Source organism: Moschus berezovskii, chromosome 7 (assembly GCF_049115385.1).
Source record: "Moschus berezovskii isolate FMDL1 chromosome 7, NW_MosBer_1.0, whole genome shotgun sequence".
Classification (NCBI taxonomy): domain Eukaryota; kingdom Metazoa; phylum Chordata; class Mammalia; order Artiodactyla; family Moschidae; genus Moschus; species Moschus berezovskii.
The window spans coordinates 28,607,974-28,680,062 of NC_142466.1; the positions used below are offsets into that span (position 1 = coordinate 28,607,974).

Genomic DNA, 72,089 nt, shown 5'->3' on the forward strand with positions numbered 1-72,089 from the left:
AGACAGCCTTCAGAATGGGAGAAAATAATAGCAAATGAAGCAACTGATAAAGGATTAATCTCCAAAATATACAAGTAGCTCCTGCAGCTCAATTCCAGAAAAATAAATGACCCAATGAAAAAATGGGCCAGAGAACTAAACAGACATTTCTCCAAAGAAGACATACAGATGGCTAACAAACACATGAAAAAATGTTCAACACTCCTCATAATCAGAGAAATGCAAATCAAAACCACAATGAGATACCATTTCACACCAGTCAGAATGGCTGCTATCCATAAGGCTACATGCAATAAATGCTGGAGAGAGTGTGGAGAGAAGGGAACCTTCTTACACTGTTGGTGGGAATGCAAACTAGTACAGCCACTATGGAGAACAGTGTGGAGATTCCTCAAAAAACTGGAAATAGAACTGCCATATGATCCACCAATCGCACTCCTGGGCATATACACTGAGGAAACCAGAATTGAAAGAAACACGTGTACTCCAATGTTCATTGCAGCACTGTTTATAATAGCCAGGACATGGAAACAACCTAGATGTCCATCTGCAGACGAATGGATAAGAAAGCTGTGGTACATATACACAATGGAGTATTACTCAGCCATTAAAAAGAATGCATTTGAATCAGTTCTAATGAGGTGGATGAAACGGGAGCCTATTATACAGAGTGAAGTAAGCCAGAAAGAAAAACACCAATACAGTATACTAACGCATATATATGGAATTTAGAAAGATGGAAATGATAACCCTGTATATGAGACAGCAAAAGAGACACAGATGTATAGAACAGTCTTTGGGACTCTGTGGGAAAGGGTGAGGGTGGGACGATTTGGGAGAATGGCATTGAAACATGTATGTTGTCATATGTGAAATGAATCACCAGTTCAGGGTCGATGCATGTTACAGGATGCTCGGGGCTGGTGTGCGGGGATGACCCAGAGGGAGGATAAAGGGAGGAGGGAGGTGGGAGGGGGGTTCAGGAGGGGGAACTCATGTACACCGGGGTGGATTCATGTCAATGTATGGCAAAACCAACCAATATAATATTGTAAAATAATTAGCCTCCAATAAAAAAAGAGGTTAAAGCGTCTGCCTCCAATGCGGGAGACCCGGGTTCGATCCCTGGGTCGGGAAGATCCCCTGGAGAAGGAAACGGTAACCCACTCCAGTATTCTTGCCTGGAGAATCCCATGGACGGAGAAGCCTGGTAGGCTACAGTCCACGGGGTCGCAAAGAGTCGGACACGACTGAGCGACCGAACGCAACGCAACGCAACGCAAAAAAAGTTAAAAGTTAAGTTTGAGACTCCATAAAAGTCTCAGCAAAAAAAAGTATTGGCTGAAAGTGTTCGAAGTGCCAGACAGACACTGTTCTGGTCATTTGGAATATGTCTCAATGAATGACAGGATTCCTGCAGAGTTTACATTTTAGAGAAGGCAGGAGGGGGAGGGTGTCAACAAACAACAAAAACAAATAAGCAAACACAAATACTAGCATATGTTGGGAACATTGAGAGCTATGGAGAAAAAAGAAAAGTTGAGCCAGGAATGCTGGGGGTGTGTAGTGGAGTGAGGATCTTTGCCTTCTGTTAAGGTAGGATGGTTGAGGTAGACCTATTGAGGTTTATTTTGAGCAGAGAATTGAAGGAGCTGCAAGCCTGAGCCACATGTTTATCTGGAGTAACTTTTCAGGAAGAGGGACACAAAGCAAATACTTAAGGAGGAGAAGGCCTGGTGTGTTATAGGAAAAGTAAGGTTGGTAGTATGGAGCAGGGTGAGTTTTCAGGATAGTTAGGAATGAATTCAGAGAGATAAGGGAAAGGTGCAGGTCTCATGGAGAAGAGTAGAAGCTGGAAGACCAGTTAGAAGATTATTTCAGTAGTCAGATAAATGAGAGCAGCTCAGATCAGGGTAGAAACAGTAGATGCTGTGAGGAATAGTTAGTTTCCAGATGTGTTTTGATGGCAGAGTGAATCAAGTTTTCCTGGTGTGAATATGGCTTTTGAAGTGGCAAGGATGACTCCATGTTTTTGGTCTGAGTAACTGGAAGAAAGGAACTGCCAGCTCTGCTGGGAGGGCAGATTTGGGATGCAGATGAGAAATGGTCCCCAAAGAATGAGTGAAGATAGAAAAATCCAAAGATTGAGCCTTGAGGCAGGTAATGTTGAAAGATTAGGGAGGACGAACAAGCGAAGGAGACTGAGTAGCAGCTGGTGAGGTAGAAGAAAAATCAAGTGTGATGTTCCGGAAAGCCACGTGAAGAAAGTTTATCAAATAGCAGGAATGGATAAATGTATCAAATGCTGCTGATAGGAAAAGGTTGAAGTCTGAGAGTTGACCAGTAGATTTACTAGAGATGACTTTGAGAATAATTTTGTTGGTGTTGGAAGTGGGTTGCTGGCAAAATTTGATTTGAAGTGAGCTGAACAAAGAATGAAGACCAGTTGGAGACAGTGAAAATATATAACTCTTCAAGAGGTCATATTTCAACGAAAGTCAAAGCATTAAGACAATCAGTAAACAGAATTGTGGTCAAGAAGTATTTTTTTTAATGGAAGAAAGAATAGCATATTTGTGCACTGAGATACAATGATCCAGTAATGAGAGATGGTTTGATTTTTAGAGAGGGTCAAGTGTCAGAGTGACATCTTTGACTCGGTGAGAGTTACAAGATCCAGTAAGTGGATGAGCAGGGAAAAACATCTATGATTGCAGTTTTCAAAGTGTGGCTTCAATGTCACCTGGAACTTATATTAGAAATGTAAATTATCAGGCCCTATCTCAGACATCTTGAATCAGAAACTATGAATCCTATCTTATACCTATACTACTCACAAAAATTAAATTGAAATGAATTGAAGACCTAAATGTAAGACCTGAAACCATAAAACTCCTAGAAGAAAACTTGGGAAAAATACTTATTGACATGGGTCTTGGCAGTGATTTTTTTAATATTACACTGAAATCGCAAGCAACAAAATACAACAGTAAACAGATGGAACTACATCCAGTTTACAAGCTTTTGAATGCCAAAAAGAAACAGTCAACAAAATGAAACAGCATTTTACAGAATGGCAGAAGATATTTGCAAATCATGTATCTGACAAGAGGTTAACATTCAAAATATATAAAAACCCCATACAACTGAATAGCAAATAATAATTATCTAATTGAAAAATTGGCAATGGACCTGAATAGACAGTTTTATAAGATATTCAGATGAGCAAAAGGTACATGAAAATGTGCTCAACATTAGGGTAGTGCAATCAAGACCACAATGAGATGACATGTCAGCCATTTCATCAGAATGGCTATCCTCAAAAGAAAAAAAACAGATAACAGATGCTTGTCAGGATGTAGAGAAAAGAGAACCTTTGTGCAAGGTTGGTGGGAATGTAGATTGGTACAGCCACTATGGGAAACACTGGAGGTTCGCAAGAATAAACGAAATCACTGTTGAAGAGATGTCCTTTTATTGCAGCATTATTCACAACAGCTAAGACATGGAAATAAACTGCACTCACTGAAGGATGAACAAAGAAAATGTGGTATATATAGAAACAACGGAATATGCTACAGCCATGAGGCAAAAGAAATTCTGCCATTTGTAACAACACTGATGGACATTATGAGGGCATTATGCTAAGTGAAATAAGTTAGAGAAAGACATGTACTGTTTGGTCTCATTTATATGTGGAATCTAAAATAGAACACTAGACTCATAGAAACAGATCAGATTTGAGGTTGCCAGAAGTAGGGCATAGAGGATAGGGGAATTACGTGGAGGTGGTTAAATGTATAAACTCCCAGTTATAAAATAAGTAAGTACTGGGGATGTAATGTACACCATGATGTCTACAGTTTACAGTGCTTTATGGCCTATTTGAAAGATGCTAAGGGAGCAGGTCCTACAAGTTCTCCTCACAAGGAAAAAAATTTTTTTTCTGGAACTATGGTGATTGATGTAACTATGGTGAATGAGGTGATTGACGCTGAAGCTGAAGTTCCAATACTTTGGCCACCTGATGCGAAGAACTGATGGGAAAGACCCTGATGCTGGGAAAGACTGAGGGCAGGAGGAGAAGGGGATGACAGAGGATGAGATCGCTGGATGGCATCACCGACTCAATGGACATGAGTTTGAGCAAGCTCTGGGAGATGGTGAAGGACAGGGAATGTTGGCGTGCTACAGTCCATGGGGTCACAAAGAGTCAGACACAGCTGACCGACTGAATAGAACTGAATTGATGAGGTGATGGGTGCTAACTAAACTTACTGCAGTAATGCTTGCAGTATATACATATGCCATTGTGCTGTACACTTAAACTTACAGTATCAAATGTAATTTTATTTCAAGAACACTGGAAAAGAAAATGAACTAGATGTTCGGCAAAAGGTCTCTTGGGAGGACAGATAGACCGCCATCAAATATTAGAACTGTGCTGTGTGGAAGAGATTAGATGACGCCCTAACAGTTCCAGAGAAGGATAAATGAAAAGTTACAGGTAGATTGATTTCAAAATTTAAGAGAAAGAATTTTTTCTAAGTATCCTCTGTCCACCAGGGGAATGGGTTATGTTGGGAGCACGCCAGCAAGCTCAGCAGAGGCTGGAAGACACAGAGATAGAAGGGGACTGAGACACCAGTACTGAAATGTGTGTTAATTTCAAGATGGCTACAAACCCGATTACGACGTCCCAGGCTGATGACTTTTAAAAGAGAAACTCTAGGGTGGGGCGATGCAGTATGTTTTAAAAAGCCCTCCAGGTGCTGCTGATATGTGTATTGTCAGAAATAACAAGAGAGGAGCAAAGAGTTTGGGGAAGGGTAAAGGGGGGTATGCCTGGAAGTTCTCTTTTGAGGCTTCAGCTTTGTCAGTGAAGGAACTGAAGTTACCTGCTGAAGGTTGACATGGAGGGGAAGGTGCGTGAACAGCTGATGGTTTTATGTAGGAAAAATAAGATCAGATTTTCACTTACACAAATATAGATTGACCTTGTGATAATAAGTTCATGAAAAAAGGATCTCGTAAATAAAAAGATGTTTCATGATTTTATGGATGCTTACTCAATAGAGATAGATTAGTCTATAACTTTTAAATATTTGAAATGCTCACATAAGATTTTCTCTTAAATGGTTAGACATACTCAGTTCCTTCCACCAGTACATATGTGGGCACTGTTTGCCCAGTTCCTATACTCTTCTGTTGGTGCTCTTTGGTCAGAGTTCCCCAAAAGTATTGTGCCCAGAACTGGACACACTGACCCAGACATGACCTAACAGAAATCAATGTCAGGCTAAAGACATTATATAAACTGCTACAAAGCAAGGTGTCTATTCTCCACTCCTCAAAACATATAAGCACCTACTAGTAGATGCTTATGGTAAGAAGTTCAAATGGCACAGAAAGGTATGAGGTAGACAGTAGGTCTCTTGATTCATACCTCAGAGGTGGTCACTCAGCTTCTTTCTGGAAACTCTGTGGCCATAAAACATAAATATGCTATTCACAAACACAAACTGCTTTACTTTAGGTAATTTTCTGATTTCCACTTTTGTCATGGACATTGTTCTATGGTGGTGTATAAAGACACTCATTTGAATTAATGCACCTTATTTAGACTTCCCCACACCACTGAGAATTTTAGCCGTTCTTAAGTTTTGACCTGTTATGAACAAATCCAGGATGCACTGAGGCTAATCTGCAAAGTATTTTCAGTTCTCAAATGTAACTCTACTATTCCAGCCTTCTCCACTCTTTGGTTAACACTCTGCCTATGAACTATTCTAGTTATCTTCTCATCAAAATCATGAAAAACAATGCAAAATAAGCAGCTCACAATGCCAATAAAATATTTTTATGTAGATGCAGATGTACTAATTAGTAATTCAGCACTCTTAAGGGGCTGAGTTGCTAAGCTAGAACTTTTCTAATATGCCCATCATTCTTTGGGGAAAATCTGACATACTCAAAGCTCATCCCAGTGTTCACTTATTGTTGTAGCTAAGAAAAGGAGTGAAGAATCATGGAATTGAGAAGCATTCCAGGAAGAAATGGTCAGCAAAGTCCTCAAGGATGAGCTATGAGGAAAATTATATTGTTGGCTTTGCTTAAGGAGTGAATGATGGGCAACAAAACAAGTGAACTGTATACTCCACTTGAGAAGTTAAAAATGAGGTTACAAGAAAACCCTACTGAATCAAGAGAACTTCTATAATTTGGAAAGCAAAAGTAGGAAGTCAAGAAATACCTGGAGTAACAGGCAAATTTGGCCTTGGAGTACAGAATGAAGTAGGGCAAAGGCTAAGAGTTTTGCCAAGGGAACACACTGGTCATACCAAACACCCTCTTCCAACAACACAAGAGAAGACTCTACACATGGACATCACCAGGTGGTCAACACTGAAATCAGAAGGATTATATTCTTTGTAGCCAAAGATGGAGAAGCTCTATACAGTCAGCAAAAACAAGACCGAGAGCTGACTGTGGCTCAGATCATGAACTCCTTATTGCAAAATTCAGACTGAAATTGAAGAAAGTGGAGAAAATCACTAGACCATTCAGGTATGACCTAAATCAAATCCCTTACGATTATACAGTACAATTGACAAATAGATTCAAGGGACTAGATCTGATAAGAGTACCTGAAGTACTATGGATGGAGGTTTGTGACATTGTACAGGAGGCAGTGATCAAGACCATTCCCAAGAAAAAGAAATGCATAAAGGCAAAATGGTTGTCTGACGAGGCCTTACAAATAGTTGAGAAAAGAAGTGAGGCGAAAGGCAAAGGAGAAAAGGAAAGAAAGATATACCCATTTGAATACAGAGTTCCAAAGAATATCAAGGAGAGATAAGAAAGCCTTCCTCAGGGAGCAATGCAAAGAAATAGAGGAAAACAATAGAATGGGAAAGACTAGAGATCTCTTCAAGAATATTAGAAATACCAAGGGAACATTTCATGCAAAGATGGGAACAATAAAGGACAGAAATGGTATGGACCTAACAGAAGCAGAAGATATTAAGAGGTGGCAAGAATACACAGAACTGTACAAAAAATATCTTCATGACCCAGATAATCACGATGGTGTGATCACTCACCTAGAGCCAGACATCCTGAAATAAGAAGACAAGTGGGCCTTAGGAAACATCACTACAAACAAAGCTAGTGGAGGTGATGGAATTCCAGCTAAGCTATTTCAAACCCTAAAAGATGATGCTGTGAAAGTGCTGCACTCATGTCAGCAAATTTGAAAAACTCAGCAGTGGCCACAGGACTGGAAAAGGTCAGTCTTCATTCCAATCCCAAAGAAAGGCAATGCCAGAGAATGCTCAAACTACCACACAATTGCACTCATTTCACACACTAGCAAAGTAATGCTGAAAATTCTCCAAGCTAGGCTTCAACAGTATGTGAACCATGAACTTCCAGATGTTCAAGCTGGATTTAGAGAAGTCAGAGGAACCAGAGATCAAATCACCAACATCTACTGGATCATCAAAAAAGCTAGAGAGTTCCAGAAATACATCTACTTCTGCTGTATTGACTATGCCAAAGCCTTTGACTGTGTGGATCACAATAAACTGTGGAAAATTCTGAAAGAGATGGGAATACCAGACCACCTGACCTGCCTCCTGAGAAATCTGTATGCAGGTCAAGAAGCAAGGTAGAACTGGACATAGAACATCAGATTGGTTCCAAATTGGGAAAGGAGTACGTCAAGGCTGTATATTGTTACCCTGCTTATTTAACTTATATGCAGAGTATATCATGAGAAATACTGGACTGGATGAAGCACAAGCTGGAATCAAGGTTGCTGGGAGAAATATCAACAGCCTGACATATGCAGATGACACCACCCTAATGGCAGAAAGCAAAGAAATACGAGCCTCTTGATGAAAGTGAGAGTGAAACAGTTGGCTTAAAACTCAACGTTCAGAAAACTAAGATCGTGGCATTTGGTCCCATCACTTCATGTCAGATAGATGGGGAAACAATGGAAAGAGAGAGGCTTTACTTTTTTGGGCTCCAAAATCACTGTGGACAGTGACTGCAGTCATGAAATTAAAAGACGCTTGCTCCTTGGAAGAAGTTATGACCAACCTACACAGCATATTAAAAGGCAGAGACATTACTTTGCCAACAAAGGTCCATCTATCAAAGCTTTGGTTTTCCCAGTAGTCATATATAGATGTGACAGTTGGACTATAAAGCTGACCGCTGAAGAATTGATGTTTTTGAACTGTAGTGTTGGAGGACTCTTGAGAGTCCCTTGGACAGCAAGAAGATCCAACCTGTCCATCCTAAAGGAAATGTTCATTTGAAGGACTGATGATGAAGCTGAAACTCCAATACTTTGGCCACGTGATGCAAAGAACCGACTCATTGGAAAAGACCCTGATGCTGGGAAAGATTTAAGGTGGGAGAAGGGGATGACAGAGGATAAGATGGTTGGATGGCATCACTGACTCAATGGACATGAGTTTGAGTAAGCTCTGGGAGTTGGTGAAGGATAGGGAGGCCTGGTGTGCTGCAAATGGGGTTGCAAAGAGTCAGACACAACTGAATGACTGAACTGAAATGAACTGAATTTGGAAACCACCGTACTTTTGAAGGAACAGGAAAAATGCCTACACTTTGGCCTTGGCATCCTCAGATGTGTACCAAGAAAGGATAGTAAGGCATAGCATATATTACTGGGTAGTGAAAACAAGCATGGTGTACAGAGCCAGAGACCCCTGGGTTCAGATCCATCACGTCCTCTGTGGTTGTCTCATGCAGAGCTGAAATGCTGCATCAGAGTTTAAGAGCCATACTTCCATGTAACCCAAACAGCTCTGTATTAATGCTGAAGGGTAACTAGTTTATTATTTACAGTTAGCAGCTCATTATCTTGAAGACAATTTCTTAGACACAAACACATTCATTCTACATTCTCTTTAAACAGGCAAGAGATATACATTGCTAAAGACTGAGTAACAGCCTACAGTGGGGAGTAATTCTGAGGGAAAAATGATCTCTCTGTGATAAGGAAACAAACCACATTCCTATAAAATTAAGAATAAAAAACAGTAAGAAGCTTCCATTTTTTTATTTAAAAAAATCAACTCATGTAAAATAATTCATCAAATCATTAAAAGGTGTAGAAACAAAAAGTCAAATATCAGTTTTAAAAATATCGGACACACTATAATGTGTGTATATGGTCTCTTAAATAATTTAAGATTAGCTCCATAATAAACACTCAGCTTTTCTCACATTGTTGCAAACCCAAATATTGTTCTAACCACACAATCATTAATGGTATTTTTAACAATATAAAGATGGGACTCAAACAGAACTCCTCTTAGCACTGCCATCTTAGCTTCTGCTGCATTACCAAAAACAGTGGGTTTTCAAGAACTGGATCTTTCTAAGCCCATTTTTATTTCTACAACTTCACTATTCGATTATATTCATTGTAGAAAAATGGAAGAAATGGAAAAAATAAAATTAAAAATTATCTCTTCCCAACTACAATGACAGAAGAATGCATATATTTCTTTCTATTCTTTGTACATAACTATGTAGAATTTTAAAACAAAATGAGTACTGTAAAATGCTTACATAGCCTCATTCCATATTATACAGCAACAATGTCTTTTGTACCTCATGTGAAGCCATGATGTTCAGTTGGCTGCTTCACAATCTAATTAAGAGCTTGACCATGATTTACCTCCATTTGTTAGATATGCAGATTGTTTTGAATATTTGCTATGATGACTATGTTATACATCCTTCTTTATTCACAATTATTTATATGTATCTCTGATAATTCCTTTAAGATAAATTCCTAGGAGTTTAACCAGCACAAAGAATATTTTTTAAGCCTTTGATACATTTTTACCAAACTGCCCTCCAAAAAGATTATACCAACTTACAGTCACATCAGTAAAGAGTCTAAGAGCTTTTCTTCTTCAAATTCCTTGGCAGCATATCAATATTACTGACTACATTTATTGTTACAAATTTAATAGGGGAATGGTGAAAGGTGTCTTTTTTTCTTTTCTGGAAGTGTAATTTGGTTTCCTTCTATTATTTGAAGCAGTCCAAGTCTTTGAGAAGGCATCTCTGATGAGCACAATGTCTTAGCACTTCTTCCTTGGGCAGCAAGGGCATGAAAGCTGCATTATCTTTTCTATGTTTTCTCAAGCAGGAATTCCCAAAAGGACTGGAATTTCAAAGTCTCCTGGTCTTCTGGGCAACCATGCTATTTCAATGTCTTGGTAACATAACAGAAAACTGGGCTGTTTTCTGAAAGGAAGTAGGCACAGGTTATGATTAATCAAACAATTACAACAGGCAGGAATTCTCATGCTTGGGGGCATGATAATCACCTGGAGTGCTTATTACCACTTTGATTTTTATACAGTGAGGACTCATGGGATATATGCTTGATAAACTCTCCAGAAAATTCTCATGTTCACTGAAAGTTTAATAATCACTAACCACGTATGGAGTTTTGAGCATAATTCTTTTTTAACTAATAGTTCCTCATTTTCCTTTCATGTAAAGTGAAGTTTAGAATGTTTATCTCAGAGGATTGTCCTGATTCTCACTTATCTCCACCCCTGCCCCTTTACATCCACTAGAACATATTTTATACACCAACCCCTAGCCTTTGTCTTATTCCGCTGAAAAATGTCATTGAAATTTTAATATGCGAGTATCTCCAAATAGATGAGGAGCTTCTCCATAACAGCATCTTACATATCTGTGTAAACCATAGCCTGACATATAGTTGGTGCTTGCTAAGTGATTCTGAAATGAATTAGTGAATTAATGATACACACTTCAGCGTTCAGAGAACTGGAAATACTGCCTTGGAATAAGGGATTATTAGTGTGGTGTTCCTTATATGTTACAGAATGGAGGCCATGATTCTCAATTTTGTCGAGAGGAGCAATTCTTCATTTTCTCTCTTCTACACATATTAACCCTTTTAAAAATGCCGTTTTACACACACGTTCAGAAGCTTCACAGAAGGAATAGAGAACACCAATCTACTATTCCAAACATTTTTACTTAAAAATGAAGCTGAAATAATAAATTTATTCCTTGACAAATTATCTTTGAAAGTTCAAGGGACTATGGTCAGAATGGGGTCAGAAACCTTAAAAAAACATAAAACCAGAAAAAGCCAAACCCCAAACCTCACCATCCCATCCTGCAGGTAACAGCCTCAGCAGCACCAAAAGTATGAATCACATTTCCTGCCAGTTAACAGTGTTTGTTTAGATAAGCCAAAGTCATGCTGGTCTACGCATTACACTCATTACGTTTCACCAAATTTAACTGTTTCTACTTTAAAGTGACATTCTCCAATTCTCAGAACTTACTTTCTATTCCCCTTTTCTTCATCCATATAAAAAGAGTTGCCTATATTTCAATTATGATGAAATAATTCATGAGGGAAAGGACCTATCATTAAAGAACATTTATGTCCTGAGTAGACAGGCTGAAACAAACAGATGTGTTTCCTGCTCCTTATGGATTTAAAATCTAGTAGGGAAGACAGATTACAAAATGCCAGTATTCCTGACTTTGCCAGGCCTCAAGGCTGAGAGACATTTTATTACACTGGTTTTCTGGAGCCTGCTTGTAGCAGCTTGTAAAAACCCATTATGTATATGACTTCCCAGCTGACCGGTGGCTTCGTGTTGGTAGCTTGAAATGGGCTGTGCAAGAGCATTTATACCATGGCAGTCAGCAAACTACAAATCACGGCTCCTCTATGCCCAGCAGTTGGCAGTCATGCGCTACCACAGTACCATCACCACACTCAAACAGTGGCTGTCACTCCAGGGCTCCTCGGCGGTTATTCAGGTTGAGAGGGCTCTTATCAACTTTTCAAATCCTCTCTCAACTCTAAGACCTAAGAGTAGAGATGTATTCTAGGAGACCTTTGGATATGCTGGCTACCCTCTTTGGATACTAGGTGAATATAACATCTCATCAATTTCAGCCAATGCCTTATCTAAGGTGGTTAATCAAGACAGTCACAAGAGGTCCAGATAAAAACCACACACCTGAGCTCAGCAATCAGTTCAAATCATATTCTGGAAATTAATACTAGAGTTGAAAAGCTACCAATCTGTAACCATCCACATGTTTATTACTATCTTAGTTTGTTTGATGCAACATTAACTATAAGTAGACAGTCCCTGGCACCATTTGGGTATTGTTTGCCAAATTTTTGGTATTTTTGGCTTTAAAGGCTGCCAGTACTTTGCATGGATCTGCCAAAGAGAAAACAGCCTTGTCTGCAGTGTAATACATGTACAGAGCAAACACTACCAATCTTCTGAAGTAAAATTTATGGATACACTGCAAAGCAGGACAGTGTCAAGAACTTGATAGACTAGATAATAAAACTCCTTCACCTCAACTTTTAGTGCTCTTGCATTACCAGCCAGAATATATCTCTCTTCCATTTATGGTTAGTATGCTAGTAAATGACATGAAAACATGTAGAAAACATCTAGTCTAGTATAAAATACATGAAGAGATGGACCAAGGGTTCAATGCAAATTGGAGAAAAGGGCAGCTGAAAGTCTATGGAAGTGTCTGCTTGCAGATGGAGAGGATACTTACCTTCATGTTATGGACGGTTTCTGACCATTCCATGGATCCTATTTGAGGTATGGTAGTGAGAAGTAAGCTTTTGGCTTTATTGGCATTTTCTTTCAGGGTCTTTAAGACCCGGTCTACTGAAACCTAGAGAAACAACAGCACAGGACATTACCAGCAATTTAAAATTCCACTGCTTTTCACAGAACATTTTTTTCTGAGTTCCTGCCTGATCTGTTGAAGTCAGTTTACTCCCAAGAACTTGAACCCAAGTTCTGCATTTATTAGGGGAGAGGTCAAAGAGGAATCCAATGACATCTCTGAAAAGCACAACTAGTTTTCAACATGGTGTCTGAGAAACCTTTTCAGTTGTATAATGTGTTGGCATGGCCTAGAAAGCTTGTAGCACAGAATGGATTCCAGTTTTAAAACTGTTGCTATACTGGATAAATCAGAAGATAAGAACATTTCCCTTTAGAGAAGTCTTTAATAAAAATGATGGAATCAGAGTATCACCATTTTTATAGTACCAGTGAATTAATGGATGGGCTGTTAACATCACAAAACCAGAAACCCAAACCAAACAGTCCACTTTCATGAGCTTCCTTGTGGATTATGAGGTCAGAATTAGATCAAATCTCTGGATCCTGCTGCCAATTTACAGAAACTATAGAACACTGCGAAACTGGATAAACCATCCTAAGGAGATGATTTCAGCAATTCAGACTGTGGCAAACTCTATAGGACAAATGACCTGGTTTCTTTTAAGAACACCTGGAAGCAAAAAATCACTTATGCTATTTGAGATAACTAGAAAATTGAACTTTGCCTGGATGTATTAAGGAATTATTGTTGGATTGTGATAACAGCAATGTGGTTATGTTAGATGTCTCCTAAAATGTTCACGGACAAGATATGGATCAGTGTATAGATGAAACATGGTTGGCTTAAAGTTGTTATGTTTATGACTGAAGTTGGATGTTGGATTCATGGAGGCTTAAGCACCCCATTGCTTCTGTGTATGACTGAAATTGCTTCCTTAGGAAGCTGAAGGAAGTTGAGTATAAGACAGATGACCGGAAACAGTACTTGTCATGCTTAACTATGCTTAGAAGAAACCCAAGATTCAGGGGCACCATGATTATACCTTCCTATTCCTTCCTAGACCCCTCCCACAACATGGAGATGTGTTTACAGCAAAATGATAAGCGCCATAGCAGAGAGGGGTGCCATCACTGTGGAGGGATCACAGCACAAGGAGGCAGCCAGTGGGGTGCCTGCCAGGTAGGAAACTTCAAATGCAGCATCGTGAAACAACCAAGAGACTTCCCTTATATTTTACTCTTTTCCTCATATTTTGTGACTCCTATTTCTATATAGATTCTGACCTCCTTTTCCTCTGTGTTTTTGCTGCAGCGCTCCACCCAGAATGTCCTTTCTGCTTTCTCACAATAAATTCTAACTTGGTCAACATCCAGCTTAAACCTCAAGTTTTCTTCGGAAACTACATCACTCCGCCATTCCATCATACCTATCATCTGACTACGACCCACTTAGGAGCCAGTACTATACTGTGCGTTCTAAGTTGCTTCAGTCGTGTCCAACTCTGTGTGACCCTATGGACTGTAGCCCACCAGGCTCCATTGTCCATGGGATTCTCCAGGCAAGAATACTAGAGTGGGTTGCCATGCCCTCCTCCAGGGGATATTCCTGACCAAGGAATTGAACCAGTGTCTCTCATATCTCCTGCATTGGCAGGCAGGTTCTTTACTATCAGTGCCATCTGGGAAGCCCTAGTACTATAGTTCAGTTCAGTTCAGTTCAGTCGTGTCCGACTCTCCGCGACCCCATGAATCACAGCACGCCAGGCCTCCCTGTCCATCACCAACTCCCTGAGTTCACTCAAACTCATGTCCACAGAGTCGGTGATGCCATCCAGCCATCTCATTCTCAGTCGTCCCCTTCTCCTCCTGCCCCCAACCTTTCCCAGCATCAGTCTTTTCCAGTGAGTCAACTCATCGCATGAGGTGGCCAAAGTATTGCAGTTTCAGCTTTAGCATCAGTCCTTCCAATGAACACCCAGGATCGATCTCCCTTAGAATGGACTGGTTGGATCTCCTTGCGGTACAAGGGACTCTCAAGAGTCTTCAACACCACAGTTCAAAAGCATCAATTCTTCGGCGATCAGCTTTCTTCACAGTCCAAATCTCACATCCATACATGACCACGGGAAAAACTATAGCCTTGACTAGACGGACCTTTGTTCGCAAAGTAATGTCTCTGCTTTTTAATATATTATCAAGGTTGGTCATAATTTTCCTTCCAAGGAGTAAGCATCTTTTAATTTCATGGCTGCAATCAGCATCTGCAGTGATTTTGGAGCCCCAAAAAATAAAGTCTGACACTGTTTCCACTGTTTTTCCATCTATTTCCCATGAAGTGATGGGACTAGATACCATGATCTTAGTTTTCTAAATGTTGAGCTTCAAGACAACCTTTTCACTCTCCTCTTAGTAGTGGCTCCGTATTTATCATGTTTAATTCTTCCAGTAATCCTACACGGTCAGAAATGTAATTAACACCCCCCAACTCATGTGGAAGGGTTAAATAAGTCACCCAATATTACAAGTAAAAAGAACAACGGGAATCTGAAGAGGGGTTAGGCAACTCTAGAACCTTTTTCCGTGCCAGGCTGCACATCTGGTTTAAGGCACAATGACACACGCAGCTGGCTGAGATGATGCCATCTCTGTCTGTGCTTTCCTTGTGGCGTTTAACATCATTTGCTTTCGTGCTTTACCACTTACACAGAGCTTAGTTTTTTTGCTTTTAACTGAAGTAGCTCCAATTGACTGTTTTCCAAACCTCATGTGGCCTACTAAATGAAAGCACCATTAGCTCTGCAAAGGAGACAAATGTTATGAGACCATGCAGAAAGCCACAGGCAGGAAGCAGCCTGCTCTCGGGGAGTGGCAGAGGCTGGAGGTTCCTATTAACTGGAAGCAGCTTCTCAACATCATGAGGCCGAACTGCCCCTGAGGTGACCAAAGCTGCCAAGTCAGAGACTACATTGGGTCAGGATTTGCAGATTTCTTAAGTAACAAACATTCTCAAAGAATCTGTGTTCATCCATGACCTAAACTCCATACCCATGGATGGAAAGGCAGCTAGAATATCTTAGCCCGTTTTACATGAAATTGGATGGTGAAACAAGCAGCTCTGAGATGGTGGTACGGTCCCCCTAGAGAAGATGTCACCTCCCCTAAAAGTGTCCAGAACAGCCACTGCCATACTTCCTTCAAAATTTCTTGGCTGCAGTTTTGTCCTTTTCTCTTTTTAAAATGAGATAAATGACAAGACAAATGATCTGGTTTCTTCAAGTAAAATGCAAGGAATGAAAAGGGAGGAGAATATTAAAGATTTAAGAGGCTTATCATTCAAATACAATGTGTGGATTATAAGGGATCCTGATTTGAACAGTTAAAAACTATGAGAAAAGAGGGAAAATGTGACAAGTCTGGACATTTGATTATATTAAAGAATTAATATCACTAATTTTTTGCACAACAGTGGTGGTGTGGTTTTAAAAAATTATATTTAAAAGAGAGGCCTTTTAGAAAAATCTACTTCAAAATCATGAGGGTAGGGGAGAGAAAACTGAGTAGGGGCATATAAATAAGTCAGCAGTTGCCACGGCTGATGACTGTGGAAAGGTGGGTGATGGGTAACTAGGGGGTTCATTATACTAAACTCTACTTTTGCAAATGTTTTGAAGTTTTCCACAAAAGAAATATTTGTTTTGGAAGCCTGACCTCAGTGGCCCACTATCGTCAAATACCAGCTGGATCTTGCTGTTTTTTCTGCTTCAAACCCTCCATGACCTCCCGTCTGAAATCCTTACATAGTCTACATGGCCCTGCCTCCATCTTCCCCCTCTCACCTCTCCAGCACGGCCCTCTTTCCCATCACACTTAAGCCAGGCTTCCTGGATGTCAAGTATTTGGTTGGGCCAATTTGATGCGTACTTCTGTATCTTACCACACTATTTCTGTATAACCCCGAGCCTTCTCACATTGGTTTGTTTGGCCTCTACCCAGTTCCTTCAAAACCCAGAATGTTGGCTCCTTATGGACTTGTCTGTCTCCTATTGTATTGTTATACCAAGCACAGTACCCATCCAATCCATGGCAGGTTAGACATGAATACAGAATCCTCTTACCAGGAAGAGGTACATTAATAGGTTTCCCCGCTACATAATAAACAGGAGCATAAAGAACTTATAACCAAGAGTCTTTATCTGTAACGTAAGGGCTGAATCTCAGTAAGATTCCCAACACACCTATGTGTTTACAATGTACTCTTCCCTGTAGATCCTTGCATAAGTGTCCTTTCATTCTCTATGAAGATTTTGTTCCTCCAATGGGAACTACAGAAAAAAAAATCTGGTAACACCTAATGACAATGTATAAAAAGTTGACTTTAAAACTTGGTATAAAGGCACTTTCTGGAACTAATGTAATAGAAACAAAGAGTTAAGACATTCTCTCACTGGCTCTGCTGGCACATGGAAACCCAGGCCATACATGTACCAAAGAGAATTCCACCTACCACTTCCTCATGCTCCTTCCAGCAATCATAATCTGTCGCCATGGCGATACTTGCGTAGCAAATTCCCGCCTCCTTAGCAAGAACCACTTCTGGAACTGTGGTCATGTTGATAACATCAGCCCCCCAGGTTTGGAACATGATGCTTTCTGCCCGGGAGCTGAAACGAGGTCCCTCAATGGTGATCACTGTCCCTTTTGAGTGGCACCGGAGTCCTAGCTTCTTAGCAGTCTCTATGAGGACCTAGAACAGAAAGAACCAAACTCAAAACATAAAAACAGAAGATGAGCTTTACTTTTTCTTCCCTGCTACTTTAAAAGATTCTTACTATAAGTACCGAGTACCTGCAGGCCCTCAAAGAGAACACGGGCGATCACAGAAGGGAGTTTCCAGCTCCCTATCCATTTACATAATGCTCTGTCCCACCCAACCTCTGCTGCTGCTAAGTCACTTCAGTCGTGTCCGACTCTGTGTGACCCCATAGACGGCAGCCCACCAGGCTCCCCCATCCCTGGGATTCTCCAGGCAAGAACACTGGAGTGGGTTGACATTTCCTTCTCCAATGTGTGAAAGTGAAAGTGAAGTCGCTCAGTCATGTCTGACTCATAGCGACCCCATGGACTGCAGCCTACCAGGCTCCTCCGTCCATGGGATTTTCTAGGCAAGAGTACTGGAGTGGCTTGCCATTGCCTTCTCCGACCTCTAGCTCACAGCAATAAGAGCAAACAGTGGGCTTTTTCTTTACACCAGGCATTTGTTTACATGCTTTAATCTCACTTTTTAGCTGCCTTAATAGATTATCATGGACTGTGAATGTGGACTTGAGTCTGAGCTCTTAACCTTCAAAGCTACACAAGGCGCCCTCCTCATCCACGTCTCAGAGATATGCAGAGTGAAGTTTCCAAGCTCCTGAGAACTCATTCTCATTGCTTTTCTATACAAAACCTGAGGGCTTCTGTGAAAGCTTTTTGGGGGTAGAAAGTGCTTTCATAATCTCTTTGCCTGCTGCTTCTCTAAAGACATACAATAAAAAACAGAATGGACTGTGCTGATTTCTTCTATCCAGAGATAAGCTTATCTTGGCATCCCTTTAGAAGCAAGGCCATATATGAGTTTAGAAACATTATTTAAAAGTTTGATCACTTTTCCTAGTGTCTAATAATGTATATCCAATTTAATTTCATTTTTCTCTTACTCTGTGCTTAAACATCCCTGTTTAATTGAAAAAAAGTTAGTACTTTAAACTTAACTGTTAAAGTACTGACAAGAATTCACTTACCTATGTCCTAGTTTTTTCATCAGTGATATGGGACTAATAATACAACTCAGAGATACTGTGAAGATTAAATGAGCTAAGGAATACACTTCCACTTCCCTGGTGGCTCAGATGGTAAAGAATCTGCCTGCAATGCAGGAGAAGCAGGTTCAATCCGTGGCTTGGGAAGATCTCCTGGAGAAGGAAATGGCAACCCACTCCGGTATTCTTGCCTGAAGAATCCCATGGTCAAAAGAGTCTGGTGGGCTACAGTCTTTGGGATTGCAAAGAGCTGGACACACCTGGGTAACACTTTCAAGGAATACACGGCAAGGAGTGCCCAACACAATATATACATGCTTAACTGGTCTTCTAATTATTTTTTTTAATTAATCATTCGGGCTGCACTGGGTCATGCTCCAGATGCAGTGCCTGGGCTTCTCACCATGGTGGGTTCTCCTGTTATGGCACACAGGCTCCAGGACGTGCGGGCTTTAGTAGCTGCAGCTCACCGGCTCGAGAGCGCGGGCTCACTCGTTGTGGCACACAGCCTTAGTTGCACCGCGACACGTGGAATCCTCCCGGACCAGGGATCGAACCCATGTTCCCTGCACTGGCAGGTGGATTATTAACCACTGGACCACCACGGAAGTCCTCTTCAAATTATTAACACTGGCAGCTTCTACACATTTCCCAAGTAATGGGTCAAAGTTCCTAGGATACTATATACAAACTGGAGTGACTCAAAGTCAACAGAAGGCTCCAATCTAGGCCAAAGTCTTGCCTGCACATGTCTGAACCACACAGGCAAATTAACCTATTTCCTTAAAAATAACATTATGCTATGGCGATAGAAGAAAGAATTTTAGTAAGAGTGTTTGAGTGAGCTCCGGGAGTTGGTGATGGACAGGGAGGCCTGGCGTGCTGTGATTCATGGGGTCGCGGAGAGTCGGACACGACTGAGCGACTGATCTGATCTGATCTGGCAACTCTAAATTTAGAACCGTGACAAGCCCTAGCCAATGACTAGTTGATGCTCCATCATGTTTATTTATCCTGTACATGCTGAAAATAAGACTATGCTAAATCAAAACCGTTTCCTAAGCAGCACAGGTTATAAATAATAAGCCTTATTAAATCACTCCTTCCCTGCTGTCCCTACCCCCTTTCAAAATTAAGTTATAACCAGCCCAGTCCTGTATTCATTAAATGTCTTTAAAAGTCCCAAATAACAGCTGTATGTCTTGGCCAAACTTCAGAGTGCTTCTAAAGATGTATGAAGGAAGATCACAGTTCTCGCAGGCCAGTGGTATATGGCATATAAGTCTTCACCATCACCCTGGGGTGGGTGCCACACTGGGGAGGAGGAAGTGGAGGCTTATGGGTATGGCCCAGCCAGTGGCAGACCCTGAGGGCTTGCCACCCGAAGTAGCACTTTGCACTCCCACACAAACAGATAATGCCATTGTAAGGTACCCGAAATACAACTCCAGCCTGACAGGTCTCTTTAATGTGTCAGGACTTTTTGAAGAAATTTGTTTCAGATTACTTTTTGACTAGAAGTGACACTGTGTTTGGAATAGGTAATACTTGCACATGGTACAAAATGTAAACAGCACAGAGGTTCTTATTCTGTGACAAGTATTTCTTCTGCCTGTGTACGAGGGATTCAGTTTCCCCATGGGAAATCAGTTACTAGTTCTTTGGTCAGCTTTTCAGAAACACTCTATTTATACATAAATATTTTCATATTTATATCTTTTATACACACAGGCGTGAGTGCTCAGATGCTCAGTCATGTTTGACTCTTTGCAACCCTATGAACTGTAGCCTGCCAGGCTCCTCTGTCCATGAGATTTCCCAGGCAAGAATACTAGATTGGGTTGCCATTTCCTCTTCCAGGGGATCTTCCTGACCCAGGGATTGAACCCATGTCTCCTGCATTGCAGGTGGATTCTTTACCGCTGAGACACCAGGGAAGCCCCTTATATACACACACACATATTTAACACAAATGATAAGATACAGTACAACCAGTATGTACCTTGCTTGCCACTGGACAATTCATCTTGACAATCTGTCGTCGGTACACAAAAGCTCACAAGGATACTGAAAGTTTAAGTGATAATTACCAAGGGGCAACACCATCCACGCTTTACATTTTTGGATAGTATTTTAAAAATCCCTTTTAGGGTATATAAGAATAAAATAATATTCTGAAGGCCTCTCCCCGCCTCCCCATTTTCTTAAACTGCCTTCCCTAGCACTTTTAATCTTTATGTGAAGATTGGCTAGACTAATAACAGCTGAATTAATTCAGTTTCAAAGGAGGCCAGACTGTATTGCTGGAAACGATCACTCGGCCGCCGCATTTACATGTGCTCTGAATACCTCATCAGCACTTCCCTTACACACCTCTACTCCCAGTACCCAAATCACTGGGGCAGTACCTCAGATTTCCTATTAACATGCATATTCTCTCCCTAGTCTGTTTCTTCCAAGCTTCCCCCAATCTGAAGTGGACAAAAATGTTATTATATACTTCTAACTTCCCTTGGAGAGCACATTTATTTTGTGGACAGATCTGTGTTTCAGAGGTTAAGACCAACATCATTCTGATATATTCTGCTGATAACTACCCAGGAACATATACAGCTGATCTTTGAACAACACAGGTTTGAACTGTGTGGTCTACTCTTACATGGAGTTTTTTCACAATAGATTCATGCTCCAATGCTGTTCACTCTGTGGGTTGGCTGAATCCTTGGATGCAGAACTGCCAGATATGGAGGGCCAACTGTAAATTTATACTCAGATTTTCAACTGCATGATGGGTCAGTGCCTCTAACAACGCCCCATGCTGTCCAACACTCAAATGTGTATCTAAATGCTTACTTAAAAATATGCTTTCACAGAAGTCACAAAGAATAAACATGCAGTGATATATCTGAAATGGCTCCCTCCAATGCCTGGCTTTGACTCTAGATTTCTGAGACCAGAGTGAGGTTATTTAAGGCACTCTAGCTTTGCCTGTAAAGAAGCTAGTTTTACATGATTATGCAAGGTTGAACATAAATCTGTGTTTCACATCAGGCGTTAAAATTATCTGAATGAGTAACACGTTTAGTTATTTCTACTGTCTAAGTTAGTAGATTTTACTAGGCAGTTTGCTTCTGACAGTACTTCTGACCTATTAGGTGGCATTTGACTTTCAAATTTTGGGGTTATAAGAAAAGTACCACGGATGGACTTGTGAACTGTGGTATAGCCATTTTTATTCTCTGAAAGCTAAGGCTGGGATTTCTCACTTTATACCACCACTGGCTTTTGTAAGGGTTGCCTCTACAGTCCTGAGATCTTACTATAATTCTGGAGAGGAGAGGAGGCTGGACAGGAAAAGTCAGACTCAGCTCAAAGGCAAATGATGCCAATCTACCTATTTATAGATTATTAATAATTTAATTCATAAAGGCAGTTACCAGTCACTAGATGTCTTATAACTGATAGGCATCACTCAAAGCACTTTATAAGTAAGTTACTCTTTTATCCTTCACAGTCCTGTGAGGTATCAAAATGTTATCATTAATTTTTATAAATGAGGAAACCAGAGTCCAAGGTTCTGGATCCAGAAATAAGCAACAATTAAGCTGAAGAATAAAGACGTGATCCTAGGAAATCTGATTCCAGAGTGTATACTCCATATTATGCGGTCTAAATTATTTTAAAAGGTATCCAGGTATCCTGACACTAAAATCAAAACTTATTAAAAAAAAAAAAAGGTTGCAAATTTGAGCGATTCAGCTTATAGATGACTGAGAGTAGTGGAGGGATTATTAACAAAGGGAAACAATTCTTCCTAAAACCTTGCATAAGAATCAAACTAGAGAGGGGAAGAGAGACCACATGCTTGGCCAACTAATCTGTCTGTAGATGCCACCCCAAGCCCTCACGATTTATTCTGGCGCGCCTTCCAGAAAGATTACGAACCTCTCTTGTTTTAGGGCAGAATGGCTCAGCCATTGGAATATGGCACACTCCTCTGGCACAGGAATGATTTCCATCATAGAAGGTCTGAAGCCTTCTGGTAGTCCTATAAAATAAAGTAAAAAAAGTTATTTTTTAAAAAGTTATCTCTCCACCCTTTAGAGCTGGTAATCAGTTGTATCTAGGTCAGTATCTTGGTCCTCACTCTAGAATCAATAGTTCTGGATAAGCTGAGAGAAACTGTTTAAAAAAACAGAGAGAGCTGCTTGATAGGACTTGGCTTTTCTGGCCCTGGGTTGGTAGCAACCTGCTTCCCAACAGGAGTTAAAGTGTCTGTGGTCTGTTGACTGTGACAGGATAACCACACTGAACAGTAGATGAAAGTCAACTGTGGGCTCAGGTGGCCAGGTAAAACACTTAAGAAGTCAACTATGAACATTTCTCGTCATCTCAGATATACAGGATTGTATAGTGAACCCCTTATATATATTTTAATTCAACAATTTCCTAAATTTCGTCAAACCTACTTCATTTATTGCAAATCCCAGACTTTGTCACTTTATCGCTACTTCAGAAAGACTAAAATATATGGATTATTTTCCAAGGCGATGTCATTATTACAGTTGATAAAAATGACAATTCCTAAGTATTATCTAATATATAGACCATATGCCAATTTCCCTGGTGTCCTCAAAAAATAAAAAAAATCTTTTTTCTTTTTTAAAAAACTGTTGCTTAGTTAGTTTCATATTCCAAACAAGCTCCAAGGTCCAAATTTTGCACTAAACTGCCCTGTCGCTAAACTGAGAGTAACTCCTGCCCTCTACCCTCAACCTTAGCTTTTCATGCCTTTGATCCACTGAAGAAGCAGCCATTCATCCGGCTCTGCATTTCGAAGTATCTGTCTCTGCTGTCTTGCTTAAACTTGTGCGTCTGCCTGCCAGAATTAATTCTAAAGTCTCATGAAAGTTCTAAAGTTAACTTTCTGATAAAACATTTTTCAGTCCATAAGAGTCCAAAATTAACCCAGTGCCAAGTCACCCAGCAACTTCTCTCTCAAAGTTTTCAGAATAAAGCACTTTTTATATCCATTGCACTGTTCTAAACTTGAACTCGTGAGTAATATAGGAAAGAGAGAGTCCTCATTCTCCTAGACAGGGGAGAGCAGGGTAGCAACAGGGCATGGGAAACCCAACAGCTGAAGGTACAGCTTCATTCCTGCTTCTGCTGGGAGGGTACAGACCAGCATGGAGAAACATCCTGGCTCGGCTTACACAGCTGGCATGTCCACCTCTCAGAGTTAACCTGTCACTGCCTCCCCATCACACATTAAACAGTGACACCAGCTGGCACCAAAGCCACCTCTCTCAGAGATTAGGCCTCAGAGCTGGGGAGGAATGAAAACAAAGTCCATGCTCCTCTCAACCCCCTTATCACATGAGTCTTAAGGGAAAGGCTAAGTTAACCCCAAGCAATTCCAGATGGGGTTGAAGCACAGGTCAAATGACTCTTCCAGCCTATATAAACAGAGGCTTTTTTCTTTTTGTAAAACTGACTAATAAAATGGTGCCACATATTCCAGCTTTGGCTTGGTTTCAGCCTCCAGTGAGTCAAATATTGGCAATAATCCTATTTACAACCATGATTAAGTGTGAAAACAGGGCCAGAGAACCCTTCAGGGGCTATCCCCCAGTGGACATCTATGCAGGAGCACCCCATCTTACCTATTCTGTCCCTCTCTCTCTCCGTCCCGTCTTCGCCTAATTACTCTTCTCTCTGTTCTGAACATTTACCTTAAGGCATCATTTCTGGGCTTCCCAGATGGCTCAGTGGTAAAGAATCTTTCTGCCAATGCAGGAGATGCAGGTTCAATCCCTGGCTTGGCAAGATCCCCTGGAGAAGGAAATGGCAACCCACTCCAGGATTCTTGCCTGGGAAATACCATGGACAGAGGAGCCTGGCAGGCTATACAGTCCATGGGGTCGCAAACGAGTCAGACCTGACTTGGTGACTAAGCAACAACAATAATGTGTTATTAATCTTTATGTTATGCTATAAACACCTGATATTAACTGCCTACAGTTTTAATTCCCTCTCAACTGGAACATTTTGCATTTTTCTCATTAAACAAAGCTCCCCAACTTCCATCTCTATGGTTTATAGCAAAACCACCATATCTTTTTGAGTCTTCATTTTCCAGTTATAAAATGTAGCGTTCACCACCCATTTGTAAGAGTGCTATGAGGATTAAGTCAGCCCTGAGGCCCAGCTACCCCACGGCAGCTCAGAACTGAGGTCTGAGCTGGAGACTGCATCAGGAGTCAGCACCAAGCAGCAGCTGTAGCTGGCCCTCAGAACACCCAGCCTTGCAGGAGGGGTAGCCCCAAGGAAGACCTGGGGACTTTAACACCCATATGTCTAATAGTTTCAGGGTTATACTTTTAAGATCCCAGGAAGGAAAATGCTGATGAGAAACATCTCTTAACACAGCCTGCCCGCCTAGTCACGGTGTTCTAACTCAGATAGCAATACATTCAAGTAATGATCTGAATTTAAATTACTGTGAATACTCTGATACTGCATAAAATGAGGCATGATTATGCCGAGTGAAATTCAGATCAAGAACAATGAGGTATGCAACCACAAGTGAAGGGACTGAAGGACACCACCCAAGGGAAATTCTAAAATGAAAATACATGTAATTTTAAGATCTCCTATCCTCCCCCTGAGAGCTTTAAATAGAAGTCAGAGGTTCTACAAGTCTGCAAGAAGCAAGGGACGTCCCACACTGTGGGGACTGTTAACTGATTGAGCCTGTGTTGATGGGGACTCCTGCCTGTTCACTCCTAATTTCTAGTAAAAAAAAAAAAAGCTCTTCTGTAGACAGAATAGTGGCTCATTCTCAGTTTTGTACATGGATTTCAATCTTGTTACTGATTTTTCACATGTCCTTGAGCAAATTACTTACCCTCTTTGAGTTCTTCTTCATATTAACAACATACACTCACACATTTGTTTAATTATGAAAACAGGGTCACAGAAATCTCCAGTAGCTACATCCCAACAGGCAGATGCAATAACTCCTCCATTTTTTTATGTCAAATATGTGAGTTTGGGGATAAACAATAGTTGTTACAAAGCACTACTACTATTGCTCTGAGGATCAGTGAGGGAACAAAGCATCCGGCACACAGATTCACACAAGTCACTTTACAGATGGATGCAGGCGCAGCAGAAGCAAGCATATGGAGCCCATCAACGGAAGACACCTGCAGATTTCTCTAGACCTGGAGCAGTGCCCAAGGGAGCATCTTTTCCTGATAAAGGGGGGCCTTAATGGGATATCTTTTTCCTTCCATCAGGAAATGGAACTGAAATACATTCCTGGGCCATAGGAAAAAATTAGCCTTCGGCAATGTCAGACTGGCTAGACCCGTTGTGAAGCAGTGTTCTAGACTGTGGGCAAGAAGAACACAGGAAGGATCAGCCAGTTGCTAGAAGCAACTTAGACCAAGGATGATAGTTTGGGGGCAGTGGCTCCGTCCTACCATACCCCCGAATATCCATACCCTAATGCCCAGAACATATGTTGTCTTCCATTGCAGATGGAAGAGGGCCAGGAGCCAAGAATGCAGGTGACAACGAACAAGGAAAGGGATTCTCCTGAACTTCCAGAAAGGAATTCAGCCCTTGATTTCAGCCCACTGAAACCCATGTTATACTCCTACCCTGCAGAATTAGCTAATAATGTTGTATTGTTTAAGCCACTGCATTTGTGGTCATTTGTTACAGCAGCAAAAGGAAGCTAATACATGTGCTCATATGGTTTAACCTGGTTAACACAGTGTAATTTCTCTGGTAGTAAAGATCTGATGCCAAAGGTCTGCCTCCAACTCTTGCTTCAACTGGTGAACCCTCCTAGTGGGGCAAAGGGGCTGCTAATTCTCACCCCCAACCCCACCATCATCCTGGGACACCCACTGGCAATACACTTCAGGGACTGCCCAACTGGCTGGCTTTACCACTCCCTGGCTAGCTGTGTGCCTGCAGGAAAGTCACCCTGATCTCTGTCTACCTCAGTCTCCTATCAGTCTTCTCATATTTAAAATGGGGACACGAAGGGGAAACAGTCAGTGTGAAGGCAGAGAACACATGAAGCAAGTGCTCAGCCCAAGTAATCCCTGCTGGTCAAAGATCTGCTTCCGTACTTCTCATCTGCCACCCTCTGCGGGTGACTTGTACGTGGGCCTCAAGTCAACGGTACCCCCCAAAAAGGGATATGTGATAAGAAAAGTTAGAAAACAAACAACAAACTGCCGTGGAAAAGTGAAGGAGACAAAACTATGGTGGGTATTGGCACGGGAAATGAGTTCAAGGCCATCAAGGAGAGAACACCAGGCACTTTCAGACACAGCAGGGAACAAAATGCAGAGAAAGACTGACTGATAGGTTCTTTCAGGATCAAGACCCTTGAATCTGCACACAAAGATTGCTATCTGTTAATAGTTTTCCTTTGAAGAAATGCTGAGTTGCAGACAAGTTGAGAGAACACACTTGTCCTACAGCAGAAACACCTGTCACACACCTGCACACTTCCAAGGCAGTCCTGGAGCACAGAACGTGTCCATAAGCCTCAGCACACAGGGACACCAGGCAGTCAATTTACCAGCAAAGCGGTGCCAAGGGCTCCTTATGAGGAGCTTCAGTTCAGTTCAGTTCAGTCCCTCAGTCGTGTCCGACTCTTTGCAACCTCATGAATCACAGCACGCCAGGCCTCCCTGTCCATCACCAACTCCTGGAGTTCACTCAAACTCATGTCCATCGAGTTGGTGATGCCATCCAGCCATCTCATTCTCGGTCGTCCCCTTCTTCTCCCTCCCCCAATCCTTCCCAGCATCAGAGTCTTTTCCAGTGAGTCAACTCGTTGCATGAGGTGGCCAAGTATTGGAGTTTCAGCTTTAGCATCAGTCCTTCCAATGAACACCCAGGACTGATCTCCTTTAGAATGGACTGGTTGGATCTCCTTGCAGTCCAAGGGACTCTCAAGAGTCTTCTCCAACACCACAGTTCAAAAGCATCAATTCTTCGGCGATCAGCTTTCTTCACAGTCCAACTCTCACATCCATACATGACCACTGGAAACACCATAGCCTTGACTAGACGGACCTTTGTTGGCAAAGTAATGTCTCTGCTTTTTAATATACTATCTAGGTTGGTAATAACTTTCCAGGGAAATGATTCCACCCACATCTCTTAAGGTCTATCCAAACAGTCTATCTCAGGAGAACCCCTAATTGAAAAATACATCCTTTGGTGCGATTATTTGTAAGATTGCAAATTGCAAAAGGGGAAGGCTGGTTGAAAAGGCATGCATATTTAAAACTTTAGTTATGTGGCAGATTGTCTTTTATGATTCTAAGCATCTCTGCCAGTAATACATATATGCATGTTAATTACCCAGGACCTAACAGCATCTCATAGATGGGAAGAACTCAGTATTCCCCCCCAACTCTTCATAAATATCCATAAATAACTTCATGTTCGAAAGACCAGAGATGACCAGATAATAAACATTAATACTTCACTGGGGAAAGAAAAATGAGCAGGGATGCAAAGTACAAAAGCAGTGAAGAAACCACCTCAAAGGGGACGAGACAGTTTTAAGTTTACGTCAAAGACCATTACCATCAATGACAAAAGGAACGCAGAAAAATTACATCAAATTACAGTAACGGATTTCAGGGTAAGCCCTCGCAGAGGCAGCAGATGTCTGGGCTTGGTTTCCAGCTCTCTTGTGATTGTGTCTTTCTTTCTATTTCCAGGGAGCAATATGAAAACCAGGGAGTCAAGCTGAGAAAAGCAAAAATGTTAAGAAACATTAATAACCCAGATGATGGCAGTGGTGATGGACAACAGGGTGGATTCAGGGCACACCGGGGCACGACCTGGAGACCAACTGGATATAGGGGTGACAGGTCCTCAGCAATGACCACGCAGTGGACAGCAGTGCCATGGTATTACCAATGCAGCAAGTTACCAAGTGGAGAGGAGGGAGCTCGGGATGGGGGGAGGTGTGGGTTAGAAGACAACCAAGGGGGATAATTCAGTCTTTTTAAAAACAGTCTTTTGACTCTGGACAGAGGTTCGTGACATTGTACAGGAGACAGGGATCAAGACCATCCCCATGGAAAAGAAATGCAAAAAAGCAAAATGGCTGTCTGAGGAGGCCTTACAAATAGCTGTGAAAAGAAGAGAAGCGAAAAGCAAAGGAGAAAAGGAAAGATAGAAGCATCTGAATGCAGAGTTCCAAAGAATAGCAAGGAGAGATAAGAAAGACTTCCTCAGTGATCAATGCAAAGAAATAGAGGAAAACAACAGAATAGGAAAGACAAGAGATCTCTTCAAGAAAATTAGAGATATCAAGGGAACATTTCATGCAAAGATGGGCTCGATAAAGGACAGAAATGGTACGGACCTAACAGAAGCAGAAGATATTAAGAAGAGGTGGCAAGAATACACAGAAGAACTGTACAAAAAAGATCTTCACGAGCAAGATAGTCACGATAACGTGATCACTGACCTAGAGCCAGACATCTTGGAATGTGAGGTCAAGTGGGCCTTAGAAAGCATCGCTACGAACAAAGCTAGTGGTGATGATGGAATTCCAGTTGAGCTCTTTCAAATCTTGAAAGATGATGCTGTGAAAGTGCTGCACTCAATATGCCAGCAAATTTGAAAAACTCAGCAGTGGCCACAGGACTGGAAAAGGTCAGTCTTCATTCCAATCCCAAAGAAAGGCAATGCCAAAGAATGCTCAAACTACCGCACAATTGCACTCATCTCACACGCTACTAAAGTCATGCTCAAAATTCTCCTAGCCAGGCTTCAGCAATATATGAACTGTGAACTCCCAGATGTTCAAGCAGGTTTTAGAAAAGGCAGAGGCACCAGAGATCAAATTGCCAACATCCGCTGGATCATGGAGAAAGCAAGAGAGTTCCAGAAAAACATCTATTTTTGCTTCATTGACTATGTCAAAGCCTTTGACTGTGTGGATCACAATAAACTGTGGAAAATTCTGAAAGAGATGGGAATACCAGACCACCTGACCTGCCTCTTGAGAAACCTGTATGCAGGTCAGGAAGCAACAGTCAGAACTGTACATAGAACAACCGACTGGTTCCAAATAGGAAAAGGAGTGCGTCAAGGCTGTATATTGTCACCTTGCTAATTTAACTTCTATGCAGAGTACATCATGAGGAACGCTGGGCTGGAAGAAGCACAAGCTGGAATCAAGATTGCTGGGAGAAATATCAATAACCTCAGATATGCAGATGACACTACCCTTATGGCAGAAAGTGAAGAGGAACTCAAAAGCCTCTTGATGAAAGTGAAAGAGGAGAGTGAAAAGGTTGGCTTGAAGCTCAACATTCAGAAAACAAAGATCATGGCATCTGGTCCCATCCCTTCATGGGAAATAGATGGAAAAACAGTGGAAACAGTGTCAGACTTTATTTTTGGGGGCTCCAAAATCACTGCAGATGCTGATTGCAGCCATGAAATTAAAAGACGCTTACTCCTTGGAAGGAAAGTTATGACCAACCTTGATAATATATTAAAAAGCAGAGACATTACTTTGCCAACAAAGGTCCGTCTATTCAAGGCTATGGTCTTTCCCATGGTCATGTATGGATGTGAGAGTTGGACTGTGAAGAAAGCTGATCGCCGAAGAATTGATGCTTTTGAACTGTGGTGCTGGAGAAGACTCTTGAGAGTTCCTTGTACCGCAAGGAGATCCAACCAGTCCATTCTAAGGGAGATCGATCCTGGGTGTTCATTGGAAGGACTGACGCTAAAGCTGAAACTGCAATACTTTGGCCACATCATGCGACGAGTTGACTCACTGGAAAAGACTCTGATGCTGGGAAAGGTTGGGGGTGGGAGGAGAAGGGGACGACCGAGAATGAGATGGCTGGATGGTATCACCGACTCTGTGGACATGAGTTTGAGTGAACTCAGGGAGTTGGTGATGGACAGGGAGGCCTGGCATGCTGTGATTCATGGGGTCGCGAAGAGTTGGACATGACTGAGCGACTGAACTGAAATGAACTGTTGGAGTACAGTTGCCTTACTGTGTTGTGTTAGTTTCTGCTGTACAGCCAAGTGCATGAGTTATACATACATCCCCTCTTTTTTGGACTTCTTTCCCATCCAGGCTGCCACAGAGGACTGAGTTAAGAGGTACCTGTGCTGTACAGCAGGTTCTCATTAGTTACCTGGTTTATGCAGAGTAGTGGATATATGTCAATCCCCACTTCCCAGTTCATCCCACTTCTCCTTTCCTACCTTGGTGTCCATACCTTTTTGCTCTATGTGTCTCTATTTCTGCTTTGCAGATAGGTTCATCTGTACCATGTTTCTAGAGTCCATATATGTATTAATATACAATATTATACACTTGGTCTGATAACATATACTTGAATTACAAAGTGTGAGACGTCTTTGGGACCTTGTCCTGTATCTGGGAGCCAGTGTGGATCTCAAGGGGGAGGACAGACCTGAGAAGTCCACAGATCAGGAGTGGCTGAGGTCACAATGTTTGGAGATGAGCCCAAATGCAGATCCCATAGGTCCCACATATTAGCAAATGACCAGTATTTCTAAGCTTAAGTAACATCAATTTAAACTGAGGAAGTGATCCTTATATGCGGTGGTGGTTTAGTCGCTAAGTCGTGTCTGACTCTTGTGACCCCATGAACTGTAGCCCACCAGGCTCCTCTGTCCATGGGATTTTCCAGGCAAGAATACTGGAGTGGATTGCCATTTCCTTCTCCAGGGGATCTTCCCGACCCAGGGATCGAACCCAGGTCTCCTGTATTGCAGGCAGGTTCTTTACCAACTGAGCTATAAACAAGGTTAATTGATTTGTGGCACTCGGTAGGAACTCAGACACTGGTAGCCTATTAGGCTTTTTAAACAAGAGTAAGGATAGAAAGTGAGAAGGCAGGTTGCAGAGCACGGACAAGAGTTAACCACACACAGGGAGCAGAGGCCCCACTTCAAGGACAGCATAATGATGACAAACAGGAATGCAAGTAACTGGTGAAAGGGAGGGTGAAGGAAGATGATGTGTTTGTGCCTAATAACATCTGTTTTCTTGTAAAGAGGCAACCGTTTCAACCAAGAGCGAAGGATATGAGCAGGAAGCTGTGAGAGAACAGAAAGGTTTTAAAGTAACTGCGGACAGGAATGGGAGAAAGAGCTGAGCAAAGGTTTCCTGTATAATTCTTTATCGTAAACCTCTATTTCTATTGGTAAGAACCCACCCCCTGCCCAAGAGGCCGAAGGCCTAAGGAACTGACATCAGTACACATCTCAGCCTCCCCAGGCTGACCCCCCAAGGGTGGGGAAGAAGAACTTTGCACTGTGACACGGTGGGGGAAGCCCAGGGCAGGGCTGTGTCTTTGGGAGAGGGAAAGAAACTGACATAATCCCTTACCACTGTTACAGCGGGACTTTCCTGATGAGTAAGCCTGCATCACCAGCCAACGCTTATCCCAACCCCCAACCTCTCCCGACTCCAGCGAGAAAAGAATTCTCTTAAGAGGGTGGACATCAAAACTCTTAGAAATCAATCCAGCACCCTCACTTAGCAGCCGAGGACACTAAGTGACACAGGAATTTGGGGGCAGAGCCAGGAAACAATTCTGGATGTCCTCACTTCCAAGCCAGGACTTCTACCGCATTCTTTTAGCAGAGCCTAACCGGGGGCCACAGGCCAGCATGTTAATAGCGCTTTGCAGAAAACACCTGGCATTAGGAATTACTTCCTGCCTTTTTTTAATCTTAATTTTTTGGTCATACTTTTCTCATTATTAGAAAAACAAGCAAAAAACACCCCTTAAGAGGTCACTATTAAAAAAGAAAGAATCTTATTCTTACCCTTATGGATGTTACCCAGCCTCAGAAATACCCTGAGATATTTCTGGTAGAAACAGAAGCAATTTAAGAGATCCTGACTAGTTTGCATTTTTTTAAAACCTAATATAACATGGGCATCTTTCCAAACACTCTGCAGATCCAATTGTTCCTTTAATAAATGTGTAAGTTGAATTCCCTTCAATGACAATAATCAGGATTGATGGTGAAGAGGAGAAAGGTCATTTGTGGAAACTGCTAGAATCCCCTGTCCATGTGCGTCTTCCATGGCGTGGACAGTTACTAGTTTGGGGTGAAAGGCCATAGAATCAGCTCCCCCCCAACCCAAAGACAAACGAATTTGTAGAAGTATTTAACTGGTCCACAATGGCAGGGATGGACGACAGAAGGAAAACAGGAAGAGACAACAAAATGCCTCATGCTTTGAAAAAAGCAGCTAGTGGGGAAACAGTGTTGCTTGCTCTGTAGTGGCAGAAATGTCATCAGAGATCACCTCTACAATCCATTTATAACGTATCACTAAAGTCAGGCTTTAAAAGTGGGGTAGGATGTGAGGGATGGTTATGTCTCCACCTGCAAGGCTGAAAAGCAAAAATGAAACAAAAGCCAAGTAAATGCATAGCTATGCCTCTAAATTTCTAAGTCTCATCTCAGAATTTGGTTAGTCTTATATGGAGCCATCACCAAACCTCAGGTAGGGAGGACCCAGCTCCATAGAACACCTATCACTGATCCTGCTGGGCTCAAAGCAGGGCAGGAAGGGAGGGAAGCAGAACCAATGAACAAACAAAGCCAGCTGACTGTCCCAAGTGCCTGCTGGGTGGTGGCAAATAGACACGGGAGAGCAGAAGATATAAGGATGCAGGCAGGTGTAAAGCACAACAGAGAAACAATTTGAAAAGCCTAGTGAAAATCTGAGAGTAGCTGAGCTTTCAGACTGCTGTCTCAGTTTCCTGAGCAGAGCCAGATTCTCGGGGGGAATGGACTAGATTTCCTATGAGATCTTTTCTCTCCCTCGCTCAGAAAATCCTGCTTCCCCAGTGCTGATACTGTGAGAACCAGGTGTGCCCTGCTCAGACACAGACTTGTACCACAGAAGTACCCCAGATTACAAACCTTGGGAGCGTCTCCCTTACAAGATCCTTTTAAAGTAGAAATAGCCTCACAGCTTTCTCTCAAGACAGATTAAAGGTCAGGTCAGTCACATTCTCTCCACAGTTCATATGGACTGTTAAATGATGGTCAAGAAGCAGAACAAGCCCCATGCTTAACCATGTTTTACCCTGAATTGCCAAATGACTCATGGCTCTGCTAGTAGAGCCCTCCACCAAGCAGAAGAAAGGGATTAACCAAACCAGTACGTCAGGAGGCCCAAGGCACTGAGGACATTTACGGTGGGTGAGCCTCTTACAGGTCCCTGGAATGAGTTACTGTCTTTGGTTTGTGAAGAATACTGCACATGTGAGCCAGGATGAGGGAAGAGTCACTGGGAAACCTGTCGCTGTGTAACACACACAGGAAAATGACAAAAGAACTCCTCCTTTCAGCTTTAAGTGCTAGATCCGTATCCATCTTCCTTTATATAGCAGCCCTAATCACAAATGAATGATTCCTTTCACTTTGCGTGTTAGCAAAGGTTAATTTCCTCACATGTCTGAGAAACAGAAGGACTAAGAGGACACACCCCAAAATACTGGAACCACTCCTCTCCCCACCTATCTGATGTTCTGCCTGCTCCAGGTCAGCCACACCCAGGATTCCCCTTTTCTCATGCCCAGGCTTTCAAGTTTTCACAGGCTGGACTGTAGCGTGAGCAAACCCAGTGATTTTCAGAAGAGAATGATCTTATTTTCCTAAAAGAGCTTTCAGCCTGTCAGATACCTTTCAAGGGTATTTTTCATTTTTAGCTTACAAAAATCTAATGATTTTAAAAAGCAACCATAAAAATCAAAGCTGCCTGTCACTCTTAAATCTTAATGACCTCTAAGGCATGCACGGCATAGGTGAGAGGCCAGGTTGACGTCTTTTTTCCCTATTCTAAGCACCGAGGGCTGGAGAAGGAAATGGCAACCCACTCCAGTGTTCTTGCCTGGAGAATCCCAGGGACGGAGGAGCCTGGTAGGCTGCCGTCTATGGGGGTCGCACAGAGTCGGACACGACTGAAGCGACTTAGCAGCAGCAGCAAGCACCGAGGGCAGAGAGAGCAAGAGGTTCCAGTTCTGTCATCTATTAAAAAAGAATAGCCACACTCTTCCCTTTTGATTCTCTATCATAATGTATGTGATATGTATGTCAGAGATTAAAACAATCACTCTAGCCTTTTAAGACACTTTAGGATGAGGACATTGTTTCTGAGATGATGTGCTGGCAAAGTTACAGCAGTAGGCAAATATATGTTTCCAGATCAATCCCTGGAGAAGAACCCATGGATGGTTTAAAGAAAAGGAGCTTACGTGATAGAATTCAACTTATAATTCCGAAGAGAGGACCAAAGCCCACATGGGTGAAATGATCTGCCTGAGGCCAAACAGAGCCAGGATGAATCCTTCTAGTCCAGCGCTCCTGCCCCCACAGTGCTAGTCCACTGTGCAGCTTGGCAGGATGTTGCAATTCTACTCAACATGTTGAGGCTGTGGTTACAGCTATGGACACTCAGTCTACAAACAGTACAGCCTCAAGCTCACCATTCATCCCTGATGACAGGAGTTAAGTGGAGGTGCCTGCCTCAACACACAAGGATTTACTCTGTTACAATAATAAAGTACTATCAGTACAACACATAGGCCATTTCTCACAAAGCAAAAAGTTTTGATTCTCTGACAAGACATTCTCAAGCCTGGCTAACAGAAACCACACAGCTCAGCCAGCAGCAGTAATACGGATAAGATGCTCTCCAAGAGCAGTATTTGCAAGTCACATATGTAATTTAAAATTTTCTAGCAGTCACATCAAAAAAGTATAAGAGAAATAGGTAAAATTAGCTTTAGTATCTTATGTAACTTAACATATAAAAAGTGTTACTGTTATATAATCAATATAAAATTTGAAATTGCATTCTAAATGACTCAGGGGATTCTCCCTTTTAACAGATCTTTTCTTCTGTCTTTACCAAGTGACGTTAACTAGTAGACATACTCCAGCCCAGACTCACAGTAAAGGTGTTTATTGGGCAGGTAACACAAACTAGATTCCATTAAAGGCACTCGCTAAGTCAAGAATAAGGAGGCAGGTTAATGGACATGGTACATAGAAGCAAACCGATACCAGAAGATTTTAAGGTCACACAGTTAAGTGTCAAGACAGGAAGAAACCAGATCTGATGGCAACACTCTTTCTATTCTCTTTGTGTCCCAAATGCTTTCGTGGGAGCCAGTATGTGAAACATCTACATTTACTACGTGAGAAAACGATCTGGGAAATACAACCGTGCACAGTTACACCACTTAAGTAACAAATTAATCCCAGGCTTAGTAACCAAGCCAAACTTTCCTTTCCAGTATCATATATAATACTTTATAAATCCACATCATTCTAGAGTTTTGTGTACTGCATTATTAAAAAACCACATTACACCCATTTTCTTAAGTCATTACCCCCAAACACACGTCTTTGCCAGCCATAGAGATTTTGATCAAGATATTCCCTAAACAGACTCCAGCCTCCCTCTCCCTTCGAACAATCACGTTCACTCTATCACTCAAAAACTACTGACTGAACAATCAGAGGCCAGGTAGCGTGGTGGGTGCTGGGGATTAAGTGCAAACAGGATATATGGGGTCTGTAACTTACAGTTTACATTCTAGAGGGGAAATGGTAAAACATGTAGTGTCAGATGCAGAAAAATGACTGGAAAAAATGAAAGGGGCGGTTCATGATTTTAGTCTATCCTCAGGTTGAGTCACATGAAACTGCTGATATTCAACCATTTCTAACTTATAGAACAAGCAGTTGCATTTGGTTCAAGCTAGTAGCTTCATTTCAGCAGGAAACACTCGAGAATGTTCCTGATGGACTAGAGATCATTTTAAATCCGTGAAAGCAGAAGACACAGAATAGGATTGAGTCAACTTTCCTCCTGTAGCCGATGCGGTAGGAGAGGCGTAGGGTGTAGTGAGCAGCAAGAACAGGATGGGCTGAGGTGATGGTCCGGGTGACTGGATGGGGGACTCTGACAGGAGCCACCGGGTGGTTTACCCTCTGGTACTTCTCCCCATCTCAAGTAGCAGAGTGCCGTTACCTGTCTCCATCGAGTGCATTCCGGGAGGCGGTTACTCCCACCAGCAATGGGAGGTGAAGGCAGCGTGTGGATGGGATCCCTAGGAGACCATCCACTCTCTCGTCATTTCTTCACCTACTTCTAAATGCGAAGCCCAGGCTCTTGGCAGTCCATTCTTGTTTAATATTTTAGTAAAGGAACATTATATATTCCTTGTGCAATTCAGTAACAAAAAATCCCCTAGTTCATGAACAAACTATTGATCTTAACATCAGAAAGACAACCAGACATTACGTGCCTCCTGATAATGATGCAGAAAGATTCTTGCCAAGAATTCGAACCTGGTTCTGATCAGGCCTCCAGAATTAAGCACTGTTTTATAAGGTAAATGCACGGGACAGAGGAAGACACTAACTGACACTTGAGGATGCAATCAGTAAAATCTAGCATGTGGGGAAGACTAAAGGACAAAAAAACGGAAAACCAGGCTTCTTTGCATCTTCATTTGAACAAATCAACTATAAAGTTTGTGAGACAACAGGGAAAAAAATACTGCCTAGACACCTAATTCTAAAGAAATGAAGTAATTTGTTTTTTAAAGAATTCTTATCTTTTAAAGTTACAAACTGATAAATGTTGAAGCTGGGAATCAGGAACTTGAGACTTCATGCGGATTATTCTGTTTTGTTTCTGTAGGCCTGTGCTGCCTCTCCCCCAAGTCCCCACACCATCCACCGGGGCTGGGAATGATCTTACAGGAGCCTGAAGCATTTTAGGTAACTGCTCACCTGTCAATGAACTGATCAATAATGATGATATCACCAGGCTGAATCTCTTCCTTCAAGGAACCGCAAGCTGTGGTTACTAGGACATGTGTACAACCCTCCTCCTTCAGGGCCCAGATGTTCGCCTGATAGTTGACTTTCGAAGGCATGATGGTATGTTGCCTCCCATGCCTAAGGAAAGAGAATAAACATGGTAGGGGAGTGAGCAGGGCATTTCAACACTCCTGGAAAAGAAAACTCATTTACAGCAGTGCCTTCCAGCCCTTTCCACCAAAGGGCTTTCCTTGGCAGAGGAAGAACACAAACAGGTCAGGCAATTACTGGCCTACTTTAAGTATAACCTATTTGGTTTTAAAGTGCAGACTCACTTTACTCTCCATATTGCCTTTCCTATCGAGAGTAGGTAACAGCCAACTTAGGATTCACTCCCCGGAAGACATGCCATGTCTATCCTATGGGGTACCAATACCCCAGAATCCGAAGCATCTGGTCTCCCCTAAACCACAACGCACAAAACAAGAGGTGCCAATGAAGAAACACACACACACAGAAATAGAAACTCAAGTTTCCAGTTTGATCTCTCTATTCTTTTCTGCCCGATCACCCAAATAAATTTAAATTTTGAAACATTTAAAATACTAGATTTCCCAGGTGTTCGACATCAGCAGGTATGGTCCAAGAATGGGTCACCTCACACATCATCACTGTTATGGGCTGAATCATGTTCCCTCCAAATTCTTAGGCTGAAGTCCTAACCCCCAGTACATCTCAGCATGACTGTATTTGGAGACAGGCTCTTTAATGAGGTAATTAAGTTAAAATGAGGTCATTAGGGTGGGTCCTATTCCAACACAAATAGTGTCCTTATAAAAGGAAATCTGGACAGACACACACAGAGAAGAACATGTGAAGATTCTGGGAGAAGACGGTCCTCTACAAGCCAAAGAGAGGGCCCTGGAACAGACCCTTTCCTCCTAACCTCAGAAGGAACCAACCCTGCTGATCCCTTGGTCTTGGACCTCTGGCCTCCAGAACTGTGAGGAACAAATTCCCGTTTCACTCAGCCTGTGGCTTCTTATTGTGGCAGCCCCAGCAAATTTCATACAGCAATTAATCATTTCCTGTCACACTTCACACAAAATCCAAACACCTTCTTACCATGGCCCTCAGGTCGTCTGGGCCCGGCCTGCAAATGGCCGCTTCAGCCCTCACCTTTCTCCCGCCCCGCCTCTGCTTGGCCTCGCGGGCCTGGCTGCTCAGTTGTACTCACTCCTGCTCAGGCTTGGCCCCTACGTCACCTCCCCAGAGGCGTGCTTTCCCTGACCAGGCATCTGCAACAATCTCTACCCCTGACCTTATTTTTCTTCCTGGCACCCACTGGCCACTCTCAACACCCATCTTTCCACTAGCATCAGTGCTGAGGGGGAGCCCCTTATCTGTCTTCTCTGCTGGTGCCTAGAACTGGACTTGCCATGAGTAGTTCATTCATTGGACAAAAACCCGAGTACTCACACACACATTCTTTCCCCCCTCTCTCTCACACATCCACCCACACCCACCCACCCAGTGTGCCAGGAAACAGCCAGTGAAGGGAACCCAATTTCTAAAATTATTTTTAAAAAAATCACACATTAGAGGGTAAATTTACAAGCAGTATTTCAGAGTTAAAGTTATCCTGAGCTGCTTGAAAAACTACAAACATCACGGGTAATGTTCCACTATAACAAGGCTAAGTGTCAGACTAGTGGTCTTCACACGTAATAACGCAATAAAGCAGGCTCTCAAGGAAGTAACCGACACACAAAAATCTTACTTTGTACCATAGTGATTTAAAGCTTGGCCTTTGAAGTAAAACTGCCTGGCTTTAAATCCTAGCTCTGCCACTTACTAGTTGTGTGACCCCAAAGTCACTCAGCTCTCTCAGCCCTGATTCTTTTTTTTGGGGGGGGGGATTTGTTAAAATAGATAATAAAAACCAGTACCACAGGGTTGTTACTCAGTATCTCTTATATCATTCCATATTTATATTTTGAAATAACTTTCTCTCTTCTGATCACTAACGACAGAATTAAGACTATCAAAATAGTTTGTACGATAACTGCAGACAGGCATAGCATATCAGGGATTTTACCCCAAGATCAAAAATGGCCTCTCAGAAGGTGCAAGTCCATGAATGCCTAGAAAGTACAGCAGCCCCTCCTTATCCACAGGAAAAGCATGACAAGACGCCCTGTGGCTGCTGAAAATGCAGGGAGTACTGACGTCCATATATGCATTTTTTCCCTACAACAGGTGGATATGCTGGATAAAGGGTGATTCCTGGTACCAGCAGACGGAGCAGGATGGCACAGAAATTAAAACTTATGAATTATTTCTAGATTTTTCATTTAATATGTTTGAACCACAGTTGACTATGGGTAACTGAAATCACCAATGAGAGTGGACTACTCTCATTGGCCTCGCGGGCCTGGCTGCTCAGTTGTACTCACTCCTGCTCAGGCTACTACATGCATTTTTCTAAGGCTGGTCTCCAAATCTCTTAGATTTTCAATAGAAGTTCAAACATCAAAAGGAGTTATGAACCACTACATACAGTGGTTCACAATCCGACACACTTCAGTTCAGCTGGGAGGAGTATAAAACCTCCACTATGGGGCTACAACACCAACCACTTTCTCTTAAGAGTCTGGAAGAAATTAAGTGTTTCTCCAGCAATGACCACAGATTAACAAGAAGGTTGCCTGAAACCAACCCTGTGTGACCATCTAAAACTAAAGTTTAGTTTCACTGGTTTCACCAAAGGCACTTCTGTTTCAAAAATGCAGTGTGGCACCGACCTTAGGGTGGTCTTCATTTTCATGCTCTGAATAATTCCTTCCTTCTTGACAGTGGCTGGACCTGAGATGTTTTTAACCAACGGAAAGCAGCACACAGGAGCTGGAAGTCACTCCCATGATCAGGTTCCTCCTTCCAACATGCAATAGAGACCTCCCATTGGCTTTGCAGAAGCAAGTTACTATCTCCTGAAATGGCCATGGGGAGGGCCACAACGCAGGGCACAGACAGCCTCTAGGAGTGACAGCCTCAGTCCTTCAACCCTGAGGAATTTAGTTCTGCCGATTACTATGTGAGCTTGAACACAGACCTGGAGCTCCGGATAAGAACAAGCACTTAAATATACCCATGTGACCATGTGGACCCTGAAGAGGACACAGATGAGCTGTGGCCACACTCTGGTTCCTTGGAAACTGTGGGATAATGTATGCTGTTTTAGGCTGCTAAATCTGCGGTCATTTGTTATGCAGCAAAGAAAGCTAACATATGCAGTCTCACTAATTTCTAACTGTGAAAAATGGCTTGTTCTTTCTTTACGGAAGAGCATGAGCCTTGTCAAGGGAACAAGGGTATAGACACCACAGAGAACTCAACTTCAGGGACCTGAAACCCCTCCCCCAAATCCAGAACTATTATTAAACAAGGGGTCACGAATAAAACACTTTTTCTTGATCTTGATAAAAGACAAAAAAGAACAGAAGAAAACATTTCCTCTTGCTGCTAGAACTGAAAGCAGAGCTTCAAGTTTAGTCAAATCATTGCATCAGTCATTAGATTCTTCTAAGCATTTTCCCAAACTAAGGGGGCATGGGCAAGATCTTTAATCTCCAAAGTCAGTAAAACCTACCCCCAAACCATAAGCGATAAAGATGACTCAGATGCTATAGCTCCACCAACACATTAAAAACTCATACCTGCATCAATACTCTTTTCAGAATTTAAGTTAAACTGTCCGTTAGCAGTAACATTCAAAAGATTGAAATACCTTACCTTGCAAGGAGGACGCAATCAACATTCTTTATCTTCCCCAAAACTAAGGCATCAGAAGGCTGCACAAAATGAAAAACGGTTACAAGTCAGCGATTTGAAAATACATAGAACAACCAAAAAAGCTGCCATTTCAACTGCTCAACTACAGAAGGATTCATAGAAACTTGAGGTCTGAAGATATATTTTAAAGACGTGTAAGAGTCTAGATTTGATGGTTCAACTTAATCACTCAGTACTTACTGAGCCCTCTCTACCAGCACAGAGACATGTAAGACATGTAAGGTTTAGTAAGATCTATTTGTAGCAAGCACCCCTGGGGACTCTGATGCCAGACTGGTCATACACAGATGTGTCAAGGGTATTGGGCAGGTTCAAGAACAGGTGTGAGAGTGAAATGCAAAAGGAGTAGGAGGCCACTCTCAGGGAATTTATGAACTCAGCACTGGAACCATTTGCTGTGTTAACTAGGTCTCAGATAAAGGTCTGAGAACCTAGGAGGTGAAGAAAACATGTCAGCGAGCTGACAGCAGGACTTGGGAGGACAAGAGATCAAATCTAAGGACCTGGCTGAAAAGGAGGATTTGGGTTGGGACTGCCAGATGCAGGGATCTTTGTAGGAGGATCAGAGGAACCACATGTTTGGAAGTACCCCTATGGAATTAGGAGAAGACAGACACCCTCCCCCTGGCTGGATGATGCATGGTCTGGGGAAACGGAACAGCCTCCTTTTAATAGACAAGGAGGAATGTTTTACTTCCAATTCAGTTCTGCAGTTGTGTTCTCAGTCCCCCCAAAATCTCCCCTTGAGCCAGGGTTTACTAAGAAAAGACCATTTGATATTTCCTCCCGTTTGTTAAAGACTACGGCATGACCAACAGGCCCCAAATTAGAAGCTGATTTGAATGCACTGATCTAGAGGGTATGGTTCCTATGTTTGAAATGAGCATCTGGCTTCTAGGGATATAATTAAGAAATTATTTGTGCGTATTTAAAAGCTGTGTTCTTGGTAGTCAAGTACAAGGCATCCTTAGGGACACCGTCTCAGTTGGCAGAACTCCTAGTCCCTCTCCGCCTGGGGCAGGCAGCCCTGTGCTGCCAAGACAAAAGCAATTAAAAATTTTTTTTGTAACTTAAAAACTAAGCTAGCAAGGAAAAAGAAAAAAGCTAGTATGTCTCCACAAACTGGATACCTTGCCAAATGGAGTATCCACATATTTTTCAGTTCTTCCCTCTAAGATTTCTGGATCATCCAGGCCTGTTCCACCAATTATTCCAATCTAAAGGAGACAATAAAAAGATACCACCTTTGATCATTTTTCAGTAGAAACAAATTCATTACTTTAAGCAAATTCATTTATCCATACTTACATGTTCTTCTCCACTCCTGCTAAGCCCTCAGTTATTTTTAAAAATCTGAGCATTACTGAAAAGCAGTCATTTATTCAACAAAAATTCGAAAGCCTTCTGTATTTGAGAAATAACCAAAGCATGAGTCACCTTTTTGGACTAAATCACATTTTTGCTGACTATTTGAATAACAAATTAGCATAGGAAAGTACTTTAGTTTAAGTTATAAAACCAAACATAAAGATAAGTAAATATGGTTGGAGAAAGTACTTTCTAACCGATTTTATTATCTGTATTAAATGAGTAATGGAATAAATGTTCAAAAGACAACTAGGAAAGAAAATAGCCGGTATTTCCATTTGGTAAGGATTTCTCATTACTCCACTTGTAAAGAAAGGAGAGACTTTCTTTCCTGTGCCACTAAAATCAGAGCTGTAAGGGATCACAGAGGAATACGCAAAAGCATTGAAAGTTAGCCTCATGTATATTTATGAAATCCAACTATCATTCATATATATGTAAATATAAGTAATTCAAAGGCTGTATTCCTAAATTATTTTTAAGTGTTATATTGCATTTTCCAGAGATTAACTTTATTGTGCTTATCCTCAAGGATTAATCTGAATTAAAAAAACCTGATATTACCCTCTAGAGTTAATCTAATTTGATGATTAAGACACATGAACAAAAACAATTACAAAGATAACTGATTAACTGTAAACTAAAAATTAAATAGCTAAAATCATTAACAAGGTTTCCCTGGGCTGATACCTCCTAAAGGAAAAATATTAAATTGTCAGCAATAAGCTACAGAGATGACTCATTACTAGTAACCTAATGAAAAGTCACCTGAGCATTCTTTTTTCAATGAATAGCTTTAAATCTATTGTCACTTGAGCAAAATTTCTATTCAACAAAGGAAAGTAGCTCCTTGAGAAAAAAATTTTCAAAGTAAGAATTAATGGAATATCTAAATTAAATAATTTTCAGATAGGGTTACACAAGTAGATTTATACTAATATGTGGGAAAGCATTTACCTCACTAGCTCTATTCCCTAGGAAAAGACATCAGCACAGTAAGAAAAAGCACAATTGAGTAAGATTTTTACAAAGAACTTTAAAATTTTTACAAAATCAGGTTATTTGACAGTACTTTGAAAGCATTCCCACATCAGGTGGCTAAACCAGTTTTTTGAGGTTGCTGCCACCTTGTGGCACATTGTTGAAACCACAACAGGTTAAATACCGTAGCAATTCAACGTTTTCTGCTTTGTTAATCACAGGTAAAGACTATAACCAGGACAGTATTGCAGTTTTCAAATCAATGTAAGTGTTCATTCACTTAAGTCAGTAGGTTTAAATCATTCCAGTTCAGTAGAAAATTTTAAAATCACACTGTTTTATGAAATCCTAACCCTTCCTTCAGCTGGCGTCTCCATTTGATCATTTTATGTACTGCCAAAGCATCACAGATCATAGCTGGGATGGGTAGGGGATGTAATGAACTGTTCAGCCCATGTCATCACCTAGACTGCCAAATTCAGCTGATGACTCTGAAATCACTCTCAGCCTACTTTTGGGGATTCTGCTATGGATGGAAACTTTGGGTGGTTTTTTGGTTTCTTTTTAATTTTTAAAAAAATACTACCACTTTGCCTTGGCTGTTTCCTCAGGCTAAGGCATCTCCCATTCTGGATTTAACAATGGACTCACACTCGTATATACAAAACAAACATGACTTGGCTGTGAAACCACTCTGTTTAGGCAAGCTAGCCCAGCACCACAGCAGTGAATAAGAAATGCCAGTTGGGGTCTTGCTCAAGTTCAGTGCCCTGGAGCCCACCCTCAGCTGCCCCAAGCTTCAGCCCATACCACTCTGGCTGCATAGCGACCATGCACTAGGTAGCTATTAACTCAGCCCTGGTAAGCAAGATTTAGTTGTTGTTCAGTCACGATGTCGTGTCCAAATATTTGCAACACCATGAACTACAGCACACCAGGCTCCTCTGTCCTCCACTGTCTCCTGGAGTTTGCTCAGATTCATGTCCATTGACTTGATGATGCCATCCACCTCATCCTCTGCCACACCTTTCTCCTCCTGCCCTCAATCTTTCCCAGCATCAGGGTGTTTTCCAACAAGTTGGCTCTTCACATCAGGTGGTCAAAGTATTACAGCGTCAGTCCTTCCAGTGAATATTTAGTGTTAATTTCCTTTAGGATTGACTGGTTTGATCTCCTTGCAGTCTAATGGACTCTCAAGTCTTCTCCAGCATAATCTGAAAGCATCAATTCTTCGAAGCTCAGTCTTTTATGGACTGTCATATCTGTACATGACTACTGGAAAAGCTATAGCTTTGACTATACAGACCTTTGTCAGCAAAGTGGTGTCTTTGCTTTTTAATACACTGTCTAGGTAGGTCATAGCTTTCCTTCCAAGGAGCAAACGTCTTTTGATTTCATTTATTTTAGTACTGGATGTGAAAACAAGAGTTGTTACAACTCAGAAAGGCCAGGATATGGTCTCTAGTACTGGAATTATCTGAAGGAGAGCCTGTCCAGTCAAAATGGCTTCAGTGGTTTATGAAAACCCATTATCTTATAAGGGATACAGAACAAGTGTAGCAACTGAGCCAAACCAGGGAATTGAATCACTCACCTTTTTCTTGCTGTGTATGGAGGCCAGCACTGAAAAGATGTGGCAAAGTCGCCACCTGCTGGTTCCACGGTAAAGTACAACTAAGGGATGAAACTCCCAAGCACCAGTGGCGTAATTCTGTCATTCCCAGTTCAATTCAGTCCAGTCATGTTCTGTCCAATTCTTTGCAACCCCATGGACTGCAGCATGCCAGGCTTCCCTGTCTGTCACCAACTCCCGGAGCTTACTCAAACTCATGTCCATCGAGTTGGTGATGCCATCCAACCATCTCATTCTCTGTCGTCCCCTTCTCCCGCCTTCAACTTTTTCCAACATCAGGAAACTCATTTTTCAAATGAGTCAGTTCTTCGCACCAGGTGACCAAGGTATTGGAATGTTAGCTTAAGCATTAGTCCTGATTTCCTTTAGTATTGACTGGTTGGATCTCCTTGCAGTCCAAAGGACTCTCAAGAGTCTTCTCCAACACCACAGTTCAAAAGCATCAATTCTTCTGCATTCAGCATTCTTTATAGTCCAGCTCTCACATCCAAACATGACTACTGAAAAAGCCATGGCTTTGACTAGATGGGCCTTTGTTGGTAAATGTCTCTGCTTTTTAATATGCCGTCGAGATTGGTCATAACTTTCCTTCCAAGAAGTATGCATGTTTTAATTTCATGGCTGCAGTCACCATCTGCAGCAATTTTGGAACCCAAAAAATTAAAGTCTGCCACTGTTTCCCCATCTATTTGCCATGAAGTGATGTGACCGGATACCACAATTTTGTTTTCTGAATGTTGAGCTTTAAGCCAACTTTTTCACTCTCCTCTTTCACTTTCATCAAGAGGCTCTTTAGTTTTTCTTCACTTTCTGTCATTAGGGTGATGTCATCTGCGTATCTGAGGTTATTGATATTTCTCCCGGCAATCTTCATCCCAGCTTGTGTTTCATCCACCCCAGCGTTCCTCATGATGTCCTCTGCAGATAAGTTAAATAAGCAGGGTGAGATATACAACCTTGACGTACTCCCTTCCCGATTTGAAACCAGTCTGTTGTTCCATGTCTAGTTCTAACTGTTGCTTCTTGACCTGCATACAGATTTCTCAGGAGGAAGGTCAGGTGGTCTGGTATTCCTGTCTCAGAATTTTCCAGTTTGTTGTGATCCACACAGTCAAAGGCTTTGGCATAATCGATAAAGCAAAAGTAGTTGTTTTTCTGGAACTCTCTTGCTTTTTCAAAGACCCAGGGGATGCTGGCAATCTGATCTCTGGTTCCTGGGCCTTTTCTAAATCCAGCTTGAACATCTGGAAGTTCAGAGTTCACGTACTGTTGAAGCCTGGCTTGGAGAAATTTAGTGTTACTTTGCTAGCATGTGAGATGAGTGCAATTGTGCGGTAGTTCGAGCATTCTTTGGCACTTCCTTTCAATGGGATTGGAAGGAAAACTGACCTTTTCCAGTCCTGTGGCCACTGCTGAGTTTTCCCAATCTGCTGGCATATTGAGTGCAGCACTTTCACAGCATCATCTTTCAGGATTTGAAATAGCTCAACTGGAATTCCATCACCTCACTAGCTTTGTTCACAGTGATGCTTCCTAAGGCCCACTTGACTTCACATTCCAGGATGTCTGGCTCTAGGTGAGTGATTACACTATCATGGTTATCATGAAGATCTTTTCTATAGTTCTTCTGTGTATTCTTGCCACCTCTTCTTAATATCTTCTGCTTCTGTTAGTTGCACACCATTTCTGTCCTTTATTGTGCCCATATCTGCATGAAATGTTCCCTTGGTATCTCTCATTTTCTTGAAGAAATCTCTATCTTTCCCATTCTATTGTTTTTCTCTATTTCTTTGCATTGATCCCTGAGGAAGTCTTTCTTATCTCTCCTTGCTATTCTTTGGAACTCTACATTCAAATGGGTGTATCTTTCCTTTTCTTCTTTACCTTTTGCTTCTTTTCTCAGCTATTTGTAAGGCCTTGTGAGACAACCATTTTGCCTTTTTTTTTTTGTGGATGGTCTTGATCACTGTCTCCTGTACAGTGTCACAAACCTCCATCCATATTTCTTCAGGCACTCTGTCTATCAGATCTAATCCCTTGAATCTATTTGTCACTTCCACTGTATAATCGTAAGGGATTTTATTTAGGTCATACATGAATAGTCTACTGGTTTTCCCTACTTTCTTCAATTTCAGTCTGAATTTTGCAATAAGGAGTTCATGATCTGAGTCACAGTCAGCTGCCCGTCTTGTTTTTTGCTGACTGTATAGAGCTTCTCCATCTTTGGCTGCAAAGAATATAATCAGTCTGATTTCAGTATTGACCATCTGGTGATGTCCTTGTGTAGAGTCTTCTCTTGTGTTGTTGGAAGATGATGTTTGTCATTCCTCTCCAGTCTCTAAATTCAAATGGTCAACGCAGTATCTGCTTTGATAAAGGAACTGTGTCTTCTCGTTTACAAATCATAGTCACTGTGCTAAGTGCTTCAGTGGCCTTACTTCATTTACTTTCCACAGTCATCCTGTAAAATAGGCTCTATAGTGTTAATACCCATTTTATAAAAGAGGAAACAGAAACACAAAAATTAAAAAATTTTTCCAAAGAGCAAATTATAAAGACCAAAGCTGGGATAGGAACCCTGGTTTTCATACTCAAAGACTATGATGTATTACCTCCCAATATACCCTGGAATCCATAATAACACCCTGCCCTATTAGAACCGATGCAATGAACACGAACTTGGGCAAACTCTGGGAGATGGTAAGGGACAGGGAGGCCTAGTGTGCTGCAGTCCATGGGGTCACAAAGAGTTGGACATGACTGCAACTGAACAGCAACAACAATTAGAAGCTTGTCTTCATGCTAGGAAGAAACTGATGCTCGGTTCAAGTTCTGAACCACGGTCACAGAACAAGCATGGAAACGCAACTCTGGGCGCCTGCGTGAACCACCTCAGAATGGAGGGGGCAGTCCATCCACGACCTCAGGCATATTTATCAGGTCTCCAAGGTATTGCATGCATCCAAGCAACCCTAGAATGCTCAGGAGAAGCGTTCAAGGTCTGAGATGGAATTTCTGGGTCAGTTCTGCCCAGCCAGGACTTCTTCACTACCTAAGTTAAAGTTCAGATATAAGAATCCCCTGGTCTTTTAAGGCCAGTGCTAGATTTGAACATTACGTTGATTCTGCCCACATTTTTTTTCCCCTTGCAGATCAAGTCAGACTCTTCAAAAAGAAGAGAGGGCTTGACTTCTTCTGAGACTGTGAAAGCATTCTATGTCAATGTTGGTTTACCTGGCAAGAATGGTTGCTTCCAACGATGTCAGAAGGGTTCATGCCAATCCCTACTCTGTGTGCACGGCCCCTGGCACCGGCAGCTGATTTCAATACCTCAGCTGGTTTCAACAACCACTCACCATCACTTTGAAGCCTGGAAATATTACATGGAGGGACCCAGAACTCCATGAAGGCACTCTCACAAACACCATAACCCTGAGCAGGTGAGACTAGCCCCTGCCAGGGAGACGGGCTGCCTCTGAGTTCTGCAAGCCCAAGCTCCAGCTGGCGGCAACCCCTGCTCTGAGCACTGCAGTCCTTCAGCTTTGGTCACCACTGACAGGTCTGAAAGTACAGCAGACAAAAGTCCTCCTTTTAATGGGCTGACCTCGCTGTGAGGCCTTCTAGCCAGAGTCTTGCAAAATCTTGGAAGGTCAGCTGTACGGGGAGCGTGGCCAAATATCTGTCTGGGAGCCTGTCCAGAACCTGCAACGTGGTCCACGGTGAGAGCTAGTGGCTCCATCTCTGACAGGAGGCCCTTCTCTGTAAGCCACCCTAGGAGGTGATGGTTATGAATGCCATTGTGTCTTCCAGATCCATACGTTGAAGTTCTAATTCCTAATCCCTCAGAATTTGACTATTTAAAAAATTTCTGAAGTACAGTTATTCTACAGTATTAGTTTCAGGTGTATGGCATTGTTGTCCAGTCGCTAAGTCATGCCTGACTCTTCGCGACCTCACGGACTCCAGCACTTCAGGCTCTCCTGTCCTTCACCATTGCCTAAAGTTTGCTCAGGTTCATGTCCATCGAGTTGGTGATGCTATCGAACCATCTCATCCTCTGCTGCCTCCCTCTCCGTTTGTGTTTAGTCTTTTCCAGCATCAGGGTCTTTGCCAATGAGTTGGCTATTCACATCAGGTGACCAAAGTGTTGGAGTTCCAGCTAAGTGATTCAATTTTTGTAATGATACTCTATTCAAAGTTATTACAAAATACTAGCTATATTTTTCTGTGTTGTATATCCTTGCTGGTTTTTAATTTTATACATAGTAGTCTGTATCTCTTAATACCCCACCCCCTTCCTCCTCCCCACTGGTAACCACCAGCTTGTTCTCGGAGTCTGTTTTTCTGTTATAGACATTCGTTCGTAGATTCCACATACAAGTGATAAAGAGTATGTGTCTTTCTCTGAGTTATTTCACTAAGCCTAATACTTTCTAGGTCCATCAACACGGTTGCAAATGGCAGAATTTCATTCTTTTTTTTTATGGCTAATATTCTATTGTGCATACACACACACACACACACACCCCCCCACTTCTTTATCCATTCATCTGCTGATGAGCACTTAGGTTGCTCCGTCAACATGCTATTTGTAGACCCTTTATTTATTTATTTTTGGCTGTGTGTCTTCATTGTTGCATGTGGGCTTTTCTCCAGCTGCGGTGAGCAGGGGCTACTACTTTTCACTGAGGTCCGTGGGCTTTCACTGCAGTAGCTTCTCTCGTTGGGGAGCATGGGCTCTAGGTGTGAAGGCTCAGCATTTGTGGTGCAGGCACTTAGTTGCTGCACATGTGGAATCTTCCCAAACCAGGGACTGAACCCATGTCCCCTGCACCGGCAGGCAGGTTCTTAACCACTGGCCCACCAGGGAAGTCCTGTCGACTTTTTGATGATAGTCATTTTGACAGGTATGAAGTGATCTCATTGTGGTTTTGATTTGTATTTCTTTGATGATTAGTGACATTGAGCAGAATTTGACTATTTTTGGAATGGGTCTTTGAACAAGTAATTGAGGTCTTGGGGTGGGGCGCTAATCCAAAATAACTGCAGGTTCAGAACATCATGGTTTTAATTTAACCCACCCTTCCTTGCAAAGTCAAGGTATTATTCTGATGGGTCAAAGTGTTAGTCATTCAGTCATGTCCAACTCTTTGTGACACCATGGACTATAGCCTACCACGCTCCTCTGTCCATGGAATTTTCCAGGCAAGGATACTGGAGTGGGTTGCCATTCCCTTCTCCAGGGGATCTTTCTAACCCAGAGATAGAACCTGGGTCTCCTGCATTGCAGGCAGATTCTTAACCACCAGGTAAGCCCAGACTTTCCTTAATCTGTCCAACTACGAGAATCAAATGAAATAATGCATTTATATCTGTCACTGTTTCTATACACCTTCTCACCTCCAGCAAAAGTAAAATAAAAAAAAACCTTCCTTAAAGCAACAACAAGCCCCTTATCTGTCTCTCTCTGCTACTCAGAACACAACCCTGGCTGTCTCCTCATCAGGCAGTCTCTGCCTCAGGGGTCCCCAACCAAGTATCCAGGCTCTCCTGGGAGGTGCCTGGGAACCCACGGGGACATTTCTGGCTGTCACCATGACTGGGGGAGTGCTACCAGCATTTTGTGGGGAGAGGGGACCCAGGATATGTTTATGTCCAACAATGCTCAGAACAGTTCTACTAAGGGGGGAACCATCCTGTCCTTGGGTCTCTAGGCAGAAAACAGAGGCTCACTGTCATCTGGTTTCCAGTTGGGGTCTGTGGGTTGTCCACTAGTTTTTTAAGGTCACTCAGGGACTAGATCTGATAGATAGAGTGCCTGATGAACTCTGGACGGAGGTTCGTGACATTGTACAGGAGACAGGGACCAAGACCATGCCCATGGAAAAGAAATGCAAAAAAGCAAAATGGCTGTCTGAGGAGGCCTTACAAATAGCTGTGAAAAGAAGAGAGGCGAAAAGCAAAGGAGAAAAGGAAAGATAGAAGCATCTGAATGCAGAGTTCCAAAGAATAGCAAGGAGAGATAAGAAAGCCTTCCTCAGTGATCAATGCAAAGAAATAGAGGAAAACAACAGAATAGGAAAGACAAGAGATCTCTTCAAGAAAATTAGAGATATCAAGGGAACATTTCATGCAAAGATGGGCTCGATAAAGACTGAAATGGTATGGACCTAACAGAAGCAGAAGATATTAAGAAGAGGTGGCAGGAATACACAGAAGAACTGTACAAAAAAGATCTTCACGACCAAGATAGTCACGATAATGTGATCACTGACCTAGAGCCAGACATCTTGGAATGTGAAGTCAAGTGGGCCTTAGAAAGCATCACTACGAACAAAGCTAGTGGAGGTGATGGAATTCCAGTTGAGCTATTTCAAGTCTTGAAAGATGATGCTGTGAAAGTGCTGCACTCAATATGCCAGCAAATTTGGAAAACTCAGCAGTGGCCACAGGACTGGAAAAGGTCAGTCTTCATTCCAATCCCAAAGAAAGGCAATGCCAAAGAATGCTCAAACTACCACACAATTGCACTCATCTCACATGCTAGTAAAGTCATGCTCAAAATTCTCCAAGCCAGGCTTCAGCAATATGTGAACCGTGAACTCCCAGATGTCAAGCAGGTTTTAGAAAAGGCAGAGGCACCAGAGATCAAATTGCCAACATCCGCTGGATCATGGAGAAAGCAAGAGAGTTCCAGAAAACCATCTATTTCTGCTTCATTGACTATGCCAAAGCCTTTGACTGTGTCGATCACAATAAACTGTGGAACATTCTGAAAGAGATGGGAATACCAGACCACCTGACCTGCCTCTTGAGAAACCTGTATGCAGGTCAGGAAGCAACAGTTAGAACTGGACATGGAAGAACAGACTTGTTCCAAATAGGAAAAGGAGTACGTCAAGGCTGTATATTGTCACCCTGCTTATTTAACTTATATGCAGAGTACATCATGAGGAACGCTGGGCTGGAAGAAGCACAAGCTGGAATCAAGATTGCCTTGAGAAATATCAATAACCTCAGATATGCAGATGACACCACCCTTATGGCAGAAAGTGAAGAGGAACTAAAAAGCCTCTTGATGAAAGTGAAAGAGAAGAGTGAAAAGGTTGGCTTGAAGCTCAACATTCAGAAAACAAAGATCATGGCATCTAGTCCCATCACTTCATGGGAAATAGATGGGGAAACAGTGGAAACAGTGTCAGACTTTATTTTGGGGGGCTCCAAAATCACTGCAGATGCTGATTGCAGCCATGAAATTAGAAGAGGCTTACTCCTTGGAAGGAAAGTTATGACCAACCTAGATAGCATATTAAAAAGCAGAGACATTACTTTGCCAACCAAAGTCCGTCTAGTCAGGGCTATGGTTTTTTCCATGGTCATGTATGGATGTGAGAGTTGGACTGTGAAGAAAGCTGATCGCCAAAGAATTGATGCTTTTGAACTGTGGTGCTGGAGAAGACTCTTCAGAGTCCCGTGGACTGCAAGGAGATCCAACCAGTCCATTCTAAAGGAGATCAATCCTGGGTGTTCATTGGAAGGACTGATGCTAAAGCTGAAACTCCAATACTTTGGCCACCTCATGCGACGAGTTGATTCACTGGAAAAGACTCTGATGCTGGGAGGGATTGGGGGCAGGAGGAGAAGGGGACGACAGAGAATGAGATGGCTGGATGGCATCACCGACTCGATGGACATGAGTTTGAGTGAACTCCTGGAGTTGGTGATGAACAGGGAGGCCTGGCATGCTGTGATTCATGGGGTCGCAAAGAGTCGGACACGACTGAGCGACTGAACTGAACTGAATTGAAGGACTCCTCAGTGTAAGGTCCACACTCAGCCAGCAAAAAGGAGAGCTTCAAAGGCCTATTCTCCAGTCTACACTGCATAACTTGCTCATCATCCCCCTTAATAGCATTTTGTTTATAGGCCAGTACCCAACTATGATGGGACCACATCCCCTCCTTGTCATAGCAATCATGTAAACAAGACTGATTTTTAATCTCAGAGTAAAAGCCGGGCCGCTGCGTAAGGGAGCCACGGCCCATTAACGGAGCCCCTCAGAAAGGCAAAGACTGGTTCAAACCTTTCTCGTGGCTAAGCGTGCCTCCTGCCCATGTCTGGTGCTGTAGGATATGGTATCTCTGAGGTCCTCAGACAACGGCTGCTATTAATTCTGTGGGAGAGTGTCCGGAAGGCACTTGGGAGGCTGCTTGCTTATGAACACACTTTATACCCCCTCTTCCTTCAAGCTGCATGACCTTTCTCAACACAGTAAAACAAGGCACAGGGACCGCACATGTCAGAGCTCAGAAATGGCTCACGGCATCTAACTGGTGGAACGTCTACACCAGTTCAGTCACTGTCTAGGTCCAACTGTGTAATTCTGGACTCTCTAGGCGACCTTTCTGGGCCTCTGAAAAAAAGAGGTATGTGTGGTTATATGGTCTTAAGGAACATTCTAGCTCTACATTTTATGATCTGGGGCTAGGATATGGTTTTCCTTAGCTTATTTTGCTCAGGACATTAGCGTCTCATGATCTTTATACAGGATGTTGCCTCAACAGTCTGGCAGAAATGATGTAAGAATGAAGGAAGTGCAACAGCAAAGTTTTCACCTGTTCTGACTCCAAAGAGAAATCAGCAGGCAGGCCCAGCACTATTTGTACCTATTAATTTTATATTCAGCAGCTGGCCAAGATCAAATATACATCATTCAATATTTATATCGGAGTTCTAATCACAGTGCCCATTCTGCACTTAAACATACTGCACTAATTTTACAGGGAAACTGTGTGGTAGGGAGAATGCCACAGGAGGTTAAAGTGAGACTGTTTTAAATATCACCCCTCTCTATTTTTAACGTCACTTTAAGTGTATTCCTGTAAGAGAAAGGCAATAGTTTCTTGCTTGCCCACTGAAAGCTGCAACCTAATTTAATTTTTGGAAAAAAGATAATCAAAATTAATCTCAGCTCCCTCACTTGTAAGCGCTACCACTGAATAAGTTTCAGCCATGTGCTAAGAGACAATACAATTCTAATGTCCCAGCAAAACCCATAGTAAGGTTCCCATTTTACTGAAATGAAACAGAGCTTCATAAAAATTCTGCTTTGTTCTCTATGACTGATAAGGAAGAGGCAGTCTACAAATACTTGTTTAATGCAAGATTCTTTTCAAAATGGAAAAAGGAATTTAGTATCTTAAATGTGACTGCAACTCTGCCCACCCCACCGCCTTTTCATCTACTGTCTGATAGCTGCAAGGGCCCACTAAGGTAACCACTCTGACTTGAGTACACACTGACCACAGATTTGCTTTCTCCAGGGGAACTGAGAACTGATTCCACAAAATGTGTAATCATGGACCTTCCTATCTCATCAGCCAAGAATGTCTAAAACCAGACAAGTTAACACCTGTCCACTTAGCTGGTCAGGCCTGAAAGCAATGTTAACTTTGATCATTAATTTACTTCTGTGGACTGTAATTCTACATTCTTTCCCCACCCAGGACCAACAGGAAGACGTGCCTAAAAGCCCCAGGGAAATTCGTTGCAAACCTCAAAACTAGGGCCTTCCTCTGGTCAAAGCTCCCACAGCACAATGATCCCTTACTCGGAGACCCCTGAGGACCGAGGGCACAAGGAAACTGATCTCCACCGTTCAAGGCTGCCCACAAAGCAGTTTGGGCTTCCCTGGTGGCTCAGTGGTGTAAGAATTCGCTGCCAAGCGGGAGTCGGGGGTTTTATCCCTGGGTTAGGAAGATCCCATGGAGAAGGAAATGGCAACCCACTCCAGTATTCTTGCCTGGGAAATCCCACGGACAGCGGAGCTTGGTGGGCTATGGTGGTCCATGGGGTCCCAAAGAGTCCCACACGACTTAGCGATTAAAAAACAACAAAGCAGTTTAAAGCCAGAGGCCTCCAAACAGGGAGCGGCCCAGTACTCCTATACTCCATTTCGGTGTTGTAAAAACCTCTCAAGAGTCCCCAAAGCAGAGAAGGCCTACGTTTAGAACACAAACAAAAAGCCGGAAGCTTGCAAAAGAACAAGCATGCAGTTTTCCCACGTGGGCCGCGGGCAGAGGGCCAAGTCAGAGCGGAAGCGTTTAAGTCGGGCAGGGCGCAGGGCTTGAGGAGACCCTCGGGGCTTGTGGGTGCCCACCCACGTGGCACACCCTGCCCCAGCCTGAGCCATCTGCTCAGAAAGGTACTTGCAGTGGCGATTCGCGGCCCCTCTCCGAAGGGCGTGCCTTCGCCCTGCGTGAGCAGCTGAGACCAAAGGCAGGGCAATGGCAAACTCTGCAGTGCTTTCCCGTCCCTCGCTCGCCGCCCCGGGCTAAACAGCCGCAGACCCTCCCCGCTCGGCGGGGGCGCACCGGCCAGGCGCACGGCCGAGGCGCTGTCCCCCCGGACGGGAGAGGCAGCGTACAGCTCAGGGAGGATCGCAGCAGCCAGGACGACTAACCTCACCTTCACGGCAGCGGGAGTGGCACCCGAGGACATGTCTGGCGAAGAAGGGGCCGCGGCCACGCTCGGGATGGAGGCGGGGGACGGAGCGGCCGCGCGGGTGCAGGCGCTGCGCGGGACTGCGCTGGCAGGTCCCGGGGTCGGCGGTGGCTCCTCCTCTTCCTCCCGGGGACAGCTGGATTGGCTGCTGGCGGGGCTCTCCCCCGCCTCCCGCCTCTTTTGCAGACCCTTTCGGTTCTCTGTGGATTTCCCCGCCCCGCCGCCCTCGTTGTAGCTAACGGGTTCATGACAGTGATAATCATGGGATCGCTGATTGACAGCTTATGCTGTTCCAGACTGTGTGCTTTGCACTCTCATCCGCTCCGTCAACTTTCGCAAGAACCCGACAAGGAAGAGCAGCGCTTCTGGCTCCGTCTCGTATCCGCGGCAAGCTCGGCCTCATCTGTAGAGCCAGGCCCGTCTTGTTCCAGAAGTTCTCGGCGAGGGGATGGGGGGTGAAGGGAGAATCGCGGCGGTGAGGGGACAGGCTCTTCGCTGAGGCTGCCTCCAGCTGCGAATGCGGGGCGGGGTGCGGTTGACTCGTCTCATCTCCGCGACTCAACCAGGAGTTTGCTCCTTTCTGTTAAGTCGTTGGAGACAGAGCAGAGGTGGGGTTGGCCCAAGACCACTGACAGAAAGAAAATAAACAGAGTAACGTGCTGCTGGATAATGATAACCTTTCTGACATACAAACTCTGGCTATGGGGCAGGCTTTCCAGGGGATAAAACATTTCCTAACTTCCAGCCTGGGTCCACAGGGCCAGGGCCAACTTCAACTCTAACCATCCCGATCAAAGTCCAATTCAACTAGATTCAGAATCCGGATTTCTGTCATCACCCCCACCCACCCTTTCACATTGCACCAGCCCTCCATTGGGATAATCCAATTTAAACTCTCTGGATGGATTGAATTCTCTTCAACAAAATGCTGGGTGACAGTGATACTCTGATAGAACTGTTGCAAAGATTTTACTCGGGGTGGGAGAATGGCTGTGGAGGGGTGAATTTCCTTTTTTCCCTACAGCAGTAAAACACTGAAACCCCACACAAGTGTAATTTCATTCAGACATCACTGGGTGCTTCCCATATCCTGTTTACTTAAAATAGTAAAAATTTTCACTCATTATTTGCTCAAGATTTAAATTTTCTTGCAGTGTAAAGTTTTCTTCTGTTTCTTTTAAATTATAAAATGAAATGGCAAAGTGGAAGACTGGCGTGCTCCTTTGCAAGGGCAGGGGGCTGGGAGTTCCTCCTGAATGTGGTTTCCTAGGAGCTTGTCTGCTGATTGTCCTGTTGATAGCTAACTACTCAGAGGGGAAACACTGCAGGGACACAGAGACCTTGGGTTATATGGTGCTTCACAGTTAGGGAATCGTGACCAACTTAGATGCTTTGATGTAACATAACTACCACCAGAGTTTGAACCCTTAACAATAAGAAACAATAAAACACAGTTATAGCCCTTAGGTAAGAGGTCTACAAACCTTAACTACAAAGAGCCAAAAATTAAGGAGTGTGTGAAGTTAAAAAACACAGACAATGTCTAATTGAATGAGCCTGACTGTATTCCAGTACAACCTTATGGACACTTAAATTTGAATTTCATATACTTTTCACCTGTGACAAAATATTCTTTAGATATTTACTCAGTCACTTAAGATTGTAAAAATTATCCTTCGTTTGAAGCTATGTGAAAACAGATGGAAAGCTGGGTCAGCTGTGGAGAGCTTGTCCTATTGCTGATAGCCCAGTACTCACAGGGGAAAAGCATAGATAATATCTAATTGAATGAAATTCTCCCCTCCCAGAAGCAGATGACTTTTGGGCTGACTTGTCAGACAGTGCTTTGATAGGCAGGCAGTAATCTTTTTGGCTTATTTCCAAGTTTGGAAAGTTTTTTTTCTTAACAAGCCCCAGAATCGAGGTAGGCCAGAACTTCTGATAGTCAGTGGTCTCTCCCTTTGTGATTGGTATAGAGAATCTGGAACAAGATAAGGTGTCTATAACCTTATCTTGCCCTGCTGTTCTTGCCCTGTAAATTCCCTCTGTTTATCTGTACCTTGTCTTTCTGAAGACAATTCTAAAAAAGTACCCTTATAACAGTTCTGATTAAGGTACTACATAGATATTTCAGTGGTTTAGTTGCTAAGTACTATCTGACTCTTTTGCGACCACATGGACTGTAGCCCACCAGGCTTCTCTGTCCATAGAATTTCCCAGGCAAGATTACTGGAGAGTGTTGCCATTTCCTCCTCCAGGGGTTTTTTCCTACTCAGGGACTGAACCCGAGTCTCCTGCATTGCAGGCAGATTCTTTTACTGCTGAGCCACTAGGGAAGCCCCAGCTATCCCATATTTAATAAAAACAGAGTGTCCAGCAATGACATGTAACTTGTATCTTTGATTGAGGGAGGAATCACTTGGTTTGAAATAAGATAATAAGGGTCAGTTTTGACCAGCTATTTTGAACTTGGTGTGCTCCAGATAGTTGGAGATTCCCCTATTTAATCGTCTTATTTCATCCAATCAATTTCTACTTCTCTAATTTTTTCCATTAATTATTTCTACCATGAGTTCATTTCGCCCTAAAATACCTAGAAATAGCTTCCATTCAAGTTGTCTTGTCTCTTCTTCCATGTTCACTTCAAACTGGGTCCGTCCTTTCATTTCTGGAGACCCCAGCAGAGGTGAATTGCTCTGTATTATCTGAGTGCATTGAAGGAGAACCTCGACCATTCTCCCTAGAGCAATGCTGCACATGAGGAAGGTACTCTGGCTAAGAGAACGGCTGTCCCTCCTGGAATTCCAAAAGCCTCACATCCTCTGAGTAGTTATCGTTGTTTCTATTGTAAGAAAAGGAATATCAAGATTAATTCCTAAAGCCTATTCCTCTCCCCTGGTGAAGCAAAGAGTATTCAATCTTGTCATAAAGAGACAGGGAACAGACTTAGAGAATGAACGTAGGGTTACCAGGGGGGAAGGGTAGGGGAGAGTGGGAGTTTGGGATTGACATGTGCACTCTACTGTATTTAAGATAGATAACTAAAAAGGACCTAGTTTAAAAATACATACATTTTAAACAAGATAAAAATGACATGACGTGAAAATGCTTGAAAATAAAAATATGTGCTGTAGAGTGTCTATGTAACTAAGTCATTCTCTGTATCTCCTTATTGTGAAACATAGGCATCACGAATTCTCCAAAGAAAAAATAGAAAGAAAAGAGAAAGAGACATGGGCATTTCTGTGCTCTGGAAGAAAAAGGACCCTGATGTTTTAAGTGTTCAACTATATTTTAACATACAGTTGCGATGTAATATGCTCTGTTCAGTAAGTCAGTATCTGAGCTATGACAAATGTTATGTGCTGAATGTTTGTGTCCTTCCAAAATTTGTATGTTGAAATTCTAACCCCTCCCCATGTGCTGGTATTAAGAGGTGAGACCTTTGGGACATGATTAGGTCATGAAGGGGGTATCTCATGAATGCAATTCATTCTCTTATAAAAGAGACCTCAGACAGCTTCCTTACCTTTTCTGCCCCGTAAGAGAACAGTCACCTATGAACTAGGAGGCAGACCCTTGCTATGCTATGCTATGCTATGCTAAGTCACTTCAGTCATGTCCGACTCTGTGTGACCCCATAGACAGAAGCCCACCAGGCTCCCCCATCCCTGGGATTCTCCAGGCAAGAACACTGGAGTGGGTTGCCATTTCCTTCTCCAATCTGTGAAAGTGAAAAGTGAAAGTGAAGTCGCTCAGTCATGTCTGACTCGTAGCGACCCCATGGACTGCAGCCTACCAGGCTCCTCCGTCCATGGGATTTTCTAGGCAAGAGTACTGGAGTGGCTTGCCATTGCCTTCTCTGAGGCAGACCCTTCCTAGATGCCAAATCTGTCAGAACTTTGACCTTAGACTTGCCAGCCTCCCAAACTGTGAAATATGCTTGCTGTTTAAGCCCCCCAATAGGTGGTATTTTTGTAATAGCAACCTGTGGCTTCTTCTCTTCATTCTGCTTTTAAAACATGAGGCACACCCTGTGGGCAGTGGAGAAAAATTAAAATATAGGAAATAACTCATTACGTTTCCTTATTTCCCTGCTAAATCCATGTGCTGTCTGGAAATAATATCTTAAAAGTAAATTGAGAATGGGGTCGTGTTTATCTTCTGCAAATCTTTATGAACAACAGTAAGAACAGCTAATATTTCTTGAAAACTACAAATTCTTCATTTAACCCTTACAACCACCTTGGATGCTGTTATAATTCCCATTTTAGAGCTGAGGAGACTGAGAAAAGCTGACTCACCCTCACCCCTCTTTTTCTGCTTATTTACCTTTTCCAAAAGCTTCCTTGTCTGTTTGGGCCTTCAGTCTTCTCTCTGCCATCCCCACCCACCTTCTAAAAGTCCATCAAATCTATCACTCCTGACAAATTTTAAATGTCCAGTTGCAATTTTAAATGTTACCTTTCCTAGGGATCTGGGAATTTTACAGAGATTAAAAACAACTAAGATAATAAAATTCCAGGTGGAATGTGATGTTAGAGAAGACACAAGGGTACATGTTATTATGCCAGTTATCACACGAGACTCAGTACATTTAAGAAGTCTTCTCAAATTTATATAACTAGGTAATTGGGATTCAGTCCTCAATCTAACTGCAAAGTCTAAATTCTTAACAACTTTATTATCCTTCCCACCATGTGCTGGGCCTTAAGCTAAGAGTTGAAGAGAGAAAGATGTATGACTTTATTCCCTCTCAGCCCTTAACGAACTGCCATCTGGTGAGAGGAGTCAGAAAGAGAAGTCAGATATTACAATAGCTTGTGGTGAGGGTGAAGGTAGAGGCTGCCACTAGGTTCTGTGCAAGGACAGAGCAGAGCACATTTCCTGGTCTTCCTGGAGAAAGTTAAAACATTAGACAGAAAACTTGCTCCAAAAGGAACGTACTTGTGTTAAACTCATCTAGCTCCTTACTAAAAAGTTTTATGCTTGTAACGGACTAAAGAGGATGCAGCAAGTTGTCACGACTGGATTTCATCATGTTCACTGTGCCTACTGCTTCTCCCTCTCCTCCCCTCCCCTTCCATTCTCTCTTTCTTTCTCATATTATTACTAAGCCCAGGCATCACAGATTTTGTACAACTGATTTGATGGGTTCTCAGTTCAGTTTAGTTCAGTCTCTCAGTCGTGTCCGACTCTTTGTGACCCCATGGACTGCAGCACACCAGGCCTCCCTGTCCATCACCAACTCCCGGAGTTCACTCAAACTCATGTCCATCAACTCGGTGATGCCATCCAGCCATCTCATCATGTGTCGTGGCCTTCTCCTGCTGCCTTCAATCTCTGATGGGTTCTCAGTTCAGGTCAGTTCAGTTCAGTCGCTCAGCCATGTCCGACTCTGCGACCCCATGAATCACAGCACGCCAGGCCTCCCTGTCCCTCATTCGAGGGACGTGTAAAACAGATTTCGTGTAATTTTGCCTTGAAATTCTTCTTCGTTCTCTCCTTGTCACATTGGTCAGCTTTGTGGTTTGCAGGTGCATAGGATGGCTTATGTTCTTTCATTTAATGCAAAACTGAGTGAACGGCTCTATGAGTGAATGAACAGAGGAACCAACGCGTTAATTATGTTTCTGGTTTCAGCAAGAATGAAAGTTCAGCGAGGAATTTGAACAGCAGGGGGCAGCAAATATTAGCTTTTCTGTCGTTGCCTTTAACCCTGCAAGTCAACACTGTCTAACGTTTGAGTCATATTAGCTTCATATAAGAAAGAGAGTGTGATAATTTAAAGATTAAACAGCTGTCCTCAGCTTCCATTGCTTGTATAGAACAAGGCGCCTTTTTTTTTTTTCAGAGTTCTTTCCTCAAAAATCTCACTGTTCATATGGAGTTATATATATCAGTGGCCAGCAGATGGCAGCACTTTTCATGGGTCAGGAATACAGGGCAATATTTTGGTGGGGGGGGGGGAAAGTATACAGAGGGTATGAAAATTTTTTTAAAAAAATTACCGAAGTGAAAATACTAACTAGAGGATTAAACCTCTATGTCACAAATATCTAGATTAAAGGAAGGTAGAATTTTAACCATGAGTACATTGTTCATTTTGAAGCAAGGTGATAACAAAAATGTTTTTAAATGTCAAGTTTGAGCCTTACAAAAGGTGAGCTGTAATTGATGGCAATCATTTGGATTTTCCTGTGTACTTCAACAATGTTCCCTTATCAGATTTTTCAATGATCATTTCACAGATGTTAGCCAAGAGAAAGACCCTTGCAGACAGACACAATGCTTTTAAATTACTGATTAATAGCACTGAATGACTTGCTACGTTGTCCTTGGCTACGTAATTTGAGTGTCAACAGAGTACCTCAAAGTCTCTTACATATTATCAGGTCTTTACCTTTTCTAAACATTTAACTGCTTTAGTTGTACATTTATAATCAGATTAAAAACAGTAAAAATGCCTATAGTTTGAGTACTTGAGCTGCAAAGGAAAATGCAGACCTACTGGTTTTTGAGACTGACAGCACTTACCCTGAAACTCACACAGGCCTGTGAAACTTCCATCTGGGTAAAAGAGCAGAGGCCAGTCTAGCGCTTAGTTTCTTTTCAGATTTTCCATTCCTTAGCTGTGCAGAAAAATAATAACTGCTTGAATGGGAATACAAAGCATTTCATTGCTTTTCTGCATATAATGAAAAGTCCCTTTCTTTGGTTCTTTGATTTCCCACATGAAACTCAACTTGGATTTTACTGTAATAACAAAGAGCACTAGAAAAAACAGAAGGGCATATTTGCTTAAATTGCTGTTTGCACCGAATGAAACTCCCTAATGGGGTTATCACTAGGTCAAGCTGCTCTGTTTTTCACCAAGGCTGAATCAAGGGCAGATGAATTCAGAAACCTTGGTAGGTTTAGATTCTTTAAACATTATGTTAGTGAAGTTTTGCCTCCTTGACAAAATAGTCTTTCAGCTTTTCTGTTTGATTAGCAACTGAAAGATACATTAGAAAAGGTTTAGAAGTACTAAAGAGTGATCCTGTATGAGAAAATGACCCTTAGGTATAATTTTATCTCCAAAGAATAATGCTGCTCCACATAGTCTAACGTGGCCATGCTTCTAGACACTAATCTAGAAGCATGTCTTCAATTCCAGACCATTTGGTGTTGACCCTTCCTGCACTCTGCTTCAGTTTCCTCATCTGTCAAATGAGAAGGATATTGCTAGTCTGGTGTGAAAGTTCAAGTTAATACTTGCAAGGCCTCAGGAACACGGCTAAATACTGTGCGTGCTAGTGATGATGGTGAGGTACCAGGCTCTGCATTGAGAGAGAAATTAATAAAATACTGCTCCTGTCTTTGGGGAGTTTAGAGTCTCTTAGGAGGAGTCAGATAAATAAAAAAGAGCAATAAATTACAGATGTTAGGGGTAAGATACATGGAGTTTGGAGAGAAGGGTACAAGGGACAGTGTGGTGAATATGGTCTGAGTCAGGGTCAAAGGGTGTCTTGAGGAAAGGCCCTTGAGCCCTTGAATCATGAAATATGACTTGTGTGTTCACAGGCAAGAAGGGGCTTGTGAACAGGGGACTGAAGAAAGGGCGTTTACAGAGCTGCCTTTCTCAGAACGTGACCTGAGCATGGGGTATGTGCTTAAGGGGTGAGTTAGAGATGACGCCCAACAGGCAGCAGATGTCAGAGTCCAGCCTTGCGAAGAGGGCCCTGTGGCCTGAATTTGAAATTAGATTGGTTTTGTTTGGCTCGTTCAGTATTTTCCTTAAATCAGGGACGTTTAAAATTTAGCATGTTTTACATGAGAAAATAGGGATTCCGGGCCTTCCAGAAAATCTAGAGGATCTGGCCATACTGTTGAAGTTTCGGCATGGCGACACGGGTGACATGTGTACTGCCCAGTTTGCGCCAGGCCTCTCCCCCTTCAGCACGGTCGTCAACCTCCCGTCCACCAGCATGTACGTCTTTGATCTTTATATTATATACACGAAGAAGTTCTGACTCTCTTCTGTAGGGCGTGCAGAGCATTACAGTGTTTTAAGTAGGAGATTCTATGTGATCTAATTGCATTTTCATGTGGAGGATAAAGCAAACGTTTTATCAGAAGTGACTGGACACACAACAGGGCAATGGAATATCATTGGCTTTTACTATATGATTTTATTAGTAAATCAATTCCATTCTTTGAAAATCATGACTTTTAATCTTGTTATGGAGGAGTGATCAATCTTCCAGTCACCTCTGTGCTATTTTTATTTTTAAAGTTATGCCAGAAGTCCAGGATTTTAAGAGGAGAACTCAATCTAGTTTGACAGCTCCTTTAATGGTCCCCTCAGAATTGATAGTGAGATAAAAATCATATCTTAGGACATCTGGAAAGGGCTAAAGGGGATGCATACATTTCAGCAGGGGAGGGGGATGGTACAAAACTACAGTTATGGAGAAGCAGCAAAGTATTTCTAGCAGAAGGGTTTTGCTATCTAAAAGGTACTCTTACTATAAAGATAACTTCTCATCTTCAAATAATCTATGATTTTCTGGTGACCCCATAGACGGCAGCCCACCAGGCTCCCCCGTCCCTGGGATTCTCCAGGCAAGAAAACTGGAGTGGGCTGCCATTTCCTTCTCCAACGCATAAAAGTGAAAAGTGAAAGTGAAGTCGCTCAGTCATGTCTGACTTGTAGCGACCCCATGGACTGCAGCCTACCAGGCTCCTCCATCCATGGGATTTTCTAGGCAAGAGTACTGGAGTGGCTTGCCATTGCCTTCTCCGGGGGGGAAGGCACCTGACTTAAATTGAGGTGATAGATTCAAATAAACCCAGTGTTTTCCTGGCTAGCCATTGGAAGGTTAGCAGAGCAGAAGCAGCTGTGCTGGGATCAAAGTCCAGAGCGATGGAAACATTTATGAAGCATCTTATATGCACTTCTCTTTTGGATCAGGGAGGGGAAAAGGGAAGCTAATCATGGGGTGGTGGTATAGTCTCTAAGTCATGTCCAATCTTGCAACCCTATGGACTGTAGCCCACCAGGCTCCTCTGTCCATGGGATTTCCCAGGCAAAAATACTGGAGTGTATTGCCGTTTTCCTTTCCAGGGGATCTTCCTGGCCCAAAGAAGGAACCCACATCTCCTTCAATGGCAGGTGGATTCTTTACCACTGAGCCACCAGAGAAATGAGGGGGTGAACTAATCCTAGGCTTGTACTCTCAGTTTCTGTAAAAGCATTGGTTGGTTTGTAGCAAGAGAGCTGTGCCAGCAGGCAGTAGGCTGGAGACCCAGGGTAGGCTGATGTTACAGGTGTGAGTCTGAAGACAGTCTGGAGGGAGAATTTCTTATTCCTCAGTGGAGCTCAGTTTTTCTCTCCTAAGGCTGTCAAATAATTGGATGAGGCCCATCCACGGTAGGGGCTTCCTGAGTGGCTCAGGAGTTAAGAATTCACCTGCAGTGCAGGAGATTTGTGTTCAATTCCTGGATTGGGAAGATCCCCTGGAGCAGGGAATGGCAATCCACCCCCATATTCTTGCCTGGAGAATCCCATGGAGAAAGGAGCCTGGCAGACTACAGCCCATGGGATCGCAAAAGAGTCGGACCCAACTCAGTGCCACCAGCACCTCCATCAGCTCAGTTCAGTTGCTCAGTCGTGTCTGACTGTTTGTGACCCCATGAATCACAGCACGCCAGGCCTGCCTGTACATCACCAACTCCCAGAGCCTACTCAAACTCATGTCCATCACATCGGTGATGCCATCCAACCGTCTCATCCTCTGTTGTCCCCTTCTCCTCCTGCCTTCAATCTTTCCCATCATCAGGGTCTTTTTCAATGAGTCAGTTCTTTGCATCAGGTGGCCAAAGTATAGGATAATCTGTTTTTTTCCAGTCTACTCATCTGAATGTGGATCATATGTGAAAAAGATGCCTTTCCCTGAACATCTAGACTGGTATTGCCCCAAACAACTGGACTCCATAGCCCAGCTAAGTTTATACATAAAACTCACTACCACACAAGGGGAGAGGCTGGTCCCAGTGTCCTGGGCCAGGGAGAGGACAGATACTCTGCCGATGAGCAATGCTCATGTCTGAGAAACAAAGTTTCAACTTCTGAGTTACATCTAATATTCACTGAACAAACGTAGAGAATCTGTTCTGTGCTTTCCATTTCTTCTCTGCTTTTAGGGGGTCTGTTGCTGTAAATACTTGGGGGAAGAGTACAGTTGAGTGAATGAGACATAGATGTTTGCCTTCAAGGAGTGGGGGCAGTGGAGTTGTAGGGAAGGACTTGACTTTCTTCGTCCAGCAGCATAGTCTATCCTGGGAGGACAGAGAGAGCCCTCTGTGCTCAGGCGCAGACTCTGTGCCTAGAAGTGCATCTGCCTCCTCCGAAGTATCAGCTAAGTACCAAAGATTACACCAGCCTTCAGCATGTTTATCCGGCGGTGAATGTTTCCAGTGTCAATGAGTCCACTCCAGTGGGGTTTGCAGGACTGAGGAAAGCTTCTGCAGGACTCAAGGCAGGCAGCAGTGCATTCTGAGGAAGGTCTACAAAGGTGACACCGCTTCTTGTGGTCACCAGGGTTGTAGCTCCTACGTGTTCCTATGAAGCTCTTTAATCTTAATGTTACTGTGAATTTTAGATGCTGCTGTGAGCCACCTCTGCAACACGGACTAAAGATAGAGCCCAGCTTTTGCCCTAATCTGGTAGATGAAGCTAATCTCTTTCAAATACCATAATCTCCGAGACTATGATTTGAATATGGTAGGAAAAGGAGCAGGTCAAGGCTGTATATTGTCACCATGCTTATTTAACTTATATGCAGAGTACATCATGAGAAATGCTGGGCTGGATGAAGCACAAGCTGGAATCAAGATTGCTGGGAGAAATATCGATAACCTCAGATATGCAGATGACACCACCCTTATGGCAGAAAGTGAAGAGGAACTAAAAAGCCTCTTGATGCAAGTGAAAGAGGAGAGTGAAAAAGTTGGCTTAAAGCTCAACATTCAGAAAACTAAGATCATGGCATCCTATCACTTCATGGCAAATAGATGGAAAAACAGTGGGAACAGTGTCAGACTTTATTTTTCTGGGTTCCAAAATCACTGCAGATAGTGACTGCAGCCATGAAATAAAAAGATGCTTCCTCCTTGGAAGGAAAGTTATGACCAACCTAGACAGCATATTAAAAAGCAGAGACGTTACTTTGCCAACAAAGGTCCGTCTACTCAAGGCTATGGTTTTTCCGGTAGTCATGTATGGATGTGAGATTTGGACTATAAAGAAAGCTGAAAGCCAAAGAACTGATGCTTTTGAACTGTGGTGTTGGAGAAGACTCTTGAGAATCCCTTGGAGTGCAAGGAGATCCAACGTCTATCCTAAAGGAAATCAGTCCTGAATGTTCATTGGAAGGACTGATGCTGAAGCTGAAACTCCAATGCTTTGGCCACCTGATGCGAAAAGCTGACTCATTTGAAAAGACCCTGATGCTGGGAAAGATTGAAGGCAGGAGGAGAAGGGGACAACAGAGGATGAGATGGCTGGATGGCCTCACCGACTCAATGGACATGAGTTTGAGTAAGCTCCAGGATTTGGTGATGGACAGGGAGGCCTGGCGTGCTGCAGTCCATGGGGTCGCAAAGAATCGGACGGGACTGAGAGACTGGACTGAACTGAATGATGAGTCCTCTATGAGAAGCAATCTCAGACTCATTCTGTTTACAGGTTCCCCCCTTTCTATCATTGAGAGATGCCCCCGGGATAGTCTTTGAAATCTAACTGGACTGAAGATGGGTGAACATATCTAGGTCCAAGGATACCTTCTTTCTCCCTTTTCAGGCCCTAGTCAGCAGTCACACTGATTGCTGCTTACCAGGCCCAGTCTGTGGCAGACTGAATCTGTGATTCTGTGTGTTCTGGAGGCAGGAGGTGAAGAAGGAGCGTGAGCCTTCCAAAGTTGGAAAGAGCGGGGAGGTAGGGGGGCCATAAATGATGGCTAGCTGAGAGTACTAGGTGTTGTAACACAAATCTCTTTTAAGTATCAGTGGCTTAAATCAATAAGAAATTAAGTCATTTATTTCAAAGTGATCTGAGAGGGAACTGGGAGGTCATTAAGAAAGTAGAGCTTACATGTGTCCACCCCTGACACAACATGAACTTTGGATCCAGCCCTCTGGAGACCACCTAGAATTCTTTATTCCTTAGAGATCACAGCCTAGCAAGCTATCTGCTGCCAGCAAGTGACTGAATGCCTGCCAGCACCAATCATAGCTCTGTAAATGTAACGGTAATTTCTCTTTTGCCTTTTTAAGCTCCCATTGTTTTTTTTCCCCCCCAGAGCACATTTGAGTTGCCATTCAAATTGGTGCCTCCTGTAATGCCATTTATAGGACTGTAAAGAAACTCTTTTTCTTATTTGCAGATAAAAATAACATTTGAAAAAAATATTGATTCCTAGGAGTGAGCTAGAGAAGAGGGCTAGTTTGGAGTGATGAATCAGTATTCTGGGTCTGCTGAAAATGTTTCCACAACCCTGTAGTCTCATGCTATGCCAGAGACACCAGGGGACTGTTTCTCTAAAATGAATCTAAACTGCATGGGTGTGCTGGATGACACTCAGATTACCTTTGCTTTTAAGGGAAAGCAAAAGAAGATTGATATGACATTGGGCAAAAATGCTCAAGGTGAGATTTCCTACAGGCTTTTATTTTTGAAAGAGGAAAAAAATTCAATCGTTTTAATATCATCTTTTAAAAAATTTTATTGAAGTATAATTGATTTACAATGCTGTATTAATTTCTTCTGTACAGCGAAGTGACTCAGTGAGATATATATACATATATATATATATATAGTTTTTCACGTTCTTTTCCATTATGGTTTGTCACAGGATATTGAATATAGTCCCTGGTGCTATCCAGTAGGACCTTGTTTATCCATCCTATATGTAATAGCTTGCCTCTGCTAATCCAGAACTTGCATTCCTTCCCTTTCCTACCCTCCTCCACCACTGGCAACAAGTCTCTTTGTGAGTCTGTTTCTGTTCCATAGATATGTTGATTTGTACCATATTTTAGATTCCACATATAAGTGATATCATATGGTATTGTATCTTTTTTTCTAGCCTGTGCCTTTGCATTTTTCATGTGCCCCCAGGAAGCATGATTTTCTATGATTTGATTGTAGTTTTTTCAACAGCTGAATGGTAACAGTATTCGCCAGGTGGATGAGAACCTATAAGTGTTATCTTTATCTCAGTATGGAGATAGGGCTGATTGTCCCCTAGAGCTGACGGTATTAACTCTCCCTGAATCAGTTATAGTGGAGACTGGTTTATTAGGAATGATATCAGGAATGGAGAAACAAGGAATGCTCCTTGTTTTCCAAGTTCCTTTTAAATAAATAATTCTTAGGAGTTAGAGAAATCCCCATGGCAAAGAGTTAAAGAGATCTATTTTCCATACCTTTAGCTTTATCTGAGTAGAATAGTTTGCATAAAAATCCTTCTTTGTTAATCATTTAAGCAATATCTCAACCATAGTCTAAAGCAGCTTGAAAAAGAAAATAGTTCATTGTTATGTCATCATGAGGCCAGATTAGCAGGGGTTGAATTCTGACACTCTGCCTTCTGACTGTAGCTGAGTGACCATGAAAAAAGTTATTAAACATTAAACCTCTTTGGACTCCCATTTCCTCCTCTGTAAAATGGAGCTATTAACAATACCTACTTAATTGCGTGGTTTGAGGATTACATTAGAAAAAAACACGGAGAGTACTTAGAGCAGTCCTTAGCCCAAGTAAGTGCTTAGTAAATTTTATGCTGCTGCTGCTAAGTTGCTTCAGTTGTGTCCGACTCCGTGTGACCCCATAGACGGCAGCCCACCAGGCTCCACCGTCCCTGGGATTCTCCAGGCAAAAACACTGGAGTGGGTTGCCATTTCCTTCTCCAATGCATGAAAGTGAAAAGTGAAAGTGAAGTTGCTCAGTCATGTCTGACTCTTCATGACCCAGTGGACTGCAGCCTGCCAGGCTCCTCCATCCATGGGATTTTCCAGGCAAGAGTACTGGAGTGGGGTGCCAATATTAGCTACTACTATTATTCATTTTGAAATAGTTATATTAAAAACGTTAGTTCCTTTTAAGCTTAATCCAAATTCCACGTATGTTATTGAGTGTAATCTCAGGGCATATATAAGTTTAAATGTCTCATTGTTTTGTTGATCTACAGAAGTATTTTTTCATGTGGCTAAATAGACTTTGTAAGCTTATTTAATAATTTACTATAATAATATTTACTATAATAATTCTAATATATATTATATAATATATATTGATAATAATTAATATAACTCCATGCCATTGATCCACTGTCATGTACTCCTGTAGTTCCTTATGTGGGGTGCATTCCAGCATCCTCATTGAATGCCTGAAACCATGGACAGTACTGAACTCTACATATACTATGTTTTATATATATATATATAGTATGATCAAGTTTAGTTTATAAACTTGGCACAGTAAGAGATTAACAATAATAATAATAAACTAGAACAATTATAACAATATACTGTAATGGAAGTTATGTGAATATAGTCTCTCTCTCTCTTAAAAATATCTTACGATATAAACTTAATGTCTTTTCTATCTTGTGGTGCATGCCTGCATGCTGAGTCGCATCTGGCTCTTTGTGACCCCATGGGTTGTAGCCCGCCAGGCTCCTCTGTCCGTGGAATTTCCCAGGCAAGAATACTGGATCAAGTTGCCTTTTCCTTCTCCAGAGGATCTTCATGACTCAGGGATTAAACCCACATCTCCTATCTCCTGTGTCTCCTGCATTGGCAGGAAGATTTCTTGCCACTGAGTCACCAGCATTTTCTATCCTAACTAAGCATTTATTACACAATGTGACCATAACTTTTGTAATCTGAGGTACAACTGCAAAACCAACATGAATTTCTTTTTCTTTCTTAAAATTTCACAGAGAGATTAGTTCTGACTTAGATTTTAGCAACCTCTGCATACATTTTTTTTTTCTTTCCTTAGTAAGTCAAGAACTTTTACTTTTTCACTTAAGGGAATCTTCCTACAGCTTCTCTTTGGCATATTCAAATTGCCAGCATCACTACTCCTGTGCTTTGGTGTCATTATTAAGTAAAATAAGGGTGACTTAAGCATGAGCACTGTGCCCGACCCTGTGATAGTTGATCTGATAACTGAGATGGCTGCTTGGTGACTAAGAGGTAGGATGGCTGGACTGCAGGGTGACTCACATCCTGGAAGGGACAGTGAGACGGCGCAAGCTTTTTTCTTGCTGCTCAGAATGGTGTGCAATTTAAAAACTTATGAATTATTTCTGAAATTTTCCATTTAATACTTCTGGACTACAGTTGACCATAGGCAACTGAAGGTGAAACCATAAATAAGAGGGTTTTTTCTGTAGAGCAGTCAGTCTAAGGATTTCATATAACTTTTATAGTACTCTAACTATCCCTTTGTTATAATTTGTACGGATTGTTTCTATTATGATTTTACAATTGAAAATATTCAGTGGACATCTTGGAAAATTTTGTATCCACTCTATTGATTTCTTTTTTTAACTGAAGAGCTAGAATTATTAAATATAAATGTAGGAATGTTAAAACAATAATACTTCAATATAAGTTTTTAAAATGGTTACCCTAAATTACGAAATTACAAGTTCTGTGCAAATATTTTATACCACACTTTTACTAGCATTTGTATTTTTATTAATCTAGTTTGGCTCATTTGTTAAGTATAAACTAGTATTTTGATTGTTATCTTAAGTTTATTTCCTTTACAATTTATATCTCTTTGTGAAGTTATCATTCATATCTTTTGATTATTTAACTATTGAGGTTATTTTTCATATTAACCCTTTTTCATATTTGATGAAAATATTTTTCCTTTCAGTTGTTTTGTGATTTGCATATTTATGATTTTATAAATTTTTGTATATTTGAATATTTTCCTTTGTATTTTTTTACTGCACTTGGGTTACATAAGTTTAGGATGGTCTTGTTCTATTTTCCTTATTTTTTCTCTCATAATAAATCTTTATTTTAATATATAGCATAAAAAAGATTTTTTTAAAATAATATACTAGCAAATCACATATTAGATTAAACACTTGGTACCTGGATTTTTTAAATACATCATTATAAATGAGAAAGAAATACAACAGAGTTCTACCACAAGAGACTGAGATCCGACGGCAGATTTTTTGAGCAGAGATTCTCTCCTCTTTGCTTTTGCTTTGTATTAGATTGCCCAGAGTCCAAACAACAAATTCCAAAGAA

General features: G+C 42.3%; 1 protein-coding gene across 1 annotated transcript; it reads right to left on the reverse strand.

The window, feature by feature from the left end:
• Positions 1-2,541: 2,541 nt before the first annotated feature.
• On the reverse strand, positions 2,542-55,976 carry MTAP (methylthioadenosine phosphorylase). The gene is made up of 8 exons (XM_055428144.2): positions 55,731-55,976; positions 42,412-42,498; positions 41,222-41,280; positions 37,400-37,567; positions 22,460-22,562; positions 17,221-17,460; positions 12,637-12,759; positions 2,542-10,296 (listed from the first exon to the last, which is right to left on the reverse strand). Exons 1-8 carry the CDS (start codon positions 55,761-55,763, stop codon positions 10,258-10,260), a joined length of 852 nt encoding a protein of 283 aa, XP_055284119.1. The 5' UTR covers positions 55,764-55,976; the 3' UTR covers positions 2,542-10,257.
• Positions 55,977-72,089: the final 16,113 nt, after the last annotated feature.

Coding starts and splice junctions, on each gene's coding strand:
- MTAP (XM_055428144.2), bottom strand. CDS start 55,763: ATGTCCTCGGGTGCCACTCCCGCTGCCGTGAAG. Junction 37,568..41,221: donor GATTGCGTCCTCCTTGCAAG/GTAAGGTATTTC, acceptor CTCTTTCCTTAG/GCATGGGAGGCAACATACCA. Junction 12,760..17,220: donor GGAAGGAGCATGAGGAAGTG/GTAGGTGGAATT, acceptor TTGTTTCTCTAG/GTTTCAGTAGACCGGGTCTT.